Raw genomic sequence first — 71,804 nt, 5'->3', positions numbered from 1 at the left:
ATAGGGCAATCATCCTGGCTTGACAAAACATGTCACCCATCATAGTGCAACTACCATCTTGGGCAATGCCCATTCAACTCAATCAATATCCTATCAGTTCAGAAGCCAGGGAAGGGATTAAGATTTCCATCAGGCACTTCCTTGAAGCAGGCATACTTATTCTTTACCAGTCAGCCTGGAATACACCCTTGTTGCCTGTCCAAAAGCCTGGAAATTGAGACCATAGACCAGTACAAGACTTGAGGGAAGTGAACAAGAGGGGAGAATCCATTTACCTAAGTGTTCCAAATCCCTATCTTTTGCTCAGTTTATTACCACCAGAGCATGAAGTTTACACTGTATTGAACTTAAAAGATGCATTCTTCTCCATCCCTCTGTCAAGATTAAGTCAGCCCATTTTCACACTTCAATGGGGTGACTCTGAACTGGGGATATCAGGACAACTAACTTGGACCAGACTGCCTCAAGGGTTCAAAAACTCTCCCACCATCTTCAGTGAAACACTCAACCACGACTTAAGTCTCTGACATAGTGAGTATCCTGAGGTAACCTTGCTTCAATGTGTGGATGGTTTATTACTGGCTGCTAAAGATGAGGAGGACTGTCTGAGAGCCACCAGAAACCTTCTGGAAACTCCAGCCCAATTAGGCTATAGAGTTTCTAAAAAGACAGCTCAAATGTGCTCACCCCAGGTTACTTACTTGGGATATGAGCTGAGAGAAGGGAAAAGACTGCTGTCCCAGGCCCATACAACAGCCACACTGCAAATCCCAACTCCAACCACCCAGAAACAAGTTCGGGAATTTCTGGGAGCTGTTGGATATTGCCGTCTTTGGATCCTGGGGTTTGCTGAAATTGCCAAACCTTTGTACCCTGCTACGGCCAGGGGAAACATCCCTCTGGAATGGAATGAGGAACATGAAGGCCTTTAAGAACTTAAAAGAAGCCCTGGTACAGGCCCCTGCATTAACTCTCCCTGATATCTCCAAGTCCTTTCTTCTTAACGTCCATGAAAGAAAGGGCATTGCCAAGGGAGTCCTGGCTCTGACCCTGGGTCCCTGGAAAAGGCTGATAACTTACATCTCAAAGAGACTGGATCCTGTAGCCTCTGGGTGGCCCCCTTGTTTAAGAGCCATCCAGGCCACTGCAACTCTTGTAAAAGAAGCTGGCAAGCTTACGTTGGGACAGATTCTAACTGTAACAGCTCCACATGCTGTGGATGCCCTGCTGAGAGACGCCAGCAACCAGTGGATGTCTAATGCCCGTCTGACCCGGTACCAAGCCCTTCTTTTATACAAGGACAGACCGACTTTTGATAAATCCCTGGCCATTAATCCCACCACCCTGCTGTCAGATGATGACCCTGAGGAGCCCATCCATGACTTCCTGGAGATGCTGAATGTCATCCAAAGTATATGACCTGACCTGACAGATGTTCTTCTCATTACCTGAGATACAGGTCTCTATATGGGTGGTAGCAGCCTCATTCAAGAAGAAACAAAGTGTATGTGTGTGGCGGCGGCGGGGGGGTGGGGGGGGCAGGAGGGGGGAGTCACAGGCCAGAAAAAGGTCATTTGGGTACAAGCTTCACCCAGGGAGCAGAAATAATTGCTCTAACACAGGCTTAAGATGGGCTGAAGGAAAAAAGGTGAACATCTACAGACAGCTAATATGCTTTTGCCAAAGCTCATGTTCATGGGCAGATATATAAACAGAGGGGCTTACTCACCTCAGAGGGAAAGACTATTAAAAATAAATATGAAGTTGTGTGGTGATATTTTATTTGTGCTCTAACAAATAAAGCTTGCCTGGGGATAAAAGGAAAAAGCCAGCCACTATATTAAACACAGAGGTCAGGCAGTGGTAGCACATGCCTTTAATCCTAGCATTCGGGAGACAGAAATTCATCTGGGATCTCTGTGAGTTCAAGGCCACACTGGGAACAGAGACAGCTGTGGTGGCACACACCTTTAATCCCAGCACTAGTTAACCATAGAGGTCTGGAGGTCTGTACAGACAGACAGGAAGTGATCGAGCTGGGCGGAAAGAGGAAGTGATGTAGCTGGGCAGAGAGAGGAAGTAAGATGGCAGGGCACAGAGAGGTATATAGGTGTGAGTATACAGGAAGTAGCTCTCTTGGGCTGAGGATTGCTTAGAGGTAAGATGTGACTGGTTTGCTCTCTGTTCTTTCAGCTTTCACCCCAATACCTGGCTCTGGGTTTTGTATTAGTAAGACTGTTTAGCAATTCACCTTACAAAACTGTCCAGTTGCTAGAGGCCATCTGACTACCAACTGAACTGGCTTTATTCACTGGCCAAGACACCAAAAAGACAAAAGCCCCCAAACTCAAGGTAACAACCATGCAGATCAAGTTGCCAAAGAGGCTGCTCTCAGGGAACTCAAACCCCAGACTGTCCTGGAACTATCTGCTGCCCCTGAGCCCCCACTCAGCCTCAGTGAGATGTTCCTGAGTACGATCCAGAAGAGATCAAGTCATATTCTGACTTAGGGGCTCAGGAAAGCCGAAACTGATGGTGGATCTTGCCTGATGGACAAATCTTCATGCCAAAGGTCCTGGGACAAACTGGCTACGTGCCTTTCATCACACCACACACTGTCACCTAAGAAGATCTCAGAACTCATCTCCCCTCATGTCTGGCTATCTGGACACTGAGAAAAACTTCAGAGCATTTCAGACCACTGCATGACCTGTGCCCAGGTAAATGCAAAGAGGACATGCTTCCCCCAGGCCAATGGAGTCAAGGTATAGTACCTGGTGAATTTTGGGAAATGGACTTCACTGAAGTCAAGCCTGGACTGTATGGCTGCAAATACGTGCTGATCTTTGTCAATATCATCACAGGATGGGTAGAGGCCTTTCCACCCGAATGGAAACAGCTCAAGTGGTAGATAAGAAATTAATAATGGAAATTATTCCCAGGTTTGGCCTCCCCATATCTCTGGGGTCCGACAATGGCCAGGCCTTCATGCCCAAGTTATCTCAATTGCTCTCTAAGGCTCTTAACATAAATTGGAAACTTGCCGGGCGGTGGTGGCGCACACCTTTAATCCCAGCACTCGGGAGGCAGAGCCAGGAGGATCTCTGTGAGTTTGAGGCCAGCCTGGGCTACAGAGTGAGTTCCAAGAAAAGGCGCAAAGCTACACAGAGAAACCCTGTCTCGAAAAACCAAAACAAACAAACAAACAAATAAATTGGAAACTTTATTGTATGTATCATCCTCAGAGCTCAGGAAAAGTTGAAAGAATGAATAGAACTTTAAAGGCAATTTTAATGAAATATACTCTTGAAACTGGTGGTAACTCAATTGACTTCTTACCTTACGCCCTTCTCAGAGTCCAATGGACCCCCTATGGAGAAAAATTCACCCATATGAAATAGTCTATGGGCAATCCCTCAGGTACATGCCCGACTGTTATCAGATTGCCCCACTCCAATCTCTGAGTCCTTAAAAAGAATGCAATTAACTTGGATAAGATTCTCCTTCAGGTCCAGGCTGCTCAGCCTGTTGGGTACCACCCACCTGATGGATCACCCGTTCCAGCCTGGAAATGCTGTATTAGTCTGACACTTCAAAACTGATTAGCTTGAACCTAGATGGAAAGGACCTTATGTAGTGATTCTCCAAATTCCTGCTGCTGTTAAAGCTGCTGGTATTTCTGTCTGGATTCATCACTCATACCTCAAGAAGGTACCTGAGGAACTCACGGAAGAGGGGCCCAACCCCCAGAGGTGGAAAGTGACTGAAAAAGGATCGTTAAAAATTAAACTTTCTAAGGTTTGACTGTCTAGCATACCTTTATGTTCTTTCTGTTAAAATTTGCATCATGGTTCTATGGGTAACAGTTTTGTTGTTTTGTTTTCAACCTTTGCAGACAGAACCTAAGTGCATTTTGACAGGGGAAATAAAGGCTCCCTTATCATAGGAAACATCCTGATATTGTCTTGCCATGCAAAAGATGGCTTTTATCTACCAGGGCCCATAGTTTGGACAAAAGAACAGGAACAAATAGTCTTTAGCCAGATAGACAGAGGATAGTTGGGATGGACTAATCTAACTGGCCAGTCCCAACATAATAACACAGACTTCAGCATAATCAAATATGCTTTAAAGAGTTCTCATAGTGGAAATTACAGGTATGCTAAAATAAGAAGGGGAAGGCAAGATTCATTAATCACTGCAATTGAATTTAACATACTCAGAGTAATTCTGTCTGTAACTAATAATGTGGAATATAATCTCTGGGTTCATTCAACACTAAAAAGCCAATGAGAAAACTCCTTCTGTGTCAGAGATCTTTCTACTCCCAGGCTCTTAAAAAAATTTGTATGGAATAGGGTTTTCTTATGAAAATCATACAATGATAATAGAGGACCAAATGGAACATGCCCTCACTAATGATTTAAAGGCTGTGGCTAAAAAAAAAAAAAAAATAAAGGCTGTGGCTGATGTTCCCATTGGTAATGTCTTTTTCCTCCATTGTCTATGTTTTGATTGTTACAAATGTCACTTCTTACCACACATTCCCTTTGGTAAACAATTGCCCTTAGGATGGACCTTTTTTTCTGTGAAAATAATACTTATTCTGTACCCCTCCCCCACCGGATATAAGGGCTTGTGTTGGATAGGATGTGTTCCACCTATTTTACTCAGCAAATCTTTATAGTCTGTTCTATAGTCTATAGAATCACAAGAGCTCTTCCTGAAAATTGCGGTGATTCCTTCCATCTATTAGATCCCACTACAGTTGCTGCTACCGAGGCCTTTGTGTTACCTGTCCCAGGGCTTGTTGTTGGACACAAAGGGAAGATTCTACGATAGCCTGTCTAATTTCAAAAACTACTAATATTGCAGCAAAAATATTAGCAGAAATTAATCAAGAAATAGGGGAACTGAGAACAACTGTTCTTCAAAATAGAACTGCTATAGATTACGGGTTACTCAGACACAATCTTGGTTGTTAGCAATTTTCAGGAATGTGCTGTTTTAGTATCTCTGTTTTCTCTCCCACTATTGACAACCGAATTGAAGATTTAGGTAAGAAATAGACAAAATCTCTCAAACAGGTTTAGACTGGCCAATATGGCTAATGTGGTTCGTCCCCTTCCTCGGCCCTCTAATATTACCTCTACTGGCTGTCCTAATCAGGTCCTGTGCCCTCCAATGTGCCACTAGTTTGATCACCTGTCAGATAAACAACTCCAGAATCATTGCTGCTCAATGATATTATTAAAACATCCCCCTCCTGAAGATTTGACAGGAAAACATAAGTCACGGGTGAATGAGGAACCTACCTGACTCGGTTTTGAAGGCAGGAGCCATTATGCTGTGTTGTTAAAAAATAAGTTTCTGTTTACTGAGTGTCTCTCTGTTTCCTGGAACCTGACCTTCCTCAACTCATAGCCTTGACTTGTTTTTGAGAATACCCTTCACCCTCCATGACCCTCCGTGAACTCTCCCTAATCATGTAGTGACCATATGATTTTTTTGTTTTTTAGATTTTTTTCCTGTATTTCCTTATTGCCCCCTTGTCTCTCCTCTGTAAAACTACTCATGATTTTACTCCTTAAAGGGGGTCTAAGAAATGGATTGGGGGCTGGCCTCTTTAATCCAACATAAGAGGCAGTTGCTGGTCAGTTCTTGGTGCACCCCAATTTAAAAAAAAAATCAAGCTTGCTTCAAATTTGGCTCAAAGTGTGTCAGTGGTCTTTGGCTGGAACCCCCAGCTCCCTCCTGCTTGATCTGGAAAGCTCCACTCCTCTCTCTCCAAAAGCTGCCCTCTCAGAGAATCTCCAACACTGGCAGCTAGGGAGGCTCCTCCCCTGAAGTTGCCAGCTGCCCAAGACTCTACCTAAAGTGCTCAGCTTTTGACCATACTTGGGCACAAATCCACCTTGTGGAGGACACGTCATCATCCCTCGCCTACAGGGTATATAAGATCCCTGCTTTAGTTCAGGCCTGTGACTTCTCTACCCCATTCTTTGGGGCAGGAGGCCTCACCCAGAAGTTGCTTTGCTCAAATAAATCTGTTCTTTTACTTTTTCAATTTGGCTTAATCTGGCCTACTGCTTCAGTGGAGAAACCTATTATCAAGCTACAGAAAACCTATTAGTCTTAATCTCACTGTTGGGATTAACATCTTATCAGATACACAATTTGGAAAACTATAAATTTTATAAAGAAACAATTTGTGGGGTCTAGGGTATAGCTTAGTGTGTAGAATTCATGCCTGCTATGCATAAAGCTTTGCATTTGATCCCCAGCACTACATAAAACAGGTGTGGTGTGGGGGTCCACAGAGACCCCAGCTAGTGGCTTATTTTCATCTTGACTCAAGGTCAGAGAGTCCAAGCTTGTTTTCTCCTGCAAGGCTGCATAATAGGATGTTTTGGCCAAAGGCATGGTTACCAGGTGTCTTATACTTCAAGGCCTATTTAAGGATACTTTGCCTTGTACTTTGAACCGTGATGTTCGTGTGCCCATGTCACGAGACCCCCAAGCAAGACCACCACAGAGCCAATATCTGATGCAAGTACAAAGGAGTGAAGAGTGAAGAGTTTTTAAAAGGGAAAGCTGCAAGCTAGGAGGTTCAAGCCTTTGCGTTTCAGGATCATATTTCAGTTAACAGGGACATTTAGCCCAGAGAAGAACTTCGGAAGACAAAACACCTTTGGAGACTCTCCCAGTACTATTGGAAACTTTGATGGATTAAGCCTTTGTTTTAGCTTCAGAACTATTTCTTGGCCAGCAGCCTACCCACCCTGGGGAGGTGGGATCGCCTTGACCGGATCTTAGCTGGGTGTTTATGTCTCTGGAACTTGATTCAGCTTTTATCTTAGTATTGCTATAAATGAGGTTTTTCTTTAAAATGGAGTTTGTCTTGCTCTCTCAACGTCCTTCAAGGGGGAAGGTCTTTTTGCCCCCCCCCCTTGCTTTGGGTATTTAAAGGCTGTGAGTAATAAAACTTGTACCTGTGGTATTGACGCAGAAGAAGCTATCCTGTGTCTCTGTCTTTTTCTTCACCTATGTCTGTATTTCATAGCTATCGTTTCCCAATTCCACACTCCCCCCTTCAGAACCGTTCAACAGGTGGAGCGGGACTTGACAGTGTGGTGGCACACATCTGTAATCCCAGCCTTTGGAGGTAGAGGCAAAAGGATCAGGTTCCAGATCATCCTTGTTTACATGATGAGTTCAAGAGCAATGTGGGATACAGGAGACTTTGAAAAACAAAACCAGGACAGAAAGAAAGAAACCACTGGACTTCAGTGCAGGGCCTTGCATACACTAAGTACAGGCCATACCTCTGAGCTATACCTCCAATTCCAGAAAGCCATTCTTAACCATAACATTTATAAAAATGTAGACTTCTACAAATATTAGAGTTACCAAAATAAGAAAGAAAACAAATTACACCAAAAAAAAAGAAATGAAATTATAAAGACAGGAAATCAAAAAGAATCAACAAAACTAAGACCAGATGTGACAGTCATATGAAAAAAATGGAAATGTGCTTGAAGTCCCATCTGGAAACAGAGAGATCTCCAGATCGGATCACAGAGCAACAATTCAAACTGTAACGTATATGAAAGAAAAACACTTTGGGTCACAAAGGATGTCAGAGTCACAAAGGATGAAAATAAAAAGATGGACAGAAGACATCTTAGTATCAGGCAAAAGTGATTCGTGGGGAAAAAGCAGGAGATAAGACCAAGGATGGACACTGCCCTTGCTAGTCTTTGTCAGCTTGTCACACGCTAGGGTCATCTGGAAGAGGAACCTCGGTTGAGAAAAAGCCTCCATCAGATGGGCCTGTAGGCAAATTTGTAGGGCATTTTCTTGATTAACGATTGATGTATAAGGGCCCAGTTCACTGTACGGGGTACCATCCGTAGGCAGATGGTCCTGGGCTGTATAAGGAGACAGGCTGAGTAAGCCACAGAAAGCAAGCCAGTAAACAGCTTTCCTCTGTGTACTCTTCTTCACTTCCGGCCTCCAGGTTCCTGCTTGGGTCCTTACCCTGACTTCCCTCAACGATAGACTGTGACTGGGACATGTAAGCCAAACAAACCCTTTCTTTCCCAGGTTGTCTTTGGTCATGATCTTCATCACAACAATAGAAACCTAACCGGGACAGGCACTGATAATATTAAATGGTATGATTGGCAATAATGACAAAAAACCTATAGACATGTATATGCATATTATATATAGCAATACAGTCCAAGATCAGAAATGACCGCAGACACACAAAAAAAGTAGACACTCTTTCATTAGGGGGTTTTATTTTGTATGACTGGGTCCAAGTCAGATTAAGTAAACAAAAATGGAAAGTAAAATAGTTAGGGGTTGTGGAGTGGGAGGGGGACGGGGAGGTGTACATAACATAGGGGAAGCCGGGTGATGCTTCATGTCTCCTTGGTGTAAGATTCCAACGGCTGAAAACTAGACCATTTTAAAAATGGCACTAGGAAAATGGAGTCTGTGACGTTGGCATAACGCCTTGGTTATATCCCTGCAAAATGCATAAAGAGGGTTCATTCTCCTCTGCCTGATATAAAATGCATTAATTATTCTGAGGATTTTGCCAATTTCTCCTAAATTCAGTTGCTTCGTTTATTGTTTAATACAATAGTTTTTGCACATATCTATCTCAGGAGCAAATGTCACTTCTTTCTCTACTTGTCGCTGTTCTTTGAAGACAGTCTTAATTTATATGTGTGTGTGTGTACATACACACACATAATATATATATGTATATATGTATGTATATATATATATATATATATATATATATATATATAGAGAGAGAGAGAGAGAGAGAGAGAGAGAGAGAGAGAGGTAGAGAGAGGAGAAAGAGAGAGATAGCCTGCTTATATTTATTTACTTACTCAAGACAGGGTTTCTCCATGTACCTCTGACTGCCCTGGAACTTATTCTGTAGACCAGGCTGTCCTGGAACTCAGAGATCCACCCGAGTGTTGGGATTAAAGGAGTGTGCCACCATGTCTGGCACTATGTTCTATTTATTTTTCAGGCAGGCTGTTGCTATAACACACCCTAGTTTGAACTCACGAATGTCCTGCTCAGTCTCCTGAGTGCTGGGATTACGGGTATGTGCTAGCTCATCCAGATTTTATAGCTGCTATAAAGTCTTTGGTTGTTCCTCACAAGACAGTGTGGAACTGTAATTCTTAGAGCAATAACCTTGGCTTTGCAAATATCCATTTTATATCTTTCTGCTTTGCTTCCAAAGCTTTCTATGTAGATAATAACTTCTATTTTCAGTGCCAAAGCATACTACCATCTTCTCTACCACATTAAAAAAAGGCAGTTAAACTCCACATATACAGAACAAGCAATAAAACCTGTTAATATTGTCATCTGGCCAAAAGTCATTATAAATACCCATCAGGTATTTTAAAATGCAGAAGAAGAAAAGTGTGACTTAGAATCTCAGGCTGAGGATCAATCCTTGGGTGCACATGAGGGATGGAAGGATCAACTTGTGCAAGTTGTCCTCTGATCTCCACATATCCCCAGTAACATGCATGCAATACGCACGCACGCATACACACACACACACACACACACACACACACACACACACACACACACACAATGGTTGCTTCCGTGTGACATGCACACACACATACAGGCACACACAACAAATAAGTTGCTGAAAGCTGCAAAAATATATGAAGTAGGAATTCAGCTGATTATGGCAAAGCTACACCTGGAGGAGTTAAGCACTCTTCCAGAGGATGAGGCCAAGGCTCAAGGAGTCTTGGTGATATTGGCTTTTGATTATCAGCCATTTCCTGCTATGAATTTCTCATGTGCTGTTGTAGCTTTTCCATAATTTATTGGGCACCATTTCCTCTCTACTAATGAAATATTTAGATAACCTTCTGAGCTGACAGCTATACACAGCCAGAACCCCAGTTCAAGCCTTTCTCTAATTATCGTCATTAGCAGCATCTGGCCAGGACCATCCCCAGATGGGGGAAAGTTTCTTATCAGAGATACCTCTGTATTCTCTAAGAACAGAATTAAGCATCCAGACTATCTGTTTGAGAAGGCCTGGTGGATATGCTAATTAAGCTTAACTTTCTCCTTTCCAAAGTCTTATCTCTAGTTTTAGATGCACCCTTAACAATTAACTCAGAACTAAAGGGTTCCTACTTACAGGTACTTCTAGCTGTGACGTAAGTTGCCTAGCCAAGTTGCCTAGCGACTGAGCACACTTCCCCCGCCCTGCCAGGAATGGCAGGAGCAGAGATAGCTTGGAGAGATAAGGGCCAAAGGGATAAAAGGCAGTTTAATTTTCAGAGACAGGATAGAGAAGAAAAATGAGAACAGAAGAACTAGATGAGTAAGAACTGGAGGGAAATGAACTGAGATGGGAAGAACTACATTGGAGGTTTTCTCCTTCTTCTCTTCCTTCTTCTATTTGTTTGCATGCCAGGGATTAAATCCAGAAACCTGTTCATGCCAACACATGGGATGCTTTTTAAAAATAATTATATCTATCATTCCTTCCTTCCTTCCTTCCTTCCTTCCTTCTTTCCTTCCTTCCTTCCTTCCTTCCTTTCTTCCTGCCCTCCTTCCCTCCCTCCCTCTCTCCCTTTCTCTCTCTCTTTCTTTCTTTCTTTCTTTCTTTCTTTCTTTCTTTCTTTCTTTTGTGTGTGTGTGTGTGTGTGTGTGTGTGTGTGTGTGTGTGTGTGTGTGTGTCTCCTCATGGTGCACGTGAGGAGGTTGGGGGACAACGTTTGGAAGTTAGTACTCCTCTTCCACCATGTGGGTTCCAGGGATTGAACTCACGTCGGCAGGGTTGGCAGCAAGAGCCTTAACCTGATGAGCCGTATCATTGGCCCTACACCAGTGATTTTTAAGACTATGAATGACTACAAGTTGGGCATGGTTCACAGGCTGAGACCCTGGTCACTTAGTAAGTAAGGCAGGAGGATGGTAACTATAGGACTGTCCGTGCTACTTAGTGAGATCTCTCTCAAAGGTGGGGACAGGAGGGTCTTAAGAAGCATGCCAGGAGTGGAAGTCACCTGCCTGTCATCCCATCACTCCAAAGACAGGCAACATTACAAGTTCTAGGCCAGCCTGCAGCACTCTGACTCAAAGCTGAACCAAGCCAATCCAAACCCAACCCAAACAGCAACAAAGTACCAAGGATGGCGTGTAACTCAATGGTAGAACACTTGCTTAAGCATCCCCAAGGTCCTGGGTTCAGTCTCCCACAACACACACAAAGGTTTCTGAAGCAGCATCTTCTAGTACAATCTCTCTCACAGGAGGCGTGGAGGGCTCGTCTGTGAACATGATTATTGCTAGAAGTGATTTAGAAATGAGTGTCAGACACAAGTTTGTTTTGATCGCAGGAGAAACAAATAATGCGAGCCAATTTCTTTATGTCCAACCTGACCAGAAGCTCAGTTAATTATAGGATTATTAATTGGGGGTAAGTTTATATAACAATAAAGGAGACTGCCACCGAAAAAAAAAGAATGTGTGCCATGTCCCCACTCTGAAACATACCAAGTTGCACTGGGCTTTCTTTTACATAGCTGCAGTTAATGCTCTAGTCTGTCATCTATAAAATGCTATGGATGGGGAAATTACAAGGTAGAAGTATCATCTGATGCAATAATAATGCAGCCAATAAAACATAAGAAAGTTGAGGCCTGGTCTTCCCACCAATTATAGAAATATAGAGGAGGGTTGTAATGTGCCAGATGCTGGTTTTGTTTCTTTCTTTAATTTTTTTTCAGGATTTGTTGTAATGGTGTGTGTGTGTGTGTGTGTGTGTGTGTGTGTGTGTGTGTGTGTGTGTGTGAGAGGGAGAGAGAGAGAGAGAGAGAGAGAGAGAGAGAGAGAGAGAGAGAGAGAGAGAGAGAGAGGAGAATGTTAGATCCCTTGTTAAAGTTATAGGCATTTGTGAGCCGCATGATGTGGGGTGGGTGCCGGGATCCGAACTCAGGTTCTCTGACAGAGCAGTAAGCAGTCTTAACTGCTGAACCATAGTCTTTCTGATGCTGTGGAATGTCACATGGAGTTTTACACTTTCACCATTGGATACATGTTTATGTACTTACTATCCGCTGCTCAGAAACAAAAATATTCAAGGCATAATGGGATAAATTCACAGAGTCTATTTAATGATCAAAGGAATTTAGTTGGGGATAAACTCACAAACACCAGAGATTTATTGTAGGATCTGAGAAAACTGAACTATGTCTCACACTGAACGGCTTGGTCCAAGATCTCAGCATCCAGAACCTCTAGGTAGCCAACAGGGGAGAGGCATAAGTGCATCCCAGGTCTTAAGGTGTAACAGCGACAGCTGCCATCCCCGGTGGCCACGCCCCAGAGGCAGGTACCTCAAGGTCATAGGCAGGTGTAACAGCTACAGCTGCCTCATTAGGGGTGGTGCTTCAGGGCTTAAACAGCTCCCACTACAATGGCAGACTTAGACTAGAAAAATACTTAGCTTTATATCCTCTTCATAACTATTGCTCGTTTCCTGCTTTCAATCCTTCCTTATCCCCTCTTCTAAATCTGATAATTAGGAAAGAAACACATGGGAGGCAGAGGGAGCTGGATCTCTGTGAGTTTCAGGATGGCCAGAGCTGCATACCAAGACCCTGTCTTAAATGCACAAGGAAAGGATGATACCAAACCAATTCTCTGTCTCTGTGTCTATGTGTCTCTCTGTCTCTCTACCTCTCTGTCTCTCTCGTCTTCTTGTGGCTCTGGCTTGGAACTGAGGGTGACCTTGAACCTCTGACCTTCCTGCATCTGCCTCCATTGTACTAGAATTACAGGCATCCACCACCATGCCCCACTGGGGGTGGCACACAGATCCCCCTGCATGCTATGGCATCACTCTGAGCTTCATCGCCATCCCTCAACCTACTTTTAAAATGTAATGGACTCAAATTAAATGTAGCTAAGAATATACAGCTAAAATTAGATTAAGTGGAGCTTTTAAAATATAATGCTGAGTTACTTGGTTAAGGGCAGTGGATACATTTACTTATTCTCTTTCCCCGTCTGTCAGGGTGGGGGGCAGGGGTGCTGAGGGAATTGAAGGATCTTTTGGGTGAGACAGGAGAGCAAAGAGCTCAGACTAGCCAGAGCAGATGATTCTAAAAGAGCACTACCCCCCCACACACACCCAAGGACACTTTCAAAATGGGGGAGGGGGGTCCCTCAGGATCCGTCTTCTATGATTCCAGAGAAGTGTCCTGGCTCCTTACCCACCACAGCTGTTCTATTTTGTTATTTTTCAACAAATTTAAAGATACCTGCCCAGATCGTGTGGAGGGCTCAGGAACCAACCCTGATGATATGTTAGTGAGAATTGCCATCCCCTGGGAGCTACAGTCTGCCCAGAGGTAGCTGCAGGCCAATGGCTGACTGTCTGCAGGAATTGGGATGCCAAGTTCTGCTTCCTTGTCTCAGTCAGGGACAATGTGGAAGGACTATCCTAACCTGAGAACCCACCGCGGGACTGTAGAGCAGGCTGAGGGCTCAGCTGCAATGACGTCACAGGTCAGCTTCCCTCCGTGCCCAGGTCAGCTCTTGCTTCTGTAGGCATGTCTATGGAGGTCACTTGACCATAAGCCTTCTGCACTCGGTTTTGACTCAGAGTGCGTTTTCTACAATTTCCATCCAAAATTTTTGGTTAAAAAGAAAAAATGAAAACAGAGGCTCCTCGCACGTTTCTTTCACTGGTTTCTTCCCGGTGTCCGTCATCGTTATCAGCCTGCGATTTGTCCTTACCACACAAATATAAACAGACGCATACGTTCCATCTCTTTTAGTTTTTACACAAATGATAGTTTACAAACCCTTCTGCATTTTACTTTTTTTTTTTTTGCTTTGGATCATATATTTATCTCTTAATAATATAGCTTGCACAGTTGTCTTATTATTTTTAATGGATGTTTACAGTGGTTATATCATGCTTTATCTAACCATCACTCAATTATTATTGTATATATAAGCTGTTTGCATCTTTGGTATTACATACTATGAGGCATTAAACAGCGTTCTGTGCATATTTGTCTTTTCAGATATGTGTGATTACATCTCCAGAGTATATATCTAGAAGCTGAATTGCTTGATCAAAGGGTGTATGTACTATGATAATGATAGAGGCCCCGGGGGTGGAGTGTGCCTAGAATGCAGGCTAGGCCCTGGGTTCCATAAACAATAATAATGTTGATGAGAGGTGCTGCCAACTTGCTCTCCATAAAAGCTGAAAAATAAGAGTACCTCAGCCGATGCCCTGAGTGACTAATGTTTTTGACTTTTATCAGTCTGATGAGGAAGAAGCTGCCTCATCATAGCTTTCACTTGCATTTGGGGCAACACTGAGTGTTTCATGCTTAAAAAGCATTGTAATTATTTCACATATGTGAATACATGTATGAACTGTCTCTTCAGATCCATTGCCCTTTCTACTACTGAGTTGTTGCTATTGTTTATTTGTTTATAGTAACCTTTTAATCAGAATCCTATATTATAAACTACAGTGCTGCTCACAGTTTGTGATCTATATTTAGATTCTGTTTGTGGAGGATTTTGCTGTGATTTGTGTTTATGTGTATCTTACTGCGAGGCTCACCCAGTGTTGCCCAGTCAGATCTCAAAGTTATGATTCTCGTCCAATCTCTTGAGCAGCTGGGGTTAAAAAGAACGTGCCACCACACCCAACAGTTTTGTTTTCTTTTCCTTTTTGAGATGAGGACTCATTGTGCAGCTCATCCTGGCCTTGAACTCATGATTCTCCTAATTCAGCCTCCCATGTAGCTGGAACTACAGGTGTGAGAACCCACAGCAAGCTTGTTACTGTTATGCCCAGATCGCGGGGATCCCCAAAAGACCACCACAGAGACCAAATCCTGTATGTAAAAGCAAAGAGCCTTTATTCAAGCTTGGAGCTTGGTCTCTCTGTCTGTCCGATGCAGCAGTGAGGTCAGAGAGCCCCAAGATCAGGCAGGGTAGGGTTTTTATCATAGTAGAGGTTGGGGTAAAGGGATTTCTAGGATTCAGGACCCTGATTGGCTGACATCTGTCTGGGGGTATCAGCAAAAAGGAGAAATAAGTGTGTGCTAGGCTCAAGGACATCTGGCCATCTTATCTAACCTTATCCAATGGTTGGAACGTTTGGGGTTAGGTACTTCCCCATCCCTGGCCCATCCCTGGCCCATCCCTGAGTGGTGTCAGTTTATGGCTTTTCCTGGATCCGGGTGCTACCTACCAGTCAGCTTGTCACAGAAGCTGTGTCTAGGCTTCTAACCTGTCCTGGCAGCTGTGTGGTGAAGCTGTTTGCCTGCCCCCCATTCCCCCCTTCACAAGTACCAATGACAGGATCCAATCATAGGTCCTGCCTGTTCGGGAGCTCAAGGGGATGGTAATGGTGTTAATATTCTGACCCACCCCTTGAGGCCACGCTGCATCCTGACATAAAGGAAAAACTTCTCCCCTTCCTCTCTCTCTCCACTCTCATGAGGTGTGCACCCCCCAACCCCTCTCTCTCTCTCCCTGTCTTTCTCTTTATCTCTCTATTATAATAAACTTATTTCTGCACGAATGCAGTGTCTGGGTTGTGAATGTCCACCCGCAGCCCCACCTCCATGCCCGCATGGCGTGCCCCCCCCCCACAGCCCACCGCTGCATCTGTCCAGCATGCCAGCATATTTCCCGGCACACTCGGGATATCCTTGGGGTTCCCTGCTGTGGGATGGTCTGTATGTCAAATGTGTTGCTGATTGGTCAATAAATAAATCACTGATTGGCCCGTGGCCAGGCAGGAAGTATAGGCGGGACAAGGAGGAGAATAAAGCTGGGAAGTGGAAGGCTGAGTGAGAGAGACACTGCCAGCCGCCACGATGAGAAACAGCATGTGAAGATGCCGGTAAGCTATGAGCCATGTGGCAAGGTATAGATTAATAGAAATGGATTAATTTAAGCTGTAAGAACAGTTAGCAAGAAGCCTGCCACGGCCATACAGTTTGTAACCAATATAAGTCACTGTGTTTACTTGGTTGGGTCTGACGGCTGTGGGACTGGCAGGTGAGAGAGATTTGTCCTGACTGTGGGCCAGGCAGGAAAACTCTAGCAACAGTTCCCCGTGCAATATATCATAAGATTGGTGCTAGTGACTCAGCAGAGGTCCCTCTGGCGCATTTCTCCTGCCGGCCAGCAGTCTGAGACACTCTGGGAGCCTTGGAACCTTCAACACTCACTTCATCCAACACCAGCAGAATCGGTAAGCCCCAGCCCTTCCTTAGGTAAGCCTCCCTTTTGGCCATTTTCTCACAACTGAGGATTTGCTTGTCTCTGGATTGGGGTGCTGGCACCACGTGTCTTTCCAGCTTTAAGCCCTTTGCCCTCCCCCCCCCATTCCCTGTGCGAGGGCATGTGGGCGTGGCCTGTGCCCATTCAATTCCACGGCCCATAGCCTTTGTTACAATGGTCCATTGACTACCGTGAGCTGTTCGTTGGCCCTCGCGGACCCTCTGGGACACTGGAGGTCAGTCTGCTGGGCCTTGTGCCTCCCCATAGGAGATGTGCCTATGGCCCTTCACCCCCAACACTGCCATGGCTTGGGTTTATTCCTCTGTGGCTGCTTGCACCGTGCTGCAGCCTGGGGTGGGGGGTGGGGTCCCTCTCTCCTGCCCAGCTGCACTGCTGCTTTGTTTCCCCGTTCCCCTCCAAAGCACCACCTCCGAGCTCCAATGCATCAACCGTAAAAGTTTCTCAGGAAAACTTTTCCCTGTCTTTCTCTCACAAAGTCTATTTCCTATAGGCAAATGTAAATGTATGATTGATAGGACCATCTATATTTCTTTCTGAATGACTTTTAAATGCTTCAGTTTACCTGTTCCTTATCTGCTCAGTTTATTTTGGGGGGGAAAAAAAACTACATGAACACATGGTCAGGCACCATATTTGATAGGGACGATCACATGGTCTGGCCACACCATCTATTTTTTTTTTTTTTTTTGGTTTTTTTTGAGACAGGGTTTCTCTGTGTAGCTTTGCGCCTTTCCTGGAACTCACTTGGTAGCCCAGGCTGGCCTCGAACTCACAGCGATCCGCCTGGCTCTGCCTCCCGAGTGCTGGGATTAAAGGCGTGCGCCACCACCGCCCGGCCCCTGGCCACACCATCTTAAATAAGGTCAAAACAGATATGTCATATGGCCTCACCACCATCTTTACTAAGGGCAGCATGTGTCACTCCCTGTCTGTGGTTCAAGCATGTGTGGGGCACCTGGCACTCAGGCATTATTTTACCATTATTTCATGGGCTGAGAAAAGTCCTACCTTCTTTGCTTGGCGTTCCCCAGCTGCTGCTCTCAGGCTTGGGTAGGCAGGGCCCGGAGCCCCATCCTCCCCACATGCTGTCGATATAACCAACTTGCCAGCTCATTTCATTGCCTGGCTCAGTTGTGGGCAGGGGCAGCACACTTCTGTGCTAGGATAATGTAGCAATAGTAATGCTTAAGAAATTTTAAATCTTTAAAAAATGCCATGTACTTTATTCTTGATATTGCAAGAAGACATTTGAGAGATCTTGAACCTTTCCTTGGGAGCAGTTTTTAGGACATGATTCAGGATATAAATACCAGTTATACACACTTTTTAACACAAATCTGTAATTCTGCTAGAACTCAAGGGCTTTCTGCAGATACCCGTTGTCTGCTCTTCTATGATATGGATTTCAGTACTGATTGGTAATAATGAATTTATCTAAAATTTTTATTTCCTTTTATAAAATAAAAATTCATATAAGCTTCAGAGGATCAAAAGAAGCCATTGGATCCAATTCACAGAGGTCAAATGAGCTCCAGATAAATGAGTTTCCTCACCTGTCTATTCCTGAGGATGGTATTTCTCTCCCTCCTGGTCTCCCTTTCCAAATCACTAAGACCATGAGCCAAAAGGTTCCAAATAAGTTCATAAATTTTAACTCCCATCTCTAGTCCATATTTAAGCAGGATGGCAGAAATGTCAAATCAGCAGTTGTGGACCACAACCTGCAGCACTTTCCCTGCTGCGAATGCCAGCAGAGACTCTTGTCTGTGTGATGTGGTCCAGCCCAGCCCATTGTAATTGTTCTCTGTCTCTACAGCCAGGTCAGATGACCACATACTTCTGATAAAATACTCCATTGCCTGGGTTCTCTCCTTACCTTTAACTAACCAGAGTCCTGACCACCTGGACCCTGTTTCAGCTTGAAGCTCCTATGGAGAATACATCGTCCTGTGCTCCCTGTTCCCAGGACAGGCTGGAGGGCTAGGTTAGGCATGGAACCCCTGGTACAGAGTCCACCAAGAGGGTCCTTTTCCTTTTCTCAGAGGGTCCTTTTCTCAGAGTTGGGCTATACCCTAACTCACAAGCCCTTTTTCTCCTGTTCCCATTTGGCCTTGGGATCTTTCCCCTGTCACTCTTCTTCACCTTCTCAGGAGACAGCTTAAGAAATAATTATTTCTATATAAGTCATTCAGGATTATAATCTGGCAATACTCAAAGATCAGCCCCCTGTCCGTGCTAACTTTATTAAGCTGTAACTAACTGGAAAACCTCTATATTCAGATTTAAGTCATATATATGCTCTCAAAGTTATAAATACATCTAACAGATTTTGTTCCCCCAGTCCTCAAACACCTGTAGAGATCTGAGAATATGGCATTTAATATAAAACCTTTTTATGATAAAGAGGCATGTCAGCTTCTGGCAGCATCCTGTATCTCCTCCAAGAAGACGGATGGCCGCAGAAGAACTTCCACTTGGAAACTCATGGCAAGGCCAGCCATGCAGCGAGAAGCTGAGATCCTGCCCAGACTGTGAATAAGTGGAACAATGGAGGACCGATTGCCCATACTGCAAAGTCAAGGTGGGTCAGTCTCCCCAAATTTCTACTCCACAGAAAAAAATCTGTCAGATCTTCTGGGCCTATCAGCTGAACAAGTGCTGCCTTTGGGGCTTCTGCCCTGCCCCCAACGACCACAGAGAGACTTGATATTGCTGCCTAGGTAGCTGGAAAGCTGTCTCACTTCTTAAATTTATCCTTCTCAGATCTGATAATGTTTGATGACTAGGGTATCAGTTTAACAGCCCCAATCCCAAGATTATATGTGTGTGTGCATGTGCATGTACGTGTGCGTGTGCGTGTGCGTGTGCGTGTGCGTGTGTGTGTGTGTGTGTGTGTGTGTGTGTGTGTGTGTGTGTGTGTATGTGTGTGTGTATGCTTTGCAATTACAGACAGGTATGCCTCATTCACAGACTTCATGGTACAGGATAGACTTGTTTTAGATATCACTCCAGAGGTTCAAAATTTTAATACTGATAAATGCAGCTTTGATAAACTGATAGAACATTGACTGCAAAGAGTTCTTAAGAGTCCTTAAATGCATTTTTAATCCTTTTGCCATGATATAAATCCATTCCAGCTATCTTACAGATACCTACAGGCTCCTGGGAAAAGTTTTGCTACTGCATCAAGAAATCTGGTCTGATGAAAACTAACAATCTCTGGAGCCCATTTTTGACCCCACCTATTTTTGAGCATATTTTGCAGATTCATTGTTCCCTCCTGACCTCCAGAGAAATAGCAGATGCTATGGCTTCTATACTTCTGATTTGGCATACCATTTCCCCCCAAGTTCCTGGACCACCACTGCTGCAACCTGCCTCCTCAGCTCCCTCAAGGAACGTTCCTGAGATCTGCTGTGTTCTGGTAGAAGCTCCACCTCAACACCCCTCCCCGCAATCTCTCTCTCCTCAACCTGCTTCCTCAAAGCCCACCAAAAGCAGCCCCTCCCTGGGGCTGCTCAAGACCACAGCTACAGGTTACTTAAGGCCTGGTAGCCATATTTGCCATGTGACCCTTCCCTTGCCTTCCCAAGGGTCACTCAAGATTGATTTGCTCTGTTCATCAAACCTGGCTTTATTAATTCAGTTTGATTTGGCTTAATACATCAACAGTGATGGAACCGAGCAACTGGGGATTTAAAACTTATCAGAAATGCCCTGACAAAACCTGCTCAGGGAGGCAGAGGCAGGTGGATCTCTGTGAGTTCAAGGACAACCTGGTCTACAGAGTAAGTTCCAGGACAGCCAAGGCTACACAGAGAAACCCTGCTTCAGAAAACCAGAGGGGTGGGGGGAAGCTCAGGGAGAAAGGATTTATTCTGAGCTCAGTTTCAGGTTACTGTCCCCATAGCAGGGAAGTGGAAGCAGCAGGAAACTGAAGCAGTGGGTCACATGATAGCCAAGGTCAAGAGCCAAGAGAGTATAAATTCACACAGGCTTATGCTCAGCTCACTTTCTCCATTCTTAAAAAGGCCAAGGCCTGACTGGTGGAATGGTACCACCCACATGCAGGGTGGATGTACCCACCTCACAGGCAACTCATCCAGGCAATTCCTCACTGAAACTCTCTTACCAGGAGACTCTAGACTGTGTCGAGTTGATAATTAAAGTGACCACAGTACACTTTAATGTTTGGAAAGGCTCGAGCTCTTCCAGGTAGCTGTATTTGAGCAGGTTTGTGAAATTAATTTGAGAAAATTAATGCTGGGAAATGCAAATTTAGCTTAATTTAGGGAGCATTAAGGGTAATGTTATACTTAAATATATGTGCAATAAAGAAACAGAAGAGGGGCTGGAGAGATGGCTCAGCGGTTAGGAGCACTGACTGTTCTTCCAGAGGACCCAGGTTCAATTCCCAGCACCCACATGGCAGCTCACAACTGTCTGTAACTCCAGTTCCAGGGGACCCAACACTCATGGCAAAACACCAATGCACATAAAATAAAAATAAATTACTTTTAAAAAAAGAAACAGAAGAGATGAGTGGAAATTAATATACTGGCAAATAGTTCTGAAATGACTGTTATGCTTACTATAACGTCAAGATACATGGGAGCTGTCTGCATCAAAGCCAAACATATAGCATCATACAGAGGGCCTGAGCTAAGTGATGATGGCTTCCGAAAGGAATGACATGGAGAACCTGATGCATGCTGACTGGACTCAAACTAGCAAGTGATTGGTTGCAGAAAAGAAAGAAAAGATGGATGATGTTGGCATTCAAAGTGTGGCCCAAATAAACACCTAAGTCTCATGTACAGGATGTCATACCTTAGCAGCGTGACCTGGGTGCTGTTAGTTGCTTATGGAAATACTTATTTCCACCCTAGAAGGTCTCCTGTAGGTGTCTGGAGAGATTCTGGGATGGTTCCTCAGCAACGAAAGCCAGAGATGCCTTAGCGCTACGCTCCTCCTTTTATACTAGTGATTGGAGTATAAGGGAAGAACATCCCTGCAGTGGGGACCCAGGTCTGCAGCAAGTAGAGAAGAGTGAAACGTGTGGCCAAGAGGCTGAAGAAGGCTTGAGACGTAGCTCAGTGATAAAGAGTTTGCGTAGCATGCTTGAGGCCCTGGGTTTGATGGACCGACCTACACCTGAGCATGCGCACTGCGCATGCATGTAAGGACTAAAGGATCTTTGAGTTTTCTGTACCTGTATTTTATGAGTTACCATTGCTCATACAGCACATGACCTCTACAATTTGAGAAGAATTAGCATAGCTATTAAGCAAGGCTTGATCTAATAGCCAGTAGCTCTTCAGACTGTTGGAGATGGCTCAGCACCCTTCGCTGTGGGAAAGTCAATCCAGAGAAAACACGCATGTTATAGAATGGGAAATGCACAAGGAGCCAGGAAAAGGTCAAAAAAAACCCTTTCTCATGTGTATTTGACCTAAGTTTCTTATACAAACCACATGCAACCTAAAGCCTTGCTGTGACTGCAAAAACAAACCTGTGCTTCTGAGACGCAGATTATCAGTGATGGCATGCGGAAAATTTTCTTTTACTAATTGTATGTTTTTCTAAAGGAGTTTCTTCAGTTTGCTCTTTTTTTTTTTTTTTTGGCAGATCATTACTGATACCTGCAAATATGATTTTATTGGAACACCACCATGCCCGCTTGTTTGTAAAGGAAACAACACCTCACTCAGCTTGTAGTTTGATGATGGGTCCACTCTTAGCCTGGACTGTACATCAGTGACATGCTCCTGGCCAGGTGCCTTGGCCGATTCTGGCATTGCCAAACAGCCGTTTCCCACTGGGCTTTCTTGGCTCTCATTAAGACTTCTCTGAAGCATAAATCATACCCAATTACTACCTTAATTGAACAGAATATTGGAACTCCCAGTCAACTTAGCTTTCCTCTGGCACCAAAAGCCATGATCATAGTCTCTTTGGCTCATCTCCTAATGTTAAAGTCCAATCATAAAAGATACCCAGTGACCAAAAGGTTTGTGTATTATAGGGTAAGTCTGTGCATTATTTAGCATGCTGAAGCTTTGCATTTCCCATCTTCCTAGCTGTTGGAAACTGCTGCAACACATTAAAACAACTCTATTTTAATATAACACAGAGAATCATGAAATACAGGCAAGGGATGAGGGGATGGCTTGGCGAACAGAAGCACTAGCCTTGCAAGCCTCATGGCTTGAGTTTGATCCTAAACCCACGTACAAAGCCAGGTGCAATAGTATACATCTTCAATCAGAGCACTCCTGTGAAGCGTGATCCTAGTTGGTCTTAATAATAAAAACCCAGAGTCAGATACCGGGGTAAAACCTGAAAGATCAGAGAAGCAAGGGAGCGGCCACAGTCACCTCTTCCCTCTCCGACTCCTCAGACCGAAAAGGGCCAAGCTCCTCTCTCCGCCCCTCCTTATCACTTCCTCTCTCTGCCCAGCCATATCACTTCCTGTCTCCTGTCTGTGCAGACCTCCAGACCTCTATGGTTAACTAGTGGCTAGCTCCACCCTCTGATCTTCAGGCAAGCTTTATTTGTCAGAACACAAAATATCACAACACTCCTGCAGTGAGTGAAAGGTAAAAAACAGGAAAACTGGCAAGAAGCTCATGGCCATCTAGCCTGGAGTACATAGTACAGGCAGAAATGGGCCAGCTTGCTTAGAGTACATAGTACAGGGACAGAAACAAGAGACTGCCTCAACAAGGTTAAAAGCAAAACAGACTCCCAAAAGCTGTTCTTGAACCTACACACACACACACACACACACACACACACACACACACACACACACTCACACACTCACACACTCACACACACACACACACTAAATAACATTTAAATATGTGTATATACCTATAAGTATGTACATATATCCACACATATATATGCTAGAAAAGGTCCTTGGAAGTCATATTGTTCCCTTTTACATGTAATTTTGCAACTGATGAGACTGAAGCTAAGCAAGACAATTTTTTAAAAGATTCGTTTATTTTATGTTTATGGGCATTTTGCCCACGTATATGTCTACGCACCAGTATGGGATCCTGTGAGACTATGGTTATAGAGGGCGGTGAGCCACCATGTGACTGTGGGGAGTTGAACTCAAGACCTCTGGAAGAGCAGCCAGTGATCGTAAACATGGAACCATCTCTCTAGCCCAAAGATAAAATTTATTGAAACCAGGTGTGGTGGTATTGTGTTCCCCAAAATATTGTGCACCCTAATAAACTTATCTGGGGTCAGAGACAGAACAGCCACTAGATACAAAGGCTAGAAAATGGTGGCACTCACACCTTTAATCCTAGCATTTCAGAGGTAGAAATCCCTCTGGATCTCTGTGAGTTCAAGGCCACATTGGAAATGGCCAGGAATGGTGACACACGCCTTTAATCCCAGAAAGCGAGCCTTTAATCCCAGGGAGTGGTGGTAGAAAGCAGAAAGATATATAAGGCATGAGAACCAGAAACTAGAAGCATTTGGCTGGTTAAGCTTTCAGGTTTCCAGCAGCACAGTTCAGCTGAGAGCCATTCGGATATGAGGACACAGAGGCTTCCAGTCTGAGGAAACAAGACCAGCTGAGAAGTTGGCCAGGTGAACTTAGCTGTGACTTGTTCTGTCTCTCTGACCATCCAGCATTTCACCCCAATAACTGGCCCCAGGTTTGATTTTATTAATAAGAACTGTTAAGATTCATGCTACAACCAGGGACTGGAGAGATGGCTGAGTGGCTAAGAGCACAGGCTGCTCTTCCAGAGGACCTGTGTTCAATTCCCAGCATACACATGGTAATTCACAACGATCTGTAACTTCAGTTCCAGGGGATTCAATGCCCTCTTCTGGCTTCTGAAGCTACCAAGCATATACATGGCACACATGCACACATTCAAACAAAACATCCATACCCATAAACTAAAATTATAATTAAAAAAAGATTTAAAGTAGACCCTATAGCAGGCTGGGAGAGAAACTAAGATTGAAATCCAGTTTCTCTGACCCAGTGGCCTTTGACCTCTACTATGTATGCTATAGGAGAATAAAGAGATTTGCAATGTAGCTCTCAAGTGAAATGACTCCTAATCCAATCAGTGACTTCTCAGGCATTGTGGCAGAGATTCTGTATCAGAAGGTATCTAGGGAGCATCAGGCTGACTTCCTAGAACATCGCTCATCCCTTAGAGGTCACAGGTTAGAGTAGGACCCGTTACCATGACAACTTCTAAGCTAGTGGCTAAACACAACACACATTTATTTGCTACTCGTACCAGCTTGGATGCTCCTGGCTTATGACAGCCTTCTATATAATGGTTGAGGAACTCGGAATCTCCCTATTTCCGGCTTCCACACCTTTGCCAATAGGAAGAGGCTATGGAAAGAATCGGCATAGAAGCCTTCTTAGTCCTTCTGACTTTGGAAAAATACATTTCATGAATTACGCTGTTCAACACTCTTCATGTGTCCTCATCACACCGGGAGAGTCTGGGAGATACAGTCTGTGACTGACCACTGACTTTGTGAACTTGGGAATGGCAAGCACAAAAGTTTGGGGAGTCCTCCCAGAAGCAAGGGGGCTGGACCAATACCCTTGCATCAGTTACCAGTCCCAGGGAATCTATGAGTGGGGAGCGCAGCAACTTTCCAGCTGTATCTGGTACAGACAGCTCCCCTCGGCCCAGTGTTAGCACCCTGGGAGGAGCATCCCATCCAGTGCAAGCCAGCCTGGGAAGATGATTCAGCAGGGCCGAAGCAGCATCTGGTCCAGTCAAACATTTGCACCACTCAGCTCCAATCATCTCTCATGGTAATGTCACTCCATCTGGTGTCTAATCTGCCAGGATTCTGATGGGTACACTTTCTGAGTACTCATGAAAGGAGGGTTAGTGCAATAAACTTAAACACCCTGAATGGTTTGTTGCAGCTGGTCCTGAGTCGAGGATAAATACAATCATCCTCAGGATGAATGGTCGCTTGTTGGCCGCGTGACAGGCTCTGATGGAGTCTCTTTGCTTACACAAGTGGCTGGTTGATTTCTCAAAGGACCGTCCTCTATGGAGGGCCGGGCATTGCTCTTCCTCACTGATGGTTACAAGCACAGTAGCGGCATTAACCATATCAGCTTTGCTGGGAGTCCGTGCTGTTGAACTCATTCATCGCTCCTTTTGCTATTCTGTTCCTAAGGCAACTGTGTAAGAACTGGAGCGGCTGAGGCCAGAAGCTAGTTGAAACCTTCTAGGTGATAGTTCCATAATTTTTAATTTTAAAAAATTATTTTATGTATTTAGGTGTTTTGCCTGAGTATGTGTCTGTACACCAAATGCATGCCTGGTGCCCACAGAGGCTAGAAAACAGCATTGGATGCCTTGGGACTGGAGGTACGTACAGGTGGTTGTGAGTCACTATGTCTGTTCTGGGAATCAAACCCGGATCCTCTGGAAGAGCAACTGGTGCTCTTAACTGCTAGCTCTTAAACTCCAGTCCTCTGTTTTCTGACTCTTGGTTTTTGTCTCATCTACCGTGGTTGGTTAATTTTGATGTGTGTTAGTGATACTCTTAAAAAATATTATATTTAGCCGGGCGGTGGTGACGCATGCCTTTAATCCCAGCACTTGGGAGGCAGAGCCAGGCGGATCTCTGTGAGTCTGAGGCCAGCCTGGGCTACAGAGTGAGTTCCAGGACAGGTGCAAAGCTATACAGACAAACCCTGTCTAGAGAAAAAAAAGTCTCTCTCTCTCTCTCTCTCTAAATACTGCCATCTTGGTGGCCAGTCCATTCTTGCTCGGTATCACAGACCCACTCACGTACTGGTTCTTCCAATCATCATGATTCCTCCAACGGTGCTCTCCCCATGCCCATCATTGGTCAGGCCCATGATCCCTTTTATTGGAACGGTTTCCTCCCTCCCACGGAGACTAACAAGGAGTCCCACCTGAAGTTCCAGCTCCACTGTCCTCCTGCCCTCTATCTTTCTCTTGCGATGTTCAAAAACAAGTACTCCACCGCTGAGCAAAACTCCTTACCCAGCCTTGCGCTTTTCTCTTAGTGGTTGGAGACACAGGGCACAATATCTCCAGAGAGGAGATGTCCTGGAGTGTACCCGAACACTGGAACCTTGGAAACTTCACTAGTATAGCAGGCTCCTTCAGGTTTTTTTTAGGGGTTATCTTCCATTTGTACTGCATGTGTCTTGGCAGCATTCCAGAGAACTGGTCATTTTTTCTTTCTCACCAGGTTCATCCTGATATCAACAGGACTGACCAATGTAAATGTCTATGGAATGTCGATACGATCCTTTTGGGTATTTGTTTGTTTGTGTTTTGAAACAGTATCTTGTTACGTAGCCAAGACTGCCCTCCAATTGACCATCCTCTTCCCTCAACCTCAGTGTTGGGGTTACAGTTTATCCCCATGTACCCAGCACCGAGTTTTGCTTCTTGGTTGGTTCAGCCCAAAGCATCTGGGGAAACTTAGAGAGAACCAGCCAAGGTCACTGAATCTCCACATCTCTTTCTCTTAGGCCACCCAGACAACCCTTGCTCATTATAACACTGAGCTGAACATGCCGAGGCGTTCTTGTCCAGTGTTCTTGTCCACTTGGAACTGGTGCTTTTGTCCTTGAAGTGAGCATGTTTGTGAATGTGCCCACCATCTTTCTTTTTAAAAAATGTTTTATGTTATGGGTATGATGTTTTGCCTCTTTGTATATCTGTAAACCACATTTGCGCCTAGTGTCCTTGGAGGCCATAAAGAGGGGATCCCCTGGAATTACAGATAGTTGTGAGCCACCTTGTGGGTGTTAGAAACTGAACCCAGGTCCTTTGCAGGAGCAACAAGTGCTCTTAACTGCTGAGCCATGTCTCCCAACCTCTTTTTAAACTATGATCTCAAACTGAGCATGCTCCAAATATGTATCTTAAGTTGAGCATGCTCAGAAATGTGCCCAGCCCTAACATGCCTTCCTACACCAATATATAGAGATTCTTCAAATAAACTCCCATTCTTCCTTATTTCAGGGAGAGCATTGCTTTGCAAAGAACCCCAACAATACAGTAAATAATAACAATACAACTACCTGAAATAAACACAACATGACTGCAGACAATATATCTCTCTCTAGTCTTTTATCTACTGGTTATGTGTTTCAGCTTTGCGCCCCCCCAAGGCAAGATGTGAACAACCGCATTCAGTCACACCGTGACTAATAGTGGGGACATTAACATAGTTCCAAACCAAAGTCATAAACACACTGAATGAAAAATAGATAAATAAAAGGAGCACCCGACGGCTCCTCGGTATGGTGGAGGAGAAAGTTTATTGTAGACAAAAGGAGAGCAGAGTTAAGAGGCAGGGGCATCTGGGAGAGTCCAGAGTGGACATGACCCTGAACCATGAAGGGAGAGAGGGGAATCAGATGCAGCAGCCATGAGGCCAAAGGTACAAAAGGGACGAGTAACCAAACCGTCTGGGTTATGTAGGGAAGAGCCTCTTGGAGAAGGGCAACCCAGCCCCTGGGCTGGAGAGTTTAGGGTAGGGGCGGGATATGCCAGCCATACCCTGTAACAGGTGGGGACTGAGGGATGCTGGGAGAACCTGGAGGCAAGGTCCAGCTTTGATATGCTTGTTACCTAGGCACCTCAGCCATTTGTCCCAGGATTTGAGACTTAACACAGACAAGTATCCATTCTTTGTAAACGCAGCTATTTGTTATCTAGCTGTCTAATGGGAATTGCAAAGATCAGACTTACAGCAGAATTATCAGGTTAAAGTCGACGCTTCTCTGTTCTAGTAAAGATGTTGCATCTAGCGCGGGAAGTCCAGTTAGGACTGAGAGTGGATTGGATTGCTTCTGGGCTCTGTGTTCTGCCACACTGCCTTGCACTTTGTAGAAATCGGGCTATTCGATGAAATGGATATATGTGGGAATCACTGTCTCTATATCCCTTAGGCTTTGGGAATTATATTAATATCCACCGTTCTACCCAGGATTCAACACTGTCTTCAGTTCTTGCTATTTAGCTGCTTTTAGTTTCAAGTTTATGTCTGGAAATGACCACAGATTCACAAGGCGTTGAAAACCACCGCGCCCAAGCAGTCCTGTGGACCCAGTGTCTATATCCCCCATGTCTCCAATGCCAGAGCCAATGCACCTTCACGATTCGATGCAGCTTCTGTCAATCACATTTCATCCCAGTGAACCACAGAGGAATCAGTTACTTGCCTCATTGGTGTGGCAAAAACAGCTCATGAAGGAAGGGTTCGCATTGGCTCGCAGTTCCAGGGGATACTGTCCACCACGACTGAACGATAATAAGACAGCAGGAGGTGGTTGCTCATGTTGCATCTGCTGTTGTGAAGTAGAGAGGCATGAATGCTAGCTCTCAGGCCGCTTTCTACCTTTTTGTTTTGTTTTTCGAGACAGAGTTTCTCTGGGTAACAGCCTGGATGTTCTGAAACTCGCTCTGTAGACTAGGCTGGCCTCGAACTCCCAGAGATTCACTTGTCTCTGCCTCCAAGTGCTAGGATTAAAGGTGTGTTCTCCTTTTTATTACAGCTCAGGAAACCGCACCCGCTCCCATCCATGGAATGGTGTCACCCACAATTAAAGTGGGTCTTCTTACCTCAGTCGACCTAATTATCTAGATGGTCTCTCATAGACATGCTCAGAGGTTTGTCTCTAGGTGATTATAGATTGCCACATTTGATGATCAGTACTAGCCAGTACCATGAGCAGGCATTTTAGCAATTACAGACTAACCATAGCTCACCCACCACAGATGTTGGGGTTCTCACCGCCATCTAGTGGATGAATGATGCAATGCTTCAGAAGCACGTCTATCACCAGATGCTGCTCCATGTGAGCGGAGCCTCAGGTGAAGAAGCTGAAGAGATGGCTCATTAGTCCAGATTCCCGGTAGTCACACGGAAACTTACAACCCTCTCTCCAGTTCCAGGGGATGCTCTCTTCTGGCCTCCGCAGTACCAAACATGCATGCAGCACACAGATATGCACATATACATGCATGCAAAACACCCATACACACAAAATAAAATAACTTTTTTAAACTTAAATACGAGCGGGGGAGGCAGAGACAGGTGGATCTCTGTGAGTTCGAGGCCAGCCTGGTCCACAAAGAGAGTTCCAGACAGTCAGGCTGTTACACAGAGAAACCCTGTCTCCCCCCAAAAAAACAACATAACAACAACAAACCCCCCAAAACCAAACAAAACCAAAACCTTAAACAAAAAAGAACTTGGGGTAGGAATTTTTGCATCTGTGATTCCAAAGGAGAAACTTTTCTGTAGCTGGAGTTTTCCTGCCTGGCCCACAGTCAGGACAAATCTCTCTCACCCGCCAGTCCCAAGCCGCTCAAACCCGATCAAGTAAACATAGAGACTTATATTGGTTACAAACTGTATGGCCGTGGCAGGCTTCTTGCTAACTGTTCTTACAGCTTAAATTAATCCATTTCCATTAATCTATACCTTGCCACATGGCTCGTGGCTTACCAGCATCTTCACATGCTGTTTCTCATCATGGCGGCTGGCAGTATCTCTCTCTCAGCCTTCCACTTCCCAGCTCTATTCTCCTCCTTGTCCCGCCTATACTTCCTGCCTGGCCACGGGCCAATCAGTGATTTATTTATTGACCAATCAGCAACACACTTGACATACAGACCATCCCACAGCACTTTTCACTGAGGTGAAAGGTGAAGAAATCCAGACTCCAATGAACTAAGCCTAAGGCAATCCGAGAGTAAGAACTGCACTCGAGTGTCCTCCCCATGAGGCTGCTGTCCTCCTCCATCAGTTCGTCTTTACCAAGACCTCCTCTGGGAGCCAGCCATAGCCTTTCAGACATTGGCTCCAGAAGCACTTCCACCGTCCTTCATACAATGACAGAGGCCTGGGCCCCGGCAGTCAGCAGCAGTTCCACAATTGGAGGCTATGCAGAGTCTGGAGAAGGGGATCTGGACAGGGCAGCCAACATCAGGCACTCCGCTTCCCAAAGAAGACAGACTTCACTATAAAAAACTGAATGACAAGAAGAGGGCAGCTATGTGCGGGACTCGGGGTAGCTCCGGGATGGGGACAATGTTAGCATGTGTGACATCCAAAAAGAAGGACAACGTGGGTGGAATGTGAAGAAGGCGGAGCCGGGCCAGGCTGGGCTTGCAAACGAGACAGAGTATAAGGTAAGACTAGCTGGCTTTCCCTTGGGGGCACACTGATAAAGTGATTTAGTTCCTATGTTAATGAATAATTTATACAGGGAATCACTTCTCTTTAATAATCGGTGGAACGAGGGCCATAGTATTAATTTGATGGGCACTAAGACACAGGGAAATTTGAGTTCATGACCTGGTTGGATCTGCTGTTTCGACTTACATTGAAACTACTCATCCACACATCAGCGCGTAGCTCATTCCAAATGTATCAGATCTTAGCTGTTGCTGCTCTCATGAATTTTTATGAGATTACAAAGCAAGTCCAGCGCTGACCTTGAGTGTCTTATCTATCCTCTCTTCATTAGGCTGTGCTCGAAGGAGCCGTTCCCGAAGGAGGAAACGTATTAGTCATACTGAAACACTCCAGCACAAGAGGGGCCTGGACTTGTCACTTCTGACACCAACATCGACCTGTGTCACTGTCGGCCTTTGTAGTAGGAGCATTTTATTCCCACTTGAAGGATAAAGTGGTTCTCTCTAGCTGTGCTTTCCCGGCCTCATTTATGAAGGTAAATGTCACCGGCAGTTCATCAATTCTAGTGTGGCCCTCGCCAGAATCCGTGTGCACAATCATCCCCTGTAGTGTGGGCTTCCTTCACACCATCAGTCTCTTCTCTGTCCCTCCGCTCTGCTCCTCATCAGAGACCCTCACCTGGATTTCTTTCCATGCAAGCACTCGTGTCTCTCACTCTGCAATTCATCCTTTGAACTATTTCCAGATTAGTTTTTTTTGTCAAACCAGGCTCTACTCATTTACATTATCATCTGGTCCACAGCAATCTGTTACAGCTGCTTGGTTGGGAATTGAAAGTTCTTTCTGAGAAGCCAGTCATGGTGGGGCACACCTACAATCCTAGCCAGGCATGGTGGTGCACACCTACAATCCTAGCCAGGCATGGTGGTGCACACCTACAATCCCAGCACTTGGGAGGAAACAAGAGGGTCTTGACTTTAGAGCTACGTAGGGAAACCTTGACCAGAAAACATAAAGACATTTACTGGGTGGTGATGGGGAATGCCTTTAATCCCAGCACTTGTGAGGCAAAAGCAGGCCAATCTCTGTGAATTCAAGGCCAGCACGGTCTACAGAGCAAGTTCCAAGACAGCCAGGGCTACACACAGAGAAACCCTATCTTGAAAAACCAAGAAAGAAAGAAAGAAGAAAGAAGTTCTTCATGAGCTGATTTTTTCCTATCTAGTACTGTTGTTTTTATTAAATTTATCTTATATAAGTTATTATTTGTGTGTGTGTGTGTGTGTGTGTGTGTGTGTGTGTGTGTGTGTGTGTGTTGGTAGGGATCGATTCTAAAGCCTTGTCCCTGGCAGACAGCACTCTACTTCTGAGCCACATCCTCAGGCCTGGGAGAGTGTCCTGTGTGACTCCACTGAGGACACGTGGAAGCTTGTACCTTCTGCTTCCTGACATTATCCCACACACCTTTTCCCTTCAGTCATAACCGAATGTATGAGCATATGCGGAGATGTATGAGCCTCTACAGTGAATTATAGAATATAAAAGCAATCTTTTGGACCTTTGAACATAGAACCAAACATAGAACTCACCTTCAGTGAGTAAATAGACAAATTGTGGCATGGCCATATGATAGAAATACTGAATATTACTATTCAGTACTAAAGAGCAACGAGTTAGCAATACAGGAAACAATTTTGATAGCTCTCAAGAGTTTGAGAAAACTGATTTCCAGGGTTGGTTTCATCCTGGGTGATCTATTCATACGACGTTTGTGAAATGACCAAGTTATATCAATGGAAAACATCGGTAGTGGTCAGGGGGATGGTGTCACAATCAAGGTGCGACACGGGAGAGTTCTTTGTAATAGCAGAACAGATCTTTAAGATCACTGTAGCTGTGGTCACCCGACAGATTAGCCATGTGTGGTAGCACATGTCTGCAATCCCAGTACTTAGGAGGCTAAGTTGGAAGACCAGGGTTCTAGGTTAGCCCAGGCTACATAAGAAAACTCTGTCTCAAAAAACTCAGAACTTGTGGGTGTGGCCAACCAATGACTTGTCCAACCTTGAGGGGGGCCTATGCCTGACACTGCCTGGATGGCCCGGAACCAGAGGCTGGATAGCCCAAAGACCTAGGGTAGAATCAAACACGACTGGCCAAAAAGAAAAAGAAAAAGAAGTCAATGAAATGATTCCTAATGATATTCTGGTATACTCATAGACCAGAGCCTAGCCCAATTGTCATCAGAGAGGCTTCATTTGGCAACTGATGGGAGCAGATGCAGAGATCCACAACCAAACATTAGGCAGAGTTCAGGGAACCCCGTGGAAGAAGAGGAGGAAGGATTGTAGGAGCCAGAGGGGTCAAGGACACTGTAAGGACACAGCCCACAGAGTCAACTAAGAGAGTTCATAGGGGCTCACAGAAACTGAAGCAACAATCACTGAGCCTGTATAGGTCTGAGCTAGGTCTTCTGCATATTTGTTATGGTTGTGTAGCTTGGTATTTTTGTGGGACTCCTAACAGTGGTTAGTACTCTTTGTATTCCATTTTCACAGTATTTAAAGGCATGTGGGGACTGGGGATGTGACTTGGTCAACAGGGCGCTTGTTCAGCATACGTGAGGTCCTGGGTTCAATCCTCAGCACTGAGAAAAAAAAACCATGCACCATCACACCTAGGTCATGTATCTCTGAGAGAGAGAGGAGAGAGAGAGAGAGAGAGATAGAGAGAGAGAGAGAGAGAGAGAGAGAGAGAGAGAGAGAGAGAGAGAGAGACAGAGAGACAGAGAGACAGAGACAGAGACAGAGACAGAGACAGAGACAGAGAGAGAGAGAGAGAGGCTTTCTTAACATTTTGAGATGTAGCTTGTACAAAATGGTATGTATGGGTAACGTTTAGACAGTTAAGGGCTTCCTCTCCCTTGAGGAGCCCATCCACACACAGGCATGTCTTAAGATCCCCTGCTCTCTCTCGGGAAGCACCCCCCCCCCCACCTGGGTGTGCCATGGTTTCCTCTGGGCACCTTTCTCCTAACCGTGGTACTTCAGCCTGTGTTAAAATCATGCTAGCAAACTCCCAGCTACGCTGCACTAAGCTGGTCCTGAAATTCTTTGCAGCATTGAAGCCACAAACCCTGGTGTGACCTTAGACTGGTGTGGGTGGCAGTGTGGAAATGCATCTGTCCCCTCATCACTGACAAGTACGGGGACTTGGGGTAATAATGAAAGCATTTTGTTGTTGTTGTTGTTGTTTGAGACAGGATTTCTCTATGTAACCCCAACTGTCCTAGAACTCACTCTGTAGACCAGGCTGGCCTGGAACTCAGAGATCCTCCTGCCTCTGCCTCCCAAGTTCTGGGATTAAAGGCGTGCGCCACCACTACGTGATGAAAACATTTTAACATGACATCCCTGGCAGTGTGTTCACAACTCTGTGTTACCTCTAAATGGTATGAGAAGGGCAACTCTTCCGACAGGTGTCAATGCAGAAACACAATTCTCACCCCCAAGAGGTTAAGAAATAGCTAGCCTTATTCTGAAGCAACTCCTGACCATGGCCAGGAACAGATTTAGGTCACACCAAATTACATGTTCCAACCTGGAAACAGTCTCATGGAGTTTTTATTGTAATGAAACGAAGGAAGTATATATAACTCAGGGCGCTTTTCAAATCAGAGAAGTAGGTCATAGCTAGGTGAGGAAACCTCTGTTGTAGCCTCCAATGCCGTCTGAAGACACTGTCGGCGGTTGGGCTGGTGGAAGCCAGTGCTCAAAGTCAATACATTCCAAAGGAAATCTAGTGCTCTGTTTGTACATTCCGAATGATTTACCTCCTGGTCGCAAAGCTGTTAGGCCAGGAACAGAGGAGGGCAATAAATGCCTACCACGAGGGCTAAAGATGGGGTTTGGAGAGCTGGCTCGGTGGTTAAGAGCGCTGGTTGCTCTCCCAGAGGACCTGGGGTTCAATTCCCAGCACCCACATGGCAGCTCACAATCATCTGCTGGTCGCTTTGAGCACCAGGCACACACATGGTGCATATGCAGACAAAACATATATGCACATAAAATAAAAGCAATAAATAAATAGGAGGGGGCCAACACGCTAAAGATGGACCAAGAAAATTAGGTTCTGGTCCTGCAACATTCCAACTCCCTCCAACCATTGCCGACCCAATCAGTGAATCAGGTGCCCGAGGCTCAGTTGAAGCTTCTTTCTGGGGACTTTTGTTTACATCCTCCTTGGTGGCTGAGTGTCACATTTTGTGCACTTGGGGGCCACATACTGTTTATAAATGTGATTAGTGTCCCAGGATCGGCTGTAAACGAGGCTGAGTAGCAGGCAGGAAAGCAGTCCTCAGGAGAGAGGAATGGTTGCCAAAGTCATTAAGGAAGAAACCGGATCAAAATAAAATCTACTAAACATTATGACCTGGATCTGATCTTTTAAAATTATTTAATCTTCTGTACTTGACATAACATGATATATATTAAAAAGTAGTATAGCTAAAATTAAAATAATATCACGGACACTGAACAGATAAAAAGAATACACTTTTTTATTTTTGGTTTTTCGAGACAGGGTTTCTCTGTGTAGCTTTGGCTGTCCTGGATCTTGTTGCTCTGTAGACCAGGCTGGCCTCAAACTCACAGAGATCTGCCTGCCTCTGCCTTGAAGTGCTGGGATTAAAGGCATGGGCCACCACTGCCTGGCTGGGAATACATATTTTAAACAACCAAAATTTCCGTAGTTTTTAAAATTTATATTGACCATTTGTTTGAATCTGAAACACAGGAAACATATTTAAGGTATCATAATTATCTAAAACTTATAAAGACAGGTAAAACATTAATAGTCTTGCGTTTTCTTAGCCAATTTAAATGAGTTCATTTGTTAAAGAATTAAGTCATTGTAATGGCTACTTTAAAATTGCTTTTATTTTTTAAAAAGGCATTTACTTCTCATTAGAGTTTATGAGGCATTGAAAGCTGAATAAAGTTGGGGCATTTTAATGTTATTCATTTTGAGCTTCCTGTTGATATTTGTGGTAAATTTATTAATCCTTTAACAAGTGCTTTACCTAAACTATTTGATCTTTATTTAAAACTAAAATCACAGAGATGAATAATTGTCCCACGTATATGATTATGATTAATATGATATATAAATATATAAAACTTTATGTAACATGTAAAAAAATATGTAAACCTTAAGATGTCTTTGCAAGCCTTGATGCAGGTCTTTAAAAAAGTGACAATTTTAAAAAGAATATTTAGAGTTGTGTCTTCCATAGGCTTGGTAAGACACAGAACATTGAAAATCCTGTTTGGTTATATGTTTAAATCCTTAAATGCACACACATGTGTACACACACACAAAATCCAAAAGCACTGAGATCAGTCATATTTGAAGTATGGAATAAAGAGCAGAGCATTGGCCAGGTGGTGGTGGTGCACACCTTTAATCTCAGCACTTGGGAGGCAGAGCCAGGCGAATCTCTGTGAGTTCGAGGCCAGCCTGGTCTGCAGAGTGAAATCCAGGACACCAAAACTACACAGAATAACCCCATCTTGAAAAACAAAAGCAAAAAAACAAAAACAAAAAAAGAGCCTAGCATTTTAGAGGAGGGCAAGTATCCCAAAGGAAAACTGTGTCCAGAGCAGAAGGTAATTTATACCTCAAGCAATTGGGGCCATGTGGCAGAGCCAGAATTGAGACAGGATCAAGAAGATAACCTCTGGGCCAGAACTCTACGATTTTATATATATATATATAATATATATATTATTTATATATATAAATATATATATTATTTATATATATAAATATATATATATTTCTTTTAAAAATAATTTTTACATTTAAATTTAAAGGCTTATGTTAATTCTAACGAAATCGGATCTAGAGTCATCAGCCGCCTCTGTTTGTTTCTCCAAATGGTCACATGGACTGTCTTAGTCCCTTGTTATTCTGTCCCTCCCATGGGCATCCGGGACACATGGCCACACTTAGCCTGCTGGGGCAGTTGGAGCTAACACTTTTCCTCTTGAAATTTTAGTTTTACTCTGAGTCAAAAGGAAGCTGGGCCAGTTTCCCAGCTTTAGTTTACTGGAGCACCGACAAGCCAAATTGTATTGAGTAAATGATATGTGTAGACTGTAATGCATAAGTAACCGTATATCAGCTCTTTTATTTATTTTATTTATTTATTTTATTTTTATTTTTTATTGTATTTATTTGTTTGTTTGTTTGTTTGTTTTTCGAGACAGGGTTTCTCTGTGTAGCTTTGCTCCTCTTCCTGGAACTCACTTGGTAGCCCAGGCTGGCCTTGAACACCCAGAGATCTGCCTGGCTCTGCCTCCTGAGTGCTGGGATTAAAGGCGTGCGCCACCACTGCCTGGCTTCAGCTCTTTTCAAAAGGAAGCTAAGTAGCTGGGGAGTGGGCAGCTTGCCTTACTGATAAAAATATTTTTTTAATATTACTTTAGACCAAAGGTTTTTTTCCCCCATCTTAACTATATTTACCATGTTTGCTTTTGATCTAAAAGAAATAAAAGAAGTGCAGATTCTTGGATCAGGAGTCATCTACTGGCCCAGTATCAATCTGGAATATTGATCCCTTCCTAGATCTGGCTGGTCGGTCTCTGATCTGGATTAAACACCACAGGCCTGTCCCACACAGCCTTTACCCAGAGTCTGGTCCTTCCCTGGGCTCACAAACCCCTTCTTCCCTCTAGGCATCTACGCCTCTGTTCAGAGTAAAGTCTAAAGGCACACCCATACACACACCACACATATACACATAGAGAGAGACACACATGCCACACGCACACATACATACATACACAGGCACACACATACACACAAAGAGGCACACACATATACTAGACACATATATACACACACACAGGGGCACACACACACAGGCACACAGATACAGAGGCACACAAGTACACCACACATACATAGGCGCGCGCGCGCGCGCGCGCGCACGCACGCACACACATACACACTATACATGTGTTTGCACATACAGATAACAGAGTATGAACCCAGTCATGTAATCATTCTTGATAATAAGTCCTTGGACTACAAAATGGAAAGATATTGCTATCATATGGAATTATAGCTGCAGAACTCTTTGTCACAGGTGGCAATAGGAAGCTAAGGAAAACTGACAGTCTAACAATTAACTGAAGACTCACAATTTGGGACTGGATGGCAAATTCAATGAAGAAAACAGGAAAACTAGTATTTCTAAAACCCAGCTCAGTAAAGGTCACACCAAACCTTACAAAGCCTGTCAACTATCTGTGTGAGCCCGCTGGGGTCTAGCAGTATGAGTCAGCAGTGGTACACAGCACCCCCAAGAATCCTAGGTGAGCTTCGGGGCTCCTTTCTGTCTTCCACATTGGCCCTTCAATGAACATTCACTTCAGGACTGCTCTCTGCAAAGCATGGTGAAAGCCAGGGGGAGTATGGAGAGGATTGGGAGATGGCCTCCGTCTCAGGAGGACTTCCGCAGAAAGAATAGTGATATGAAAGACAGCTGAAGCCAAGGCCCAGAGGCAGGAAGGAGTGTTTCCAACACCGAAAGGAAGGCTTGAGGCACAGACTGAGCTCCGAGTGGCTGGAAGACCAGCATACGGATGTATTAGATAAGTAGGGAAAACGAGAGGGCTGTGAGCATCCAGGAAAAGGTACAAGCTGCACCCTGTAGCCTGCATGGAAGTTGTTGCAGAGAGCGGGGTGAGAACGCGCCCACAGTGGGAGGGTATGAGAAGAATGTGCAACAAGACAGTCGCTCATGGGTCCTTTCACGGCCAGGGTGTCAGAAGCTGTGTGAATGGAGATTGATTGGGACCGAATGTTGATGGTCTTTCCAGAGCACTATTCTGTACTAAGATACAGATAACACAAACTTTACCAAGGAGCTACTTCTGTGTACAGTCCATTGCATTAAGCACAACCATGGCCATTCACAGTGCTATGTGATCACCATCACCATCCCTCCACTTAAACCTTTCTTGAGTGCTTTTGGCCTGGAGGATGAAGATCTAACCTGAGCAATCTCTTTTTCCTTTCCTTTCTCTTTGTCTTTTCTGAGACATAGTGTGACGTAGCCCCAGGTGGTCTCTATGTAGCTAAGGCTGACCTTGAACTCCTAATCCTCCTGCCTCCACCTCTTCACTTCTGATATCACAGGCATGCATCAACCACATCAAGCTTTTAACTGGGGACTTCAGCAAGATCATTGTATCAGCATATGCCGAACTGACTGGGCTGACACAGTTACCAATGGGAAAGAGGAATGAAAAGCAGAGAACACAGTAGGAGCTTTATAATCAGTGCAAAGGGAAACGTAGTGCCTTGGTGGGAATGGTCAAGAGTGTCTATTAAAGGCCGGGTGTAGGAGTCTGGAGAAATGGCTCAGAGGTTAAGAGCACTGACTGCTCTTCCAGAGGTCCTGAGTTCAATTCCCAGCAACCACATGGTGGTGGCTCATAACCATCTATAATGAGATCTGGTGTCCTCTTCTGGTGTGCAGTAATATATGCAGGCAGAACACTGTATACATAATAAATAAATAAATCTTAAAAAATGGAATTACTGGTGGGCAGGAGAGATGGCTCAGCGGTTAAGAACACTGACTGCCCTTCCAGAGGTCCTGAGTTCAATTCCCAGCAACCACATGGTGGCTCACAACCATCTGTAATAGGATCTGATGCCCTCTTCTGGCCTGCAAGGACACATGCAGGCAGAATACTGTATACATAATAAATAAAAAAAATGAGATCTGGTGCCCTCTTCTGGCCTGCAAGGACACATGCAGGCAGAATACTGTATACATAATAAATAAATAAATCTTTTTTTTTTTTTTTTAAAAAGGACAATGGCAACTCAACATCTTTAAAAAAAAAAATGGAATTCCAGGACACAGTCAAGTCTACACAGAGAAACGATGTCTAGGAAAAATAAAACAAGTGCCCATTAAAAACACCAACAGAAAACAAACAGCACTCCTGTTCACCTATAGGGACCACTGAATAGCTTGGTGGGGTGACTGTGGGGGGCAGGGGTTTAAAGTGATTTCTGAGACCCAGAGAACTAAAAATAAAGGGAATGCCTCACACTGGTGGTACTTATCAATAGTAAACCTTCATAAAAAGGTAAAATAGGCCAGGCACAGTGGCACATATCTTTAATCCCTGCGCTCAGGAGGCAAAGGCAGTCGAATCTCTGTGCATTCAAGGTCAGCCTGGTCTACATAGTGAGTTCCACATATGAATAGTAACACACCTACACAAAAATTTAAAAATATATATATTTTAAAGTTGACTGAATGCCCCTGAGTCCTTAGCTGAAAGGGACTGAGTTCCTGTCTTCTCCCACTTTATAAGCCTTTCTCCACCCAGCCATCACTGCCTGGCTCTGGTTCTCTTCCAGACTGGATTAATCTCTTGTAATCCAGGGTGGCTTTGAACTCACAGAAATCCAGATGGCTCTCTGCCTCCCAAGTGCTAGGATTAAAGGTGTGTGCCACCACTGCCGGACCTCTGTGTTTAATCTAGTGGCTAGCTCTGTCCTGTGATCTTCAGGCAAATTTTATCTGTTAGAGGACAAACAAAATACCACCACAATTCACATTTATTTTTAAATCCTTGGTAATGTCATACACGTGTACAACGTGTCTTGGTCCTATCCGTCATCCATTTCATCCCTCCATCATCCCTTACCCTCCCAACACAGTTCCCATCTTCCTCCAGCTTCACTTTTCCTCAATAACCTACTAAGTTCAATACGTGCTGCCCACGTATGCATGGCATGTGGGATTGTCGCCTGGGTCTTGGGCAACTTACCGTCGGCTTCTTCCCTAAAGAAAAATGAGCCGGGCGGTGGTGGCGCACGCCTTTAGTCCCAGCACTCGGGAGGCAGAGCCAGGCGGATCTCTGTGAGTTCGAGGCCAGCCTGGGCTACCAAGTGAGTTCCAGGAAAGGCGCAAAGCTACACAGAGAAACCCTGTCTCGAAAAACCAACAAAAAAAAAAAAAAAAAAGAAAAATGACTCTTCCTCACTCAGCAGTCATCCACTGCCGTTAGCTTCTCTGGTAGGGATAGGACGTAGCCCCTCTTTTCTCCACTGTGCAAGTTTTTTCCTTTTTTCTATTTCCTTTTTTTTGTTGTTTTTTTGTTTGTTTGTTTGTTTGTTTGTTTTGAGACAGGGTTTCTCTGTGTAGCTTTGGGCCTGTCTTGGATCTTGCTCTGTAGACCAGGCTGGCCTTGAGCTCACAGAGATCCGCCTGGCTCTGCCTCCCCTATTTCTTTTTTAAATAGATTTTTCTCTCATACAATACATCCCGACCAGTTTCCCCTCCCTGTACTCCTCCCAGCTACCCCCACCATCTCTCTCCCCCAGACACGCCTCCCCTCCCTTTTCTCTTCAGAAATTGAATTGCTTTTTAAGTGATGCAATAGAGCCCCCTTCTGGTCCAGTGAGGAACGGGGCCCACGAAGATGGACCTGTCAGGGAAAGTAGACCGTGAAGTTGAGTGTGAAACAGCGTCCCAGAGGAGTTAGCGTTCGTGTTGATTTGGGAACTGGGACAGCAGCCCAAGGAAGAGCTTCTGTTGATAAATTACCTGTCTGCACTTGCCTGTACTCTCAGCACTTCTGGGCTAGCCTGGGCTACAGAGTTGTATCAAAAGACCAAAATCATCGTCACCATCTGCTGTGGGATGGTCTGTATGTCAAATGTGTTGCTGATTGGTCAATAAATAAATCACTGATTGGCCCGTGGCCAGGCAGGAAGTATAGGCGGGACAAGGAGGAGAATAGAGCTGGGAAGTGAAAGGCTGAGAGAAGACACTGCCAGCCGCCATCAGGACAAGGAAGATGTAAAGTACCGGTAAGCCACAAGCCACGTGGCAAGGTATAGATTAATGGAAATGGATTAATTTAAGCTGTAAGAACAGTTAGCAAGAAGCCTGCCACGGCCATACAGTTTGTAACCAATATAAGTCTCTGTGTTTACTTGATCGGGTTTGAGCGGTTGTGGGACTGGCGGGTGAGAGAAATTTGTCCTGACTGTGGGCCAGTCAGGAAAACTCAAACAACAAATGGCGTCCAACGTGGTGGCAAGAGTTTCCACCTAAAACCTGAGAAAAAAGATTCTAAAATGGAGCTAAAAACAGCTTCCTAATTGTCTCTCTCAAATGAGCGGCAGCTGCCGGTTTGAGCTACTGGCGGGTTCCTGGCGTGCGCGCTCGACCTGCAGTATGGCGGGAATGAGGCCTCTGCAAGTGGCACATTAAGCTACATTGTGGATTTAGCCTTTGCTAGTACAAAACAAAAAAAAAGAGGTTTCTGGGCTACATGCTGCTTGGATAAAAGCATAGACCCACGATAGCTCCCAGAGCTGGTGGTAAGCATACTGCCGCCATGTTGGGAAACTGAGGTGGGCAGAGCCAGCAGCCACAGCTGCTGCAGTTTAAAGCAATAGATTCACAATAAGACAGATTCAGATGTAATAGTTTACAATGTGTGTAAAATATACATAGGCTTAAAAGAGATTAAAAAGGGGATATATACAATTACAAAAACAAATACATAGTTTTAAAAAATAAAGTCTTTAAAGAGACAGTAAAATTAATATAAAAAATAAGCCACATAAAGATGAATATTACACAGAGAATCTGGATTGTGTTGTCTTTGGGATTTTTAACTACAGAAAAACATTTGATTGTAAAAGCTGTTGAGTTATGCCAAAATGTATATTTTAAAGGTACCTTGACTTCAAAATTTAGATATAAGGATATGTTACTTTGGAAAAGAGACTCTGCTTTTGTTTCCACAGAAAGCCAGAGGCTATGGATTTGTTCCAGATTAAGACACATCAGGTTTGACCAGCCAAGACCACCTAAAAGGTCTCCGATGACACCATGGCCCAGATGATCCAACATCCAGAATGGTTTGAAGGCAACTGGCTCAGATGATACAGCCTCACGGACTACTCCATGATCCTAAAATTTTCTTTGTTTCCCCAGAAGATACAGCGCCCCCCTCCAGCAGGAAGTAGTAAGAGAAGCTACGCCCAAATTCCCAAATATACCAAGCTGACTTTGGAGATGTATAAAGGTTAAAACCTTCCTTTTTAAGAAAAGAAAAGGGGAGGTGCTGTGGGATGGTCTGTATGTCAAATGTGTTGCTGATTGGTCAATAAATAAATCACTGATTGGCCCGTGGCCAGGCAGGAAGTATAGGCGGGACAAGGAGGAGAATAGAACTGGGAAGTGAAAGGCTGAGAGAAGACACTGCCAGCCGCCATCAGGACAAGGAAGATGTAAAGTACCGGTAAGCCACAAGCCACGTGGCAAGGTATAGATTAATGGAAATGGATTAATTTAAGCTGTAAGAACAGTTAGCAAGAAGCCTGCCACGGCCATACAGTTTGTAACCAATATAAGTCTCTGTGTTTACTTGATCGGGTTTGAGCGGTTGTGGGACTGGCGGGTGAGAGAAATTTGTCCTGACTGTGGGCCAGTCAGGAAAACTCAAACAACAACCATCAGCACCAATGACATCAGCATCACACCCAGAAGTATTCACATCGGGACGTTTTGGTGTTCTGGCTTCCAGCATTGTTTCTGGTTGTATACATTGTTATTATTCACACACACATTATTCACACACACACACACCACCACCACCACCACCACCAACAACAACAACAACAACAACAAAAAGAGGTAAACTGCGCACGCCTTGAATCCTAGCACTCGGGAGGCAGAGGCAGGTGGATCTCTGTGAGTTCGAGGCCAGCCTGGGCTACAGAGTTAGTTCCAGGAAAGGTGCAAAGCTACACAGAGAAATCCTGTCTGGAAAAACCAAAAAAAAAAAAAAAAAAAAAAAAAAAAAAAAAAAAAAAAAAGCATGAATCTAGAATTCTACTTCTAGGGTGACAATGTAAACCTTTTCTTCACTACTAGAGATAACTGAAAAGAGAAATCACGTGACCTTGGGGGGGCGGTACAGAGTAAATGGAGAAAGTTTTGTTTTTAGGAAAATAAAATCTTCTAAGGCTCAGAAGACACTTGAACCAGAACCCACCCCTTCCTTCATTCCTTCCAGCTTATGATGGAGACTTGACAGACTCAGCCAAGGATGATGCCCAGCCTCCCTTCCCCAGCCCTAGTCACGTGGTTACCTGTGGAAGTAAGGCTGGCCCCGCCCTCAGTTACTGCATACTGTGTAAAACTGTGGTTTTTCTTTTTTCTTTTCTTTTCCTTCTTTCTTTCTTTTTTTTTTCTCTTTCGAGACAGGTTTTTTCTGTGTACCTTTGGAGGATGTCCTGGATCTCGCTCTGTAGACCAGGCTGGCCTCAGACTCACAGAGATTCACCTGACTCTGCCTCCTGAGTGCTGGGATCAAAGGTGTGCGTCACCATCCCCCCGGGTGTGATTTTTCACATTCCTTCTTCTAGGAAACTCCATTTGACAAGCAGCGTTTGACTCCATTTTGAGGGAGGAGGATGGCTGTGCCCCTGGGTGGACATGTAAACAGCACCTTTTGTCTGGGACCACATGCAGCACAGACTGCAAGTAGCAAGACTCTGCATTTCTCATGGAGAATTGGAACTGCCAGTGGACAAGGACGTAGTCCAATCATTTTAGGGAAACCAGGCCCATGGACTTAGCAAACACCAGGCCAAGAAAAAGATACAACTCCTCCTCCTAGACTCCATGAAGAGGTGGACACTCAGCACCGAGATGGCAAAGACCCTCCCACCGACCTGTCATCTTGTTAGATAGCTACAGGCATTGGCAGGCTTGGAGGCCATTGAAGACAGACCCTCCCTCATAGTCATCTTTAGATCCTACCTTCTCCCCCCCCCCCTCTCCTCACTCTCTCTCATCTTTGTCTCTTTGTCTGTGTCTGTCTCTCTCTCATCTCTGCCTGTGCCTGTGTCTGTCTGTCTGTGTGTGTGTGTGTGTGTGTGAACTGACAAGCAGAGAACTCCTGACTGTCCCCAGGCTTCGGCAAGGCTCTGTCCCTACTGTTGATGTGGCCTACTCAACTGCCATCTTTGGCCTGCCTGCTTGCCTGTCTTTCCTTGCCATTCATCTGTCTCCCTGGTCCTTCATCAGGACCTGATCTTGCCCTTCCACCTCTGCAGCTGGACTCAGCTCTACAGCTGTGCTCTCAAGCCCCTGGCACACAGCTGTGGCCGCTGGAGCCTTTTCCCTGAAGTTCAGCTTGGGTTTCTTGTCTTATCCATACAGACCTCATTTACCTCTGAGACCTCTCGCTTTAGCCCTTTGTAGTTATATATATATATTATAACCCTTATAAAGAGATAGATTTGCTATGTGACATGTGATAGATGATGAGCTGAGAGTTAATATTGGTAATTAAGATTGGAATACGTTTTTTGCCTCAGCCGAGTTAGCAATGTTTGGTAAATTGCTGCCATCGAAACCTCCATACCTTGAAAATTTATTATTATTCAATAAACTCTGGCATTGTAGAAAGACACGAGTGTTCATATATGTTTCTAATAGTGCACTGGTGACATTAACTTTCCATGACAAGAAGGATGTCAACTCCCTGAACCTGTTTCTCAGCTCCCGACAAGTGACCAAGAGGTAGGGCCTCCTTCTTGTACTTAAGTCCAACTCATGGGATGGAAGCTGTCCCTTGCACAGAGCCCCCCGAGAGAAACAGCACCTCCTTCACCCTTGCTCAAGTCCTAAGGTTGGTGCTCCGGCGTTAGTGAGCTGAGAGAACCAGTGGCCTCCTACCCCCACCACAGTGCTCAGTGATATTACAGAAGTACAGAGAACGGCGGTGAGGTGGGAAGGAAGCCGAGACCACCCACCCTTCAGAATGAGCGGTATGAGGAGAAAGAGAGCTTTGGGACTTTCGAGGCCATGCCTGGGCCTTGGGGTGGGAGAGCAGTAAGGGACATGGGTTCAAGTGGAAGAGAAGCTAGGCATCGTGTGTCCCACACTATGAGGTGACCCGAAAAAGGAAGTAAGAGAGTACGCGCTTGCACACACACACACACACACACACACACACACACAGAGAGAGAGAGAGAGAGAGAGAGAGAGAGAGAGAGAGAGAGAGAGAGAGAGGCAGACAGACAGACAGACAGGCAGTCACAGAGTACCTTCAGGGAAATCCCCTGAACAGTACTGATGAGATGGCTTTAGCAGGTAAACACGCTTGTTACAGGGTCTTCAAGCTCAACAACCTGCATTTGATCTCCAAGATCCACGTGGTAGGAGAGAGCCGACTTCTGCAAGTTGTCCTCTGACCTTGACACCCGTGCGATGGCATGTGTGTCCCCTCATAAATAATACATAGCTCCCTGCCCCCCCCCCCCAATAAAGGGGATTTTCCGACTTCTCTAAATGTATGATGGAAAGTTCCACACCAAGTAAATTTGGATGCCAAGGAGCCAGGTCCTACTAGATAGGACCATGAGTTTATCTTGCAGCTATGCGGGGGGTGGGTGGGTGGGAGGGTGGCTAGACTTGCTTTCCCCTGGCCCTATCTGTGTGCTTTCTTTCAGAACAGGGATCTGTGGGCTCTAGCGAGTGTAGGCTGACCTCTGGGAGAGCGGCAGTTGGAGGGTGTGTAACCTGACCCAAAGTCCACTGAGGTCTTCAGATTACAGATCCTCTGGCTGCTCCCTCCTCATCACCTCCCCTAACCCTAAAATCAGGCTGTACCTCTCCTGCCAAAGAGCTGGTAGGTCCCTGCTGTGTGGGAAAATCAAGCTCAGCCTCCCCCATCCTGCCCAGGAAAGAGACTAAATTACAGCATGTCCTGATTCCCGGCACACAGTCTAGGACAGGCTAGCCCACTCAGAGCAGAATTTGTGGCTATACCCTAAAACCTTATAAAAGTCAGTCTCTGGCTTTCTTCAGTTTTGTTTGTTGCCGAAGGAATTTTGAAGACTCCCTGCAGGCCCACTGTCACGCTACATGGCCACTCTCTCTCCTAATGCAGCTCCTCGGGGATCTTGAAGAGGTCCCTCTCTCCCTTCATGGTCCCATCACGCTGTGTCTGGTGTAGCTCTCCTAACTGCCCTCTCGTTATAAGGCTGGATGGTGTCCCCAAAGCCCCATTGCTGCAAGGCTCTCTCTCCTAAAGAGGCTTGTTCTGAAGGGTCATTTGTGTCAATCCCTTTTTGGTATCTCCCATACTTCCTCATTGGTAACACGGGTGTCACACGGGAAGAAGTGTGCCACTGTCCTCGAATCTGCTCCAAGGGCAGGCTTGGAGGTCGTTCCTGAAATTGCTCAAGACAAGTCACTCTTGGTTCCTTGTGGAGAGAGGTTTAAGCTTTAAGGGACTTTCACTGTGGTGGGAGGGTCACAGGAGCCCAGGAAGAAGACTGCCAAAACTCTGCCATAGGAGCAGGGCTATGGGCAAACCCAAGGCTGATTTTCTGAAAATCCACTTGGACACTTGTCAGGGACCAAACATGGACCATGGAAAAGTACTAGCTAGGCCAGAGAACAAGCCCCTTCCCTAAACCAGATGCCCCCAAAGATAAAGAACAGGTCAGGCAGGTCAGGTAGCATAGCAACAGAACAATGGGCCCTGACCAGTGACCTTACCACCTAGCAGCCTCACGACTTGCACGTAGTCCTTCACCTGCACGTCGTGCACCCCTTCCCTCCTTCCTGTCCCCTCCCCCTCCCATGCTATATAAGCCTTGCTGAGGAGAATAAAATTTGCAGCTTGATCAGAACACACTGTCTTCCTTTCATGTCTCCCCTGTCCTTTTCATTCTCTCCCACAGGTGGGTCGCCCCCATTGACACCCCGGGCCGGGGCAGACACTCAACACTGCAGCTGGATGAGGGGGTAGGAGTGGGAATTGGGGCAAGGGGAGATTAGATGTCACTAAAATAGCAAGCAAATAATAGTAAGAAGCCCTGCATGGAGGAGCCAGTACATGTAATTGCTACAAAATATTTTCTTTCTTTCATTTATTTTGTTTATTTATTCATTTTGAGACAGAGTCTCACAATGTAACCCCTGCCGGCTTAGAGCTCACTATGGACCAGGCTGGTCTCAAACTCGCAAGGATTCTGCCGGCCTCTGCTTTCCCAGGGCTGAAATTAAAGGCGTGTGCCACTATGCCCAGCTACAGTATATTTTCTAAAATAACCTGTTCCCATCAAAAACTTTCCAGACATTGGAAGAAAAATTAGGAAAGAATAATTTTATACATTAGAAAGAAGAAAGATAACAGAACCTGCCAGAGGTGAGCTTTGGCAGGTAACACCTTCCTAGAATCCATTGTAAATATGTTTCAAAACGAATAATACTGATAATGCGTTTCTGCCCAACCTGGGCTGTATAGGAAGACCCTGTCAAAAAAGGAGGGGAAAAAGAGTAAAGGGACACAGGGGTGGATTTCCAGGGAAGGAGGTAAAACTCAGGTGATATAAAAGGAGGAATAATGGAAGAGGAAGGGTTAAATGGGGTGGGGGATGGGAGGTCATAGAAGAGGGGGAGAATGGGAAGTGATAACTGAACAATCTTTTTTTTTTTTTTGGTTTTTCGAGACAGGGTTTCTCTGTGTAGCTTTGCGCCTTTCCTGGGACTCACTTGGTAGCCCAGGCTGGCCTCGAACTCACAGAGATCCTCCTGGCTCTGCCTCCCGAGTGCTGGGATTAAAGGCGTGCGCCACCACCGCCCGGCTGAACGATCTTTTTAAATGCTACGTGGAAGCTGTGCAGACTAGTCTTGTATCAGGTTGATTTGCAAGCTAGAGTTATCTGAAAGGAGGGAATTTCAATTGAGAAAATACTTCCATAAAATCTGGCTGCGAGGCATTTTCTTAAGTGTGATTGATAGGAGAGGGCCCAGGCCATTGTAGGTGGTTCTGTCTCTGGGCTAGTGGTCCTGGGTTCTGTAAGAAAGCAGGATTAGCAAGTCAGGAAGAGACAGCTGGTAAGCATCACCCCCTCCACGGCCTCTGCATCGGCCCCTGCCTCTGGCTTCCTGCCCTGTTTTGAGATCCTGTTCTGGCTTCCTTCAGTGATGAACTATGATGTGGAAGTATGAATCAAATAAACCCTTTCCTCCCGAACTTGCTTTGGGTCAGAGTGTTTCTTCTCAGCAATAGAAGCCCTAAGACAGAAACCTACTGTAGAAGCATCCTAACATATATAAACACACATTTGGAAAAGGAGTTTAAATGGGGTCCTCTCTAATGGGAACAGTGCCTCTGCCAGACACCACAGGCTATCAAATAACCCAGTTCCAAGTATGGGTGACCTCTTTTCAAGTTGTTGTTCAGCAAGGTCCCATAGCCACCTCCCCCTAATATTACAAGCTATTGCCTTTGTTCTCAGTTACCCTCCAGACGGTGATGGTAAAAAAACCTCATTGCTGAATACACCACATACTTGAATCACAGGACGTGGAGAAATTGAGCTTGGTACTGAAGCCTCATCACAGCTGGCTAGCTTTCTGAGTCCTGGGAGGGTCTACGCATGGTGCCAAAGAAGAGAAGTAGGCAACAATCTTACCCAGGTATGAGCCCTGTGAGACATGCCCGCTGTTGCTACAGTGGAATACATGCCATGGGGGTAAGCAACCTCTGCCCCCAAGTTCTTACCTTTATAGCCATAGGTCAGTGCATCTTGCAACCCTCGTCAGAGAAGCTTCTTTTTAATACAGAGACCCACAACTGGTCAATGTACAGAGAATAAGAGACTATGGAGCTCGTGTCTAAATAGGACATCCATATCATCTCTCCTCTCCAACACTCAGATCAAAGTAGAAGATGGGCTGGAGAGATTGTAAAAGCCCGAGGATGTCTGCACAAAACAGTCTTGGCCAGACATGGCGGCTCAGTTGCATCTATGGACTCACAGTGGCTGGGACTGCATGCCCAAGACAGTAGGCTGGGCCCATCGGTTGCTCTTTATCGACCTGGAGTGAAATGCCACCAGAAAAGCAGTTTCCTTCCTCTCCTGCTTGACCTTAGATAGTCTCAGAACTGATGCCCTTTCCAAAGCATCGAAGATCTCTATATTATGCTAGTGACTTATAATCATCAAACAAATTAAACTTTTAGGCCAAATGCAGTGAGCTTAAATTAAGCCCCAGAACCAAGAGAGGGCAAGAGATTGAACTAATTTATCATTTTATTCTTTTTATTAGTAATGGGGTTAGAACCCTGAGCCTCTTGTGTGTTGGGCAAGCACACCACTACCCCCAGGTCAGCCCATTAGATCAGTCGCCTCCTGAAGCCATGGGAGATCACAGTGCTCTGGTATCTGGAGAGAGGCGAATGCAAAGGCATGTCGGCAATCTTTATCTCCGGTGGGCCTTTCTTCATGATGACTTTCCGATCTTCCCCATGGCAAAGCCGCTCACTGTGACCCCAGAACAGAGAATCTTCCAAGGGGCCAGCATAGATCCCACACGCATCTGCTTGCTAAGAGAGAAAATACTCTGCTGAACAGCACCAGACATCATTTTCATGTTAGGTTTAAAGACTTTTTCGTTTCTTCCTCCCAACCCAAGTGACTATATTAGAATGTATTACTAATGTGAGTGCTGAGAATTGAACCCAGGTCCTCTGAAAGATCAGCCTTTTATCTGCTGAGTGATCTCTCCAGATCCCTACCCCTACCCCCCTTTTATTTTAAAGGAAGGATCTCACTAGTTAGCCTTGGCTGGCCTGCAACTTGCTATCTAGACAGGGCTGGCCTTGAACTCACAGAGATCCTCCTGCCTCTGCCTCCCAAGTGCTGGATTAAATGTGTGTGCCACCATGTCTGGCTTTTTCTTTTCTCTTTAATTTTTAAATTACATTTATGTAAGTGTGTCAGCATCTAAGGAAAAATGGAAAGGGAAGAATAAGCTAATAAGAGTATTAACAGTTAGTGTGAGCATGCAATTTCGTTTCATTCTCTTTTTATAGTTCATGGTAACTGCTTAAGGTAGAACTCTGCACACACACACACACACACACACACACACACACACACACACACACACACACAGAGTCACTGGTAATATTGTAAAAATTGTTGGGAACACATAAAACTACACTGTAAAAGTGAAACACCCTTAAAATCGCTAAAGCTCCAGCTGCAGATGTCAGCTCAGTGGTACGGTGTGCTCAGCACCACAGGAAAGCCTGAAGGGTCAACCCTCACGCCCAAACCAAAGCAAAACCAAACACAAGGAAAAGAGGGGCTGGGGAGATGGCTCGGATGGCAGAGGCTGTCAGGTCTAATGACCTGACTTCAGTCCCTGGGCCCTACATGGTGAACCAACCAGAGCATCCCCCCACACACGCTTACACATAAAATAAATGTGTGGTAGTCTGAATGTAATCAGCCCCCATAAGCTCATAGGGAGTGGCACCGTTAGGAGGTGTGGCCTTGTTGGAGTAGGTGTGACCTTATTGGAGAAAGTGTGTCACTGTGGGGGGCAGGGCTTTGAGGTCTCTTTTGTTCAAGTTATGCTCAGTGTGGTACACAGTTTGCTTCCTGTTGCCTGCAGATCAAGATGTAGGACTCTCAGTTCCTTCTCCAGCACCATGTCTGCCTCCACACATTCATTCCATGTCCTGCCATGATGATAATGGACTAAACCTTTCAAAATGTAAACCACCCCAGTTAAATGTTTTCCTTTGCCATGGCCCTGGTGTCTCTTCACAGCAATAGAAAGACAGAATGAAACATACTTTTTATAACAACAGTGAGTGAGCTTCTTTAATACACTCAGTGTTTCCAATTTCAGTTCATAAAGTTTGTATCTTGTATTTCTAATAAGTGAAAAAAGTAGTTAAAAGTAGTGACTCACCATGCAATATCATTCTTTTTTTCTAATTTATTTATTTTTATGGCATGTGCATTGGTGTTTTGCCTGCATGTATGTCTGTGTGAGGGTGTCAGATCCCCTAGAAATGGAGTTACAGATATTTGTGAGTTGCTTTGTGGGTGCTGGGAATTGAACTCAGGTCCACCAGAAGAGCAGCCAGTGCTCTTATACCATTGAGCCATCTCTCCAAACCCTGCAATGCTATTTATTAAGCTATCAAATTATATAAAATAGACCCCCATATTAAGACTGAAGAAAAGCCAGTCACGGTGGTACACACCTTTAATCCCAGCATTTGGGAGGCAGAGTCCGGTGGATCTGAGTTAGAGGCCAGCATGTCTATACGAAAATTCCAGGACAGCCAGGAATATACAACAAGGCTTTAACACACACACACACACACACACCCCTCAAAATTGAAGAAAGTCTTAATAATAAACGTATGTAGACTGGCATTTCATACCTGTGTTTTAATTTCTTTAGGTTTTTTTGTTGTTGTTGTTTTGTTTTTTGTTTTAAGTGTTAGATAAAAACTCATATTCCAGGCTGGGTGGTGGTGGTACATGCCTTTAATCCCAGGACTCAGGAGGCAGAGGCAGGCAGGACAGCTAGGGCTACACAGAAATATCCTGTCTCAAAAACAAAAAACAAAAACTAAACCAAAACAAAAACCCCCATATATCTCAAGGAAAACATAACTTCTTTTATTTTATAGCATTGTGCATGAGCATTTTTTAAGGAAATAATTGAGCCATGTTTTATAATTTATTTTATCCCATGTAAATATAATTTCTAAGACTTCTTTTTGTCTTGCCAAAACATATTCCTAATTCAACATTAACTATTCTATTGAAATTTTCAAATTATTTATACTATAATACATTTTAACTCTTTAAAGAAATAACTTACTAGATAGGTATGGTGGCTCATGTCTGTAATCCTAGTACTGGGGAAGCTGAGGCAGGGGGATAGCCATGAGTTTCAAAGCCAGCTTGGGCTACATATTGAGTTCTAGGAGAATCTGGGCTCCAGAGTTGAGACTCAATTTGAGAGGGGGTCGTAGGAAGGAGAAGGAAGAAGAGGAAGAGAAGAGAGAAAGAGAGGAGGGAGGGAGGAAGGGATGGAAGGAGGGAGGAATGGGGGGAGGGAGGGAGGGAGGAAGGGAGGGCAGGGAAAAGAAGAGATCTATAATGGTCAATCTGAATTTGGAAAACGTTTTCAGGCTGGCTAGTAGCACTGAGTGGGCAAGTCTTAACCTGTAAATCCAGCCCAGCTCTTCCTATGGCTCTCGGCTTGCATAGTCAGCATCATCTAAAAACATAGCTCTGGCACTGTAGCTTCACTATTCACGACACCTACGCCTGCTCAGCCTCCAACCCTGCACATGAGTGTATGTGACCTCAAATGCTGTCACGTGTCCATTTTAAGTTTGCATTTGGGTTATTTTTGTTTACATGCATATGTGAAAATACATGAAAATGGTTTTTTGCATAGCTATACATGTCTTAGAGATTATACTAAACTGGCTTTAGTTTTATTATCACGTTTAGTTTATTTAGTGAGCCTGTGCACAGGCCAGAGGACAACCTGCAGGAATCATTTTTCTCCTTCCATCCTGTGGGTCACAGGTCAGCCTCAGGCCACCAGGCTTGGTGGAAAGCACCGATATCTCTAACAGCCGTAGGCAGGCATCAACCTGGATATTTGTGAGAAGATACCTGCAGATTCACATTCCTGAATTTCATGTTTTCCTTCCAAGGCATAACGTAACGTGATGGGAACATGCCTTGCTTTATTGAGAACCGTGGCAAGTGAATGTCATCACACCTGAAGATTAGGAAAGGAGAAAGGAGATTAAGTTAAATTGTGTCCACATCATTCTAAGACAGCGGTTCTCAACCTGTTGGTCACGACCCCTTTGGCGGAGGAGGGCGGGGCGTCAAACGACCCTTTCACAGGGCTCACCTAAGACCATTGGAAAACACAGACATTTACATTGTGATTCATAACAGTAGAAAATTGGCAGGAAGTAGCAATGAAAATAATTTTATGGTTGGGATCACAACACGAGAAACTATATTAAAGGGTCGCAGCATTAGGAAGGTTGAGAACCACTGCTCTAAGGAATGGATGCAGTTGTGTTCTTCACATCCTACACCTGCAGGACAGAGAGCTTTGCTGCTGAGGTGCATCCAACAGCAAGCCAGCCCTTTCAATATCTCAGCAGCCAGCCAGCTGGGCGTGGGAGCTCAGGCCTTTAATCCCAACAGTTGGGATGCTAGAGGATTGCTATGGAGACCATCCAATCTACCTATTGAGTACTGGGCCAGCTAGGGCCAGAGTAAGACCCTTCCACAAAACAAACAAACAAACCCAAGTATCACCAAAATCAAGTTAGGGCTAGGTATGTGTACTTCACCTACAAATGTACATACATTTTGATTTTGATTTGGGGTGTGTGTGTGTGTGTATGTGTGTGTGTGTGTGTGTATGTGTGCGAAGATGCCTTTCAGAGGCCAGAAGTGGGCATTCGAGCCCCTGGAGCTGGAACTAGAGGCAGTTGTGAGCTGCTCAGTGTGGGTGCTAGGAACTGAACTCTGGTCCTCTGGAAGAACAGCAGCTGCTCTTGACCACTGAGCCATCCCTCGAGCCCTACAGTTTAGTTTGAAGAGTGAATATAGTACACCGCAATTTGCTTCATACCTATGAATTGTCCAAAGGGAATATGCAGCCAGAGAAAAGAAAGAAAAGGAGGGAGGGAAAGACTAATTTGGATTCTGGATTTATCCAAGCTCTATATTTAAGTCAGACTCACTATCCCTGCACTAACTTTTCTCTATGGAACATTAAGCTTTCTGTATAAATGCTAAGGAGAAGCATGTGGTGGTTCGAATGAGAACGGCCCCCATAGGTTCGGATGTTTGCATACTTGGTACCCAGTAGTAGAACTGTTTGGGAAGGATTAGAGGTGTGGTCTTGTTGGAAGAGGTGTGTCACTGGGGGTAGGCTTTGAGGTTTCAAAAGCCCTTGCCATTCCCAGTTCTCTCTCTCTCTCTCTCTCTCTCTCTCTCTCTCTCTCTCTCTCTCTCTCTCTCTCTCTCTGCCTTGTGCTTGTTTATGAGATGTGAGCTCTCAGTTGCAGGACTATGCCTGCCTGCCTGCCGCTATGCTCCTGGCATGATGGTCATGGACTAATCCTCTGAAACCATAAGCTTCTTAGAAACTCTTTCTTCTACAAGTTGCCTTGGCCATGGTGTCTCTTCACAGCAATAGAAAAGTAGCTAAGACAAAACTCAAATTTACTGTGCTCTCGTATGTCTCAGATTGCACAACAAATCAGCAACAGAAACCCCAGGACTCACTGAGGGTTGGTGGTACACACTTGTGATCTCAGCTATTTGGGAGACCGAGGCAGAGGCCTCACAAACTACCGACCAGCATGGGTAATTGAAGGAGACACTGTCTCAGAAGGGGGAGGAAAGACTGTACGAGTCAGAGGGGATGGAGGACACCAGGCAAACATGGCCCACCAACTCAACTAAGCAGACCTCACATGGGCTCAGAGACTGAATCGGCAACCACATGGATCTTCATCGGGTCCTCTGCACGTTATGGTTGTTAGCTTGGTGTTTCTGTGGGACTCCTAACAGCAGGAGTGGGTGTATCTCTGACTTTTACCTGCTCCTGACTCTATCCTCCTATTGGGTTGCTTTGTCCAGCCTTGATGTGAGGGCTTTTGCCTTGTCTTAGTGTATCTTGTTTTGTTTGGCTGTCCTCTTTAGGAGACCTGCTCTTTTCTTAAGAGGAAACGGAGGTGGAGTAAAAAAAAAAAAATCTGGGGGAGGGAAAATGAGGGGTGGGTAGGAGTGAGGGAAATGAAACCGTGGTCAGAGTGTACTGTGTGAGAGAAGAACCTATTTAAAAAAAAAAAAAAAAAAAGTCTACAGCAGAGATGACTGGGAAGTTAAGAGCACTTGAATATTCTGTCATGAGGACAGGGGTTCAATTCCCAGCACCCACACTGGGCAACTGCCTGTGGTTCCAGTTCCCCTCACATCTAATACCCTCTCCTCGCCTCCAAGGACACACACACACACACACACACACCAGTGTGCTTGCCCATAAACCCGTGCAGATACATACATACATATAAGTAATGGTTTTTTAAATTAAAAAAAAAAAAAACAGAAAAATACCAATTTTAAGGGGCTGACAAGGGCAGAGAATGCAGTTTAGGTGGTAGAGAGCCTGCCTAGCATACATAAACTTCGGTCCTATCTCTAGCACTTCTTGGTGGTGCACACCAGTATCCCCAGCACTCTCAAGGTGGAAGCAGATCGAATCCAAGGTCCTTCTCAGCTCTATAGGAAGGTCAAGGCCAGCTTGGACCACATGAGAGCCTGTCCTGGGGGTGGAGCAGGGGAGGCTGATGAGACTCAGTGGTAGAGCACCTGCCTAGCTTGTGAGGCCCTGCACTGTGTCTAAGACAACACAATGACCCACCAACCCAGAACCCTGAGGTCCTCCTCACTTATTGGCAGGCTTAGATTCCTTCCCCGCTGCACCACTGTCGTCCAGTTTGGGTAAAGAGGGACAGGCATCTTTTTCCAAAGCCATCACTGGCAGCAATGACAGAATTCTCACTTAGAACCTCATACAGCCTAGTTCTGATGAAACTGCTGCTGTTGATGTAACAATGATCCTGCTAACGCCACAGCAACCATTGGGAGCCAGGAATGTGCAGCTCAGAGCTATTTTCAGTGTCTAAGTCTCTTCATGAAAAACATTATTGATTAAAGCATGAGAGTACTTGGAGACCCTGCACATTTGACAGACACAGGAAAACATGGTTGGATTAGAACCTAAGGATGCAGTTCAGTTGGTGGTATTTGCTCAGCAGGACTGAACTTGAGGTTCAATTTTTAACACTGTATAAACCAAGTGTGGTGGTGCAGGCCTGTAATCTCAGCGCTTGGGAGGAAGAGGCAGGAAGATCAGACATTCAAGGCCATCATTGGCTACATAGGGAATCCGAGGCCAGCCTGGTCGACATAATGAGTTCTAGGACAGCCAGAGCTACATATTGAGATCTTATCTCAAAAAAAAAAAAAAAAGAAAAAGAAAAAAAGCTTCTGACATTTGCTTTCAACAAACAAACGGCAAGCAGCTTCTGTACAGACTTAAGTTTCTCTCTTTAAGAGTGCTCAGAAGGGGCTAGTGAGATGGCTCAGCAGATAAAGATGTTTGAGGTGTAGGCCTTACAACCCCGAACCCACTTAAAGGGGAAGAGACACCTGACTCCACAGAATTGTCCTTGGACTACCACAAGCATGCTGGGGCCACATGCACGGCCCCCTCACTCTCCCTCTCCTCTCATGCACACAGTAATAAATAACTCTTATCAAAAATTGCCAAAAAGTAGTAGAGCATGGTGGCATGAACCCATCATCTCAGCACTGCTTAGGCAGAGGCAGAAGGACCCTGCCCACCCTGCAGGAACAATTGGATGTCAGAGCTGACAATTGATGCATATTATAGCATATTTTAATGGAATGTGTTGAAACCAAAGCATAGTTCAGCAAAAAGGTAAATCAGGAAAAAAAAGCTTCTTAATGGCATCCAACAGTGAGCTGGACAATGACTGCAGGTGGAACGAGGCGTTACCAGTCAGTACATGCAGCAGAGTGAGAAGTAAAGCCCGTGCTGTATGCCTGTCAGCCACAGCCATCCATCTTTAAACACTGCCATCAATGGCACTGACTGCCATGTACACTTTTACTTCAAACAGAAACAGAAACTCTCTCCTTCCTCCAGATTCAGTGCACAGTACAGCAACCTCAGCAGAAATGGAAACGATGGTTTTTTACAAAGGTTTATTCTTCAAAATGTCCAAAATGTGCCTAAAAGATGTCCAAGTCCTGAGTGTGGTCCACCTCGATGGCTTCCTCGGCATCCAGCTTGGTTTCGCCAGCTCCTTCCTGGGCTTCATCAAGAGAGGCCAGGGCCTCATTAGTGTCACTTGCAAAAGTTTCTCGTGATGTATCATCATCCTCTTGAAAACTTAAACTTTTAATAGCCTGTTTCATTTTTTTCCCCAATAGCTGTGTTCTTCTTTTTCTGGCAGCCTTTTTATTTTCATATTCCTTTTGATTTTCAATGTAGAAAATGTCCTGAAACAAACAAAAAAAAAATTGGCTAAAAATAACAAACAAAAACCATCCCATATTATTTGTTATAGGTACACTGAGGTGAGGCGGGACTTTTATAGTCATTTTTTTCTCACAAAAAAAGTACTAGTAACCTCACTATCAGAACAGAGTTCGTGATATTAAGTGCCAACGCTACATTCGAAACCAGTCTACTGTTAGGTAGGCCATGTTTATTCTACCAGAACACATCATCCCACATATGTGTTTGCTAAAAGAAACGACCACGGGGAAGTTTTGTTTAGAATTTAAATAAACTGTAACTGATAACACACACACACACACACACACACAACCAGAATAAAAGATTTACTACTACTAACTTTGAAACATCCTAACTATATCTGACTACAAAACTATATATGTGCTATGAAATGAAACTAACCTATGTAAGAACATGCTACTTGCAAAATGTAACAACAATTCCATCTCTTCAAAATATTATTGTAGGGCTGGAAAGATGGCAGTTAAAGGGATATTGGCTTGATGGAAAATTTCTTACAAATCATTTATGCCTTCTCCCAGGAGTATTACTTTCCCCAGGCAAGTCCTGAACATACTCCCCCTTCACACACACACACACACACACACACACACACACACACACACACACACACACACACACACACACACACACACTTTTAGGAGACATCCTTATCTACTGGAAGGTCTTCCTTAGGCCTTGGAGGCTGTGACACACATAAAGAAGCCAGAGGTCTCTTCATGAGGCTATGAAACATTTGTCCCTGTACTTACTCAGGAACAAGATAATGAAAACAAAGGAAACTTTAAAAGGTCAACAAGATTCGGTGGGCTATAAGAACTAGTCACAGTTCAGCAAGCCTCTTCCCACTGTACACTTAGGCAAAGATGTGACATGTACAGCAACAAAGTTAGTTACATTAGCTGAAGTTACCATGCCAGAGTTTGAATAGCTGTAGCAGCTTTGGCCTGAGGATTTTTCTTGGGCATTCTGACCTTTAAGAGTTAATGATACACTGCTTGGGACATGGCAATATGCCTGGGTTGGCTTGAAGACTTTGTTTTGGTCTAGCATTCTTGTAGCAACCAGAGCTACCAGCCTGAGAACAGGCTGTCATATGCCTCTAGATTCTTAAAAATTAGGTTATGGGTTAATAAGTAAAAATGTTAACTCTTCATCAATTGTGTCAAAACTTAAAGGGAAACGACTAGAAATGATAACTCTGTTCTGTCATAGTTTATTAATGATGAGCAAAAGGGAGTGAAACACATGTCCAAAAACAAAAATGATATGATCGATGTTTTGGAACAACATGAATATATCCCTGCTTACTAAATTCTGTATAAATAAAGAAGCACTCTGGCTGCTAGTCTGTCAGGGCTGCAAGATTCTCCTGACCATCATGGCTGACTCCTTACATCCTCTGCTGAGACCTGTCCATAGCCAGGGATAGCTCCCAGCAAGGTTGTAGGCCTTAGTGGCCAGCTCTCTTAGTCACTGAGTCCTCTCATTGGCCCTACTACATGTTCTTAAAACTGATTCTCAAAAAGCTAGACCAGCCCAGCAGTGGTGGCACACATCTTTAAACCCAGCATGCAGGAGGCAGAGGCAGGCAGATCTCTGTGAATTCGAGGCCAGCCTGGTCTACAGAGTGAGTTCTAAGACAGCTGGGGCTATTAAACAGAGAAACCCTGTCTCAAACAAACAAACAAACAAAACAACAAAACAACAAAACAAAAAGAAAAGAAAGACTAAGTAGAAGTCCAAAAAGGACTATGCATCTTTCTTCTCCTATTTCTGAAACAGGATCTCATGTAACTCTGGTGGCCTCAAACTCAGAGATCCACCTGCCCCTGCCTCTACCCAAGGGCTAGGATTAAAGGTGTGCACTCCCATGCCTGGCTCCCCTCTATCTTTTGAAATGGGATCTTTTCTGGAATGTGCAGCCATCCCCCTGTCTTTGCTTCTGGGTGTTGGGATTACAAGTGTGGGCCTAAGGACACAGCCATTGTCATTACCTTAATTTGCTCTTCACTGATGCTAGGAGTGTTCTTCAGGAGATTCAGAAAAACCCCACCGGGTGTTCTTCTTCGACTACCATTCTATGAAAAGGAATGAAAAAAAATTAAACTACACACACTTCCATGGGCAATTTTTTTTTAGAATATTTCGAATTTATTCTTTGACAATTTCATACATGAAGACTGATTATTTATTTAACAGTGCTGAGACAGAAGTCAGGGCCTCTGCCATGCTAGGAAAGTGCTCAGTCACTGAGCTACAACCCCAGCTCCCAGACCACGGGCTCCATGAACGACCAGGACATATTTGAATGGAAGTATGCTTATGGAGACAGCTAGTACCAGATTTAAAACCCAGATCTGACTCTGTTTTTTTTTTTTTTTTAAGAATTTTAGATTTAAATATATACATTGAGATATATGTATCTATTGCTGCTTCCCACCACTCATGATGGATATATTCTATAAAGTAGTCACAAACACTGAATTAGCAAATATTAAAACACAGCTCTAGACGTAATATAACATTAGATTTGGGCAAACTTGAGTCCTATTTAAGGACACTTTATTTAAAACAATCTGTTGGGGTTAAGGGTGTAGCTCAGTGGAAGAGGGCATATTTTGCACAAGACTGGGTTTTAATCAACCACCGAAATGACAACAAATTAAAAATCAACCAACCAAACTGCTTGCACACACTTACGGATTCACTGATACTGGATAATGACTAAAAGCATTACAAATCATTATTAAATGGGGCTTACTGAATATAATTTTTCCCTTAAGGTATGCCACAGTCCTCTTGAGTTGACAAGTGTTAGTCAGTACCCTCAGACTACCCATGGAGGCCAGCTAACCACCAGAAAATACAGCACAGAAATGTGAAACACACAGCAATATGTAAAAAGACCTGGAGAAAGACACTAGCTCAGAGAGCAAGAGGTGAAACTCTGATTTAGCATATTCTAGAATGAAATGTGCACTTCAACCAATCAAAGACCTCCAAGAACTATATTTTATTAAAAGTAAAAGTCAAATTTGAGCACAAATTCTTCCCCACTAGAACCTGCCCATATTTCTTCTCTAGTCTTCTGTAGTGGCTTGAATAAGAATGGCCCCACAGGCTCATGTTTGAATGCTTGGTGCCCGTTAGTGGAACTGTTTGGAAAGAATTAGGAGGCAAGGCCTTGCTGGTGGACACTGGGGACCTGGCCAGTCCCAGTGCTTCTCTCTGCTCATATCTGTCTTCAGATGTGAGCTCTTAGCTATCGCTATACTCACAGATTCCAACCTGAAACGCTAGGTCCCACGTTAAATGTTTTCTTTTATAGGTTGCCTTGGTCATGGTGTTTTAGCACAGCACTAGGACAGTAACTAATACATCTTATGTCCTATTCTCTCGTTAATTTTATTCAACCACAAAGACCCCCTTGTTCCTATCAGGCACCAGGAAGAGATTAGGTCAACATGTACAAGGTTCAAGTCCACCTTTTTATTTAGTCCAATGTAGATTTTCTTGCTTTAAGTTTTAGTTTTGAGCCAGATATGTGGTGCACACCTTCAATTCCAGTACTCAGAGGCAGAGGCAGGTGGATCTGTGAGTTTGAGGCCACTTGGTCTACAGAGTGAGTTCAAGGGCAGCCAAGGATACACAGAAAGACTCCCATCTCTCTCTCTTTTTTCTTTTCTTTTCTTTTTTTTTCCAGAGCTGAGGACTGAACCCAGGGCCTTGCGCTTCCTAGGCAAGTGCTCTACCACTGAGCTAAATCCCCAACCCCGAAAGACCCCATCTCAAAAACAAAACAAAAACAATTTTTTAGTTTTGAAAAGATCACACTGAAGTGCCAAATACCTTGAGTATTCTTGGCATCCTACCAAACTTTGCACCCACGGCAAATTCTTGCTCACTTTGAGCATTTCTGGCCTAGCAGGTACCTCTCCCGTCGTCCACATTGTCACACACATGGCCTAGTCTTGCAGCACTTAATGCTTTGCCTTTTAAGCCTGTTCTGATCTCTACCACACCTCCGCCCTCTTCCTTACACCTTCATTTGATCTATTTATTTCCCCTTAGCGCATAGACTTGTCAATACACTTGAAATTATATTTGTTACTCTTAAAAAATTTTCACATTAATTTTTTTCAAGAAAGGTGTGCATACATGTGGAGCTCAGTGGACAACTTGCAGAAGCTGGCAGGCTGTTCCACGCCATGACTCCACCATGAGTGGATCTAGGGAGGAATTCCGATCATCAAGCTTGGCAGCAAATGCCTTTACCCACCTAGCCATTTCAAAGGCCACTAATTATTGTTTCCTTTTTTTTTTTTTTTTGAGACAGGGTTTCACTATGTAAGCTGATGAGTCTGAACCTTATTAGGTAGGCCAACTCAGTGATCCTCCTATCTCTGCCTCTCATGTGCTGGGATTATACACATGTGTCACCAGGCCTGGCTCTATAATTATTGCAATAAACTGAGTTTTTCTTGTCTTCAACCTCAACATCTCTCAGTACAAAGTAGGCACTCAATTATTCAAAGAGGATACATCAAAAGTGCACTTGAATTCACATCTCAGTATTCAGCAGACCAGTATTAACCCATTTGAATATAGTTTCTTTTTTATGAAGTTACAATAAACCTTTAATTTCATGTTCAAGTAAATGAAAATCTAAACAAGTGATATGACTAATTTTATCTTTTGTTGCTGATTTCTATAATTTAAGTTTATAGGCTGTTTTTTCAGCCAATGCTATCAATCTTTTTTCAAAATGTTAATTTTAAATATTATATGTGGTAGTGTGAATGCTGGTACCCAGAGAGGCCAGGGGCATTAGATTCCTGTGGGGCTGGAGTTAAAGAAGGCTGTGAGGTGGTTGGGGATTTAGCTTAGTGGTAGAGCGCTTGCCTAACAAGCGCAAGACCCCTGGGTTCGGTCCTCAGCTCCGGGGGAGGGGGGGGTGGTGGGGAGAAGAAGGCTGTGAGCCATCCAACATGTGTGCTGGGAACTAAACTTGAGCCCTCTCCAGAATACTATGTGCTCTTAACCCGTCAATCCTGCAGGTTTCTTTTCTCTCTATTCCCACAGCTTTTTATCTACTTCCTGTGCTGTGCCTGCCGGGTAACACACCAAACCAAGAGCAGCAGGAGAGAAGGAAGACAGTCACACTCTCATCCTTACTTCACAGTGAAAGCTGAATGAATGGAATCTGTAAAACCACCTTCTAAGTGATACTGCCCTTGGCCTTGCCAGAGAAGACACAGTGAACAGTTTTTTTTCAACCCCTTTCCCACTTTAGGGGCTTTTTCAGATAGCTTTCCTTCTTACCCGACCACCCTTGAACTTTTAATACACGCAGGTATACTGTTTATCCGTTTGTGATCTGACTTATTTCTGAGGCAGGGTCTTGCCCAGGCTGTCCGGGAACCCCCAGGAATCCTTTTGCCTTGGCTTCCTGAATCCTGAGACTACAGGCAAATCCCATCACACCAAGCTCTACTTGGGTTTTATAACTTCAGTGTTTTCAAGACAGGGTTGTACTCTGTAAACTAGGCAGGCCTTGCACCCATGATGCCTGGCATTAAGCTATGTACCCTATGCGTACCATCTCATCTAATCCTTAGAGCATAGGACTCATCTTCATTATCTACTGAGGAGACGGAGCACAAGGAATCGAATAATTCAGCTAAAGTACAGTAAGCTGTGCTCCAAAACTAAACCCTTCAAACTTGACCTTTCAATTCCTTCCCGACAGTTGTCTTACAATGTCTGAGGATAGCTGGAGGAGCCACACAGTGAAACCCTGTCATCAAAGCAGGGGTGGGGAGGGCAACAGAGAGGCAAGTTTATTCTGCTTTAAAAAAAAAAAAAAAAAAAAAGCCAGATGATACTATAAAACCAGCCACAGGCACCAGGCAGTGGTGGTGAGGCAGAGGCAGGCAGAGGCAGGCACGCTGTGGACTAATCCTTCTGTACACTACGAATAGGTATTATTCTCATTGGCCAATAAAAGCTGACAGGCCAGTAGCTGGGCAGGAAGTTAGGCAGAAGAGTCAGACTAAAAATGATAGGAAGGAGGGGAGAGTCAGATCGACGCCAGCCAGCCAGCCAGCCAGCCAGCCAGCCAGCCACCGAGCAAGCAGGACATGTAAGAAATGAGGAAACAAGCCATGTACCAAGTGGCAAATATAAATAGAAATATAGGTTAATTTAAATTTAAGAGTTAACTTGTAGGCCGGGCGGTGGTGGCGCACACCTTTAATCCCAGCACTCGGGAGGCAGAGCCAGGCAGATCTCTGTGAGTTCGAGGCCAGCCTGGTCTACAGATCGAGATCCAGGACAGGCACCAAAACTACACAGAGAAACCTTGTCTCAAAAAAACCCAAGAGTTAGGTTGTAACAAGCCTGAGCTATGGGCCAAGCATCTATTAACTCATATTCAGCCTTTAAGTTGGTTATTTGAGACCAGGCAATGGGGACAGGAAACATCTGTTTACACAGGCAGATCTCTGTGAGTTCGAGCCTAGTCTACAGAGAAAGTTCCTGGACAGCTAGGGTTACACAGAGAAACCTGGTCTCAAAAAACCAAAACCCAAACCAAACAAACAAACAAACAAACAAACAAAAACCCAAAACCAAACCTAGAACCAGTAAAGCAGTCTTACCATTATGAAAAGACCACCATTTTGTTCAACTTCAGCAGTTTCCATCAAAAGTTCAATGGCCTTTTTGGTCCCAATTATCCTCACTACTCGGGCTATCAGGTCTTTCTTCGGTTCCTGTAACCTGTTGAGAACACAAAGCAATTACTACTTGTTGAAATCTATTCCCCAGTATAGTTCTCAACTGGAACCCAAACCTTACTGCTAACACCTGCTTTTCTTTCTAATCGCCATCCATTTACCGTGGAGTCACTGACATGGAACAACCTGCTCTTCAGTCCCCAGAGGATGTTAACCTCAATTCTATATTAACTCTTAAACTAAGCCTCTTCATTTGCCTTGCTGGATTATGGCAGTTCTCAAAATAAATAAGCATGCAGAGCGAGGTGAATGAATTCAACTCTAAATGTAAAGACAATAAATTGGTTCACTTCTGCCAAACCAAGTAACAAACATATAATATGCTTTCAGTTATTATGCTTCAAAATTAGCCTTCTAATATCTACAAATGGTTTCTTATAGTTCGATCCTAACGGCCTTACTTAATCTGCACACGTCAATTCTTTCCAATGTTAGACACATTATTTTCGTTCATCTCTGCAGAGATGAACGATACAGGGAGCTTGAATAACTCTCTAACTGGGTCAGACAGAGCCATGGTCCCCGGAGATAAGAAAAACAGTGCAGAAGCCTTTTCAGTTCCAATCAGACCCAGCACCTTGGTTTCTCCTCACAGGAGACAATGCAATACTGTGGAAAAGGCACCAGACTAGGAGGAGCCAGGGACCAAGGCTCAGCTTCAGGTCTGACCCCCACAAAACTGACGACCTTGTGCAAGCCAGACAACTACTGGGCCTAAGCTTCCTTATCTCCAAGGGAGACTTTAGTTTATAAGTTCTACATTTCTTTTCTGAATGAGAATTCCAATCTTTTATCTAAAATTTTCTGTATGTGTAAGTGTATTGTCTGCATGTATGTCTCATGTTTAATGCCCAGGAGGCCAGAAGAGGATGCTGGTCCCCTGCCACTGGACTTGAAACCCAGGCCTGATTTTTACTTTTTTTAAGATTTTTATTTTTTGTGTATGAGTGTTTTGCCTGCATGTATGCATGTGTACCATGTGCACTCAATGCCCACAAAGGCCTAAAGAGGGTGTTAGATTGCCTGGGACTGGAGTTACAGATGGCTGTGAGCTGCCATGTGGGTGCTGGGAATCAAATCTGGATCCTCAGGAAGAACAGCCAGTGCTCCTAACTAACAGCCATCTCTCCAGCTCTCAAACATCTTGACTATTAAAACCAAAACTTACCAGTACTGGTGTTGCCTGAAACACTGTTTCCCTAACAGCAATATTTATTTTCAAATATGTAACTAGTGACTTAGAGCTAATAAGAGTTAATTAGAATCTGAACCTGTGAAAAATGCATAAGTTGTCAATTTAGTATCTGCCAAACAATTCCAATTACCCAAAAGAAATGAAAACATATGGTCAAAGGATCTGCAAGCAAAGGTTCACTAACAGCATTACTCGTAATAAATAAATATAGACTATCCATCAGTCTGGATATACATAAATCTATATGCCTCCAATAAAATCGCAGGGTCAGACTATTGTAGTGAATGCCTGTAATCTCAGCCCTTGGGAGGTAGAAGCAGAAGGAGAGTTCAAGACCCACCTTGGTACATAGTAAGTTTCAGGCTGGCCTGGGCTATGGGAAACCTTTCTCTAAAACCAAACCCCCAAATCACACAAAAAGCAACACCCCTCATTTACAAATTAAGAAAATAAGTAACTAAGCATGGTGAGTGGTGTATGCCTTTAATCCCAGCACTTGGGAGGCAGAGGCAGGTGGATCTCTGAGGTCAAGGCCAGCCTGGTCTACAGAGCTACACAAAGAAACCCTGTCTTGAAAACAAAAAAACTACAAAAAAGGTATACTGCATCGCTGCATCTATATGGCAAATTTACAAGGACAGGAAGTATACTTGTCTGGGAAGGAGAACAAGGATATTAACAGTAAATGGATATATGGACGTGGTGACAAAGAATTTTACTGGAGAGAAAAGGTTTTAAATGCAATGGTTATAAAAATATAATAATAATAATAATAATAATAATAATAAAGCAATGGTTGTAAAACTGGATAATTTGTCTCCATAAAAAAAAAAAAAAAAAAAAAAAAAACACCACGCCGGGCGGTGGTGGTGGTGGTGGTGGTGGTGGTGGTGGTGGCGGCGGCGGCGGCGGCGGCGGCGGCGGCGCACGCCTTTAATCCCAGCACTTGGGAAGCAGAGCCAGGCGGATCTCTGTGAGTTCGAGGCCAGCCTGAGTCCCAGGAAAGGCGCAAAGCTACACAGAGAAACCCTGTCTCGAAAAACCAAAAAAAAATTAAAAAAAAAAAAAAAAAAAACCCTGAAAATGAGTGATTATCATATTAACCTATCAGTTCTTTTTCATCTTAGAAATAACATTTAAAATAGTTACATCCATTTATTTGTGTGTATGTGTGGGGTGGGGGTGGGGTCATGCCATGGCACAAATGTGGAGGTCAGAAGACAGCTTGCAGGAGTTGGTTTCCTACTTCTTCCACATCAGATCAGGGGTTCAACCTGCATCAGGCTTAGTGACAAGTGCCTTTACCAGCTGAGCCATCCTGCCAGGCTCCCCCTTAGTTTTTCCCCCTTTTGAGACAATATCTCATCTAGCCCAGGCTGGCATCAAACTCCCTATGGAGCTGAGAATGATTTTTTTTTTTTTTTTTGGTTTTTCGAAACAGAGTTTCTCTGTGTAGCTTTGCGCCTTTCCTGGAACTTGCTTTGGAGACCAGGCTGGCCTTGAACTCACAGAGATCTGCCTGCCTCTGCCTTCCTGAGTGCTGGGATTAAAGGCGTGCACCACCACCACCACCACCACCACCACCACCACCACCACCACCACCACCACCACCACCACCACCACCACCACCACCCGACAAGAATGATCTTGACCTTCTGATCTTCCGTCTCCTTAGTGCTGTGATTACAGGCATGGAACACTATGCCCAGTGTATGGGGTGCTAAGGATTGAACTTTGGGTCTCATGCATATCAGTCAAGCACTGTACCAACTGTGCTAGGTCTCCAGCTCCAAGCTATCTTTGAAAAGGCACAAATGCATTCATAGTCAAATATGCCCTGGGTTAATTAATTCCTTTAAGAAAAATAAAATAAAACAAAACAAAAAACCCTCAGCCAGGTGTGGAACACACACCTTTAATCCCAGCTCTGAGAGGCAGAGGCAGGTGGATCTCGGAGTTTGAGGCCAGCCTGGTCTACACAGCAAGCTCCAGACAGCTGGGACTATAGCGAGACCCTAAAAACAAGCGAACAAATGAACAAAACAGCCCTCACAAAGAATGTATTTAGCATCTACCTTACTTCCTGTGAAGACCAGCTATGTAGTCCAGTGCTCACCTGAAAGCAATTTCATCAGCCACTTTCTCCTGAGCGTCGTCTTCTGTGATCTCGTAGCGGCCTTTGTAGTTCATTTCCAGTCTGTGACCCAGTCTGTCTTTGACGGGCCGCTTCCGTTTGAGATGACCCTGCCCGTTCTCTTCTTCCTTTGACCCGGGCTTTTTGTCACCACGCATGTATTCATCTAGGTCTTTGTCTAGTTCTTTTGTATACTCTTGAGATTCCCGCTTCAGTTTCTTCGCAAGCAAATAATTATAGGTCTCCGACTGCCTGCTTTTGTCAATGGTGCCCTCCATCCCCAAGATGCCGAGCTCAATGGCCACCGCGTCCTGATTTTGCTCCTGTAGCACGGCACCCCAGATGTTGTTCACCTTCTTTCCTCCGTTGAGAGCGGTTTTCTGACTGCCCTGGCCAAACGGGAAAGGCTCTGGTTTGGGAGGAGGAGGATTAAAACATTTTTGTCGCTTGTGTTTCCAAGGAGAGCACTCTTCATCTGAATCCACACTCTCCTCACTCGAATCCACATTCTTAACTGTCCGATAGTTGGATACCGGCGCACATGCAAGACTGCCCTCACCTAGCACTTTCTGCAAGCGGAAGAAATCGGAGTCAGTTCCACAAAACATTCATTCCACCTACCACAGGCTATTTTTTTTACAATGATGTAGTACTGCGCATGCCTGTCATCCCAGCATCCCAGAGGCTAAGGCAGGAGGATCAGAAGCTTAGGGACACCTTAGGGTACAGAGCGGGTTCAGGCCTGTCTGAGCTGCACAGCAAGGCCTTCTTAAGGAGAGAAGAGGAGGGAGAAAGAATGCAGTAGAGATTCAACTGGAGCACCCAAACAATCATGCTCCAAAGACAACTGAAATAATCTAGTCCCTATTAAATTAACTCAGTTCTGAGAGATCTCCTTCTATAAAATTTACCAAAGCCTTCACTCCTCACCTTTAAAGACCACATCTGTGAGAATGACATACACAGTAATTGTTACTGGCAGTTAAGACAAAGTTTGTTATCTTTCTCTCCAAAAATATATTTTCTAGTTGGGTGTATCAACTTCCGTTATATGGTTCTGTGGCTACTCCTTTAAGATTTGATGGGATAGTAGAGCTTAGCAACCCACAACTTCAATCCCAGCACTCCTGGGAGGCAGAGGCAGGCAAATCTCTGTAGGTTCAAGGCCAGCCAGGGCTACAGAGTGAGGCCCTATCGCCAAAAAAAAGATTTGATGGTAAGCTCCTATGGGGAAGAATACCAGACATATTACCTTTTTTTTTTTTTTTTTTGGTTTTTCGAGACAGGTTTCTCTGTGTAGCTTTGCACCTTTCCTGGAACTCACTCTGTAGCCCAGGGGGGCCTCAAACTCACAGAGATCCGCCTGCCTCTGCCTCCAGAGTGCTGGGATTAAAGGCGTGGGCCACCACCCAGGCTAGACAGACACATTACTTTTAACTGCAGGTTTCATCAGGTGTAGTAGTGCACACCTTTAATCAGCGCTCAGAAGGCTGAGGCAGGAGGATCCTGGTTTTGAAGACACTTTGGGCTACAAAAGAGACCCTGTTTCAAAACAAACAAACAACAAAACCTCTCAAAATTCAGACTTCAAGCCGGGCGGTGGTGGCGCACGCCTTTAATCCCAGCACTTGGGAGGCAGAGCCAGGCGGATCTCTGTGAGTTCGAGGCCAGCCTGGGCTACTAAGTGAGTCCCAGGAAAGGCGCAAAGCTACACAGAGAAACCCTGTCTAAAAAAAAAAAAATTCAGACTTCACAGCATTGTTAACCAATTATTAATGTAAAAAATTTTAAAGGGGCTGAAAAATAAGATCCTAATATTAATATCCTAAGACATCTACATGTGAAGATAATCACTTAAAAAACTTTAACAACTGACGCTGGTGGCGCACGCCTTTAATCCCAGCGTAGGGAAGGTAGAGGTAGGAGGATCTGTGAGTTTGAGACCAGGCCAGGCTCCAAAGCTACACAGAGAAACCCCGTCTGAAAAAACAAACAAAAATTAACCACCACATACTAACTACACAAATTTACGCTGTATGATGCTTCAATATATGTATATATTTCACAATGATCAAATCAGGGTTGTTAGCTTATCTAGCACTTTAAACATTTATCATTTCTTTATGGTGAATAAACCCTTTTATGGGGGGATACGTGTGTACATTACACTTGGCTTATGAGTACAGGGGGATTGAACTCAGAGCCTCCTGCATGCTAGGCAAGCACTCTACCATTGAGCTACACCCCCACCCCCTGGCTATTTTGAAATATACGCTAACTAGTCACCCTACTAAGCACTGCAGCCCTGAGTTTACTTCTTCTAACTCCACCTTTGCCCTCCATCGTTGCTTTTTATACTAAACACAAGACCAAACATTCGTTGAACTCCTCTTAGGTATTTAAAATGAGTGAGATGACTTAAGCCAGTAAGTGAATAGTTCGCCGGTGATAACCGCGGCCAACCCTGGCCAGGCCTTACAGTGTGCAGTATTCCGCATCATACCTTTACACCCGGGGGGCGGTCTATCATGCCAGTCCCACCTGAACACCAAAACAGGGCAGTTGAATATTTTGCAGATAGCGGCGGTGCCAAGGATTGAGTGCGGGTAGCCTGGCAGGAAAGCCCTCGGAGAGAATAACGGGAGTCTCAGAAAAAAAATCAGCAAGCTGCCTGGAGTGCTAGTGCTCGGTGATCACCCAGCACTTCTGGGGTGTCAGGAGGCAAGACGACAGCTCCAGTGCCAGATCAGCCGCGGGCTACACATGGAGATGCCGTCTACCAACCACCCTGGGCAGCTGAAACAAAGCCTGGTGCCTCCATGCAGCGCGTGGAAGCAGACTAAACTCGGTGTGTGTGTGGCGGGGGAAACACTGAAGACCGGGCCCCGAGTACGCCATCGTATCGGCCAGGGACAAAATAAGAGCATCAGAAGCCGTTTCAGCTCTCCGTCCCCACGCTCTACCTTTGGGAAGAAAAAAAAAAAAAAATCCGTCTCCAGGGGCGGCTGTGCAGGAGCCGGGAAGTTTGCAGAAAGAGGAGCCGCCAGAGAGCGGGGTGCACGCGTGTCCCGGAAGGCCGCGAGGCCGGGTAGCCGGCGGGCCCCCCATGCCCCGCGGCCTCCGCCTCCCTGCATCCCCGAGGCCGCCCGCGCCCCTCCGTCCCGGCCGCGCTCCCCCCACCCCGACCCCCCCGACCCCCCGGCCCCGGCCCCCGCGCGCCCTCTCCTCGCTCACCGCCATCTGCATCGGCCTGTCGCTGGGGACCACCGTCATGTCGGAATCCGAGTCGGAGAGCTGCCCCTCTTCCATGTCGCCAGCTTCCAGCGCCATCTTCCCGCGGCGGGCGCGCAGGGTCAGGAGAGCGCTTCCGGCGGCGGGCGGCGGGAAGAAGAAGGCCTCGCGGCCGTGCTCCGGCGCCCCCGTGCGGCCGGGCCCCGCAGAGCCTCACCATAGCCCTCCGGCGCCCCCGTGCGGCCGGGCCCCGCAGAGCCTCACCATAGCCCTCCGGCGCCCCCGTGCGGCCGGGCCCCGCAGAGCCTCACCATAGCCCGCCGCGCCGCCGGGAGGCGAGTTCCGCGCGCCGGTCGATTTTCCCCCCTTCCTCCCCGACCCGAGGTGAGGCGGCGCTCCGGGATGCCGCTCCCACCTCCGGCGGCGCTCCGGGATGCCGCTCCCACCTCCCCCGCCGCTCCCCCGGATGCTCAGGACGGCCCTTCCGGCTGCCGCTCTTCGCCTCCTCCGCCGGCTCCGCTCCCCGCCGCCCTCGCCTGCTCGCCTGCTCTCCCGAGGCTCGCACGCTCACCCTAGCTCCCTCCCCGTGCCTGGGCCGCCTTGGCTGCCGCTGCTGTTCCTGAGTCACCCTTCGGCTGAAGCAAGGAAGCCCTTCTTCCAGAGATGATAAAAACGGCCCACCCACCTCCCCCCCAGGGTGTTTAGCTAATCGAGGCTAAATTATTTTTCAAGTGCCGTTAATGGTAATCATAGGCCTTTACGGTAATGTTTATTTATTTTCTCTTTAAC

The 71,804-nt window shown here is 45.0% G+C and overlaps 2 protein-coding genes across 2 annotated transcripts; both read right to left on the bottom strand.

Annotated features, from left to right (window-relative positions):
- Positions 1 to 49,737: 49,737 nt before the first annotated feature.
- On the bottom strand, positions 49,738 to 56,852 carry Tex43 (testis expressed 43). Its single transcript, XM_052742210.1, has 3 exons — positions 55,977 to 56,852; positions 53,164 to 53,272; positions 49,738 to 50,048 (listed from the first exon to the last, which is right to left on the bottom strand). Exons 1-3 carry the CDS (start codon positions 56,060 to 56,062, stop codon positions 49,839 to 49,841), a joined length of 405 nt encoding a protein of 134 aa, XP_052598170.1. The 5' UTR covers positions 56,063 to 56,852; the 3' UTR covers positions 49,738 to 49,838.
- A 119-nt stretch (positions 56,853 to 56,971) lies between these two features.
- Phax (phosphorylated adaptor for RNA export) lies at positions 56,972 to 71,162 on the bottom strand. Its single transcript, XM_052742209.1, has 5 exons — positions 71,019 to 71,162; positions 67,767 to 68,353; positions 64,318 to 64,438; positions 59,653 to 59,736; positions 56,972 to 57,615 (listed from the first exon to the last, which is right to left on the bottom strand). Exons 1-5 carry the CDS (start codon positions 71,112 to 71,114, stop codon positions 57,346 to 57,348), a joined length of 1,158 nt encoding a protein of 385 aa, XP_052598169.1. The 5' UTR covers positions 71,115 to 71,162; the 3' UTR covers positions 56,972 to 57,345.
- Between the last annotated feature and the right edge of the window lie 642 nt (positions 71,163 to 71,804).

This window comes from Peromyscus californicus, unplaced genomic scaffold, assembly GCF_007827085.1.
Source record: "Peromyscus californicus insignis strain IS unplaced genomic scaffold, ASM782708v3 Scaffold_17__1_contigs__length_78620276, whole genome shotgun sequence".
NCBI lineage: Eukaryota > Metazoa > Chordata > Mammalia > Rodentia > Cricetidae > Peromyscus > Peromyscus californicus.
Note: the sequence above shows the minus strand (reverse complement) of the source record. Positions and strands in the feature narration are given on the sequence as shown.

What these genes read in the sequence shown, in the direction of transcription:
- Phax (XM_052742209.1), bottom strand. Translation starts at nt 71,114, where the DNA reads ATGGCGCTGGAAGCTGGCGACATGGAAGAGGGGCAGCTCTCCGACTCG. An exon ending in GCTGATGAAATTGCTTTCAG is followed by an intron (nt 64,439 to 67,766) that starts GTGAGCACTGGA and finishes TGTTCTCAACAG; the next exon opens with GTTACAGGAACCGAAGAAAG. An exon ending in TCAGTGAAGAGCAAATTAAG is followed by an intron (nt 57,616 to 59,652) that starts GTAATGACAATG and finishes TGTTTGTTTCAG; the next exon opens with GACATTTTCTACATTGAAAA.
- Tex43 (XM_052742210.1), bottom strand. Translation starts at nt 56,062, where the DNA reads ATGGCTTTGGAAAAAGATGCCTGTCCCTCTTTACCCAAACTGGACGAC. An exon ending in GAATCTAAGCCTGCCAATAA is followed by an intron (nt 53,273 to 55,976) that starts GTGAGGAGGACC and finishes CCTAATCTTCAG; the next exon opens with GTGTGATGACATTCACTTGC. An exon ending in TCAGGAATGTGAATCTGCAG is followed by an intron (nt 50,049 to 53,163) that starts GTATCTTCTCAC and finishes TTTCTCTCTTAG; the next exon opens with CAAGCAGATGCGTGTGGGAT.